Genomic DNA, 72,089 nt, shown 5'->3' with positions numbered 1-72,089 from the left:
ATTGAAAATTACAAAAAATAGGCATCTTTCGCATTTTTAGCATTTAATGTCCAAATATACAATTTTATGCTTAATTATTACTTAATTGTGCGTTAATTGTTATTGGGAGTTAATTTGCACTTTTATAACTTAATTTAGTTCTTAATAATAATTTAAGTATTTTTATAATTTAGTTTTAGAAAAATAAAAGAAGAAAAGAGAGCGAAAATACAAAGAAAAATCGCATTGGGCCACTTCTTCAAATTTCAACCCCAGACCCAAAAAATACCCAACCTTCCCCATGACCCGGTCCATTTTGAACCGGCTCGACCCAGTCCATAACCCAAAAGACCGAAACCCCCTTTTTATTTCATTTTTCATAAAACAAAACAAAACAAAAAAAAAACAAGAAAACCCTAAAAACTAACCATCCCCCCCCCTCTATTCTTCTTCCTCTCTTTCTCCTCCTACCCCAAGCTCCTCCCATGGCTACTGCCCTTCACCCTCACCCCCCACGACGTTCCCTCGCTACCATGACTGCGTCTTCAAGTTCGTCGAGCAACTGCTCCGAATCCAGCCCCCCCCCTCTCTCTGCTGCGTCTTCTCCTTCGCGTCGTTGTTGCCATGGCTGCATCTTCGCCATTGGACTGCTGCTGCTGCGTTTTTGTTCTTCACCACTGCTGCTCAACGCATCTGCTCCTTCCAGCTCAAAACCACCATCCATGGCTTCCCCTCTCGCTGCTGTGTCTTCTTCATCATGCGGGCTGCTGCTGCGTCGCGCCACTGCTGCCATGGCTGCGTCCACCTACTGCTGCCCGCTGCTTCTTCTCCATCAATATGCTGCCATGTCCATGATGCTGCTGCTCGTTGCAGCTCCACCTCAATGCTGCTGCTTCTCTTCCAATGCCATGGCTGCGTCTTCTTCTCCTTCGACGCCTGCTGCTACTGCTCGTGCTGCTGATGCTACTGCTCGTGCTGCTGCTGTTTTTTTTTCTCCGTTGCTGCTGCTGCCCGTCGTCCATGGCTGCTCCGCCACTGCTGCATTTGCTGCTCCTTCTTATTCATTCATCGTCTTCGTCGTCAAATGGTTTTTGGTGCGATAATCACTTCCGGACAGATTTGTTTCCATTCAAGTTCGTCGTTTCGATCCGGTAAGTGGGTTTGAGTCTCATTTATTGTCCGTAATTTGTTTGATATTTTTCGGATCCGAAATCACTAAATGTTTGATTCTTGTTCTTGATTTTATTTAGTTTTTTTTTTAGGTAATAATTGTTAGTAATTATAATGTTTTTAGTTTTAAGTTGAAGTTCAATGAATTTTGTCTTTAGTTTGTTCTGTTAATTTTAAAAGGATTTAGTATAGAAGAGTATTAGTTTAAATCATTTGAATCCGTCATGTTTGTTGTTTAAAATAGATTTAATTCGTGTTCATTTTGTTTGAAGTTCGTTTTTAATTCAGTTATTTAATGTGAAGTTATGTTTTAAATTTTTTGATTCAATGTATCTTCGCTATAATTTTGTTGGAATTAATTTTAAAAAAAAAATCATTTGATTATTTGAAGTTTAGTGATTTGAATATGTTTATTTGTTTTGTTTAAGATTAATTCGAATTTGAATAAAACCTGCTTGTTATTGTTGTTGAATCTTTTCATTTATGTCCATACTTTGTTTGATTGTTCTTGAATCCGAAATTAGTATAAGTTTGATTTTCTTGTTTGTTGTTTATCATTTATGATTATTTCTTCAGTTTGCTTCATGATCTTGTTTAGTTTTAATATAGAAATTGTTGGTTGTAATGTTGTTAGATTTAATTTTAAGTTCAAATGATTATTGAATTTAGAAATCTGAATATACTTGTTTGTTGTTGTTGTTGTTGAATCTGAAAGTAGGTTTGTTTGTTGTTAAAAAATATTGTTCAATCAAAATAATTTTAGTTGTTTCTTTGTTGTTCATCATTTAGTTTGAATTTGTTGTTGAAAATTGTTTAGAAATTGGTCATATTTGATGTATTTTGGTTGAAATTGATTAGGTGAATTGTTTATAGCTGATGGGGGTAGTTTGGTAATTTGCAATACGTTCAGGGGTAAATTGGTAATTTCAGTAAGGTCGGAGGGGTAGTTTGGGAATTGTACGTTTTGTGATTGTTTATGTTAAGCATGGGGGACAAAATGTAATGAGGTGTGGGTGATATAATTGTTTATGTTAGGCATGGGGGACGAGGTAATGGGTTGGGGTTTGATATATTTATTTAATGTATTGGGGGACAAAACATTAGGTAGTGGATTTAAAAGGGGGATGAGTGGGAAGATAATGAGTTTGGTAGGAGAAAGTGGTTGATTTTAATTGATTAAAGGGTTTTGGGATGGGATATAAATAAAAGAACTTGATTAGATTTTAAAGGGGAGGACAAAAAAAAAGAAAAAGATTTGAACAGAATATAAGAGGACAGAAGAGATAAAAATTGGAAAAATTTCAAAACTAAAGGAGAGAACAAAAACAAAAACAAAAATCTTCTACTTTCCTTCATTGTTTGAAATCAGCATTAATTGTTGTTTGTTTCATCGAAGCTTGAAGCTTTTTTTTGGGATTATTACTTCACCGGTTTGCAAACTCTGTTCCTGGGTTGTTACTGTTGCTGGGCTGTTGTTGTTGTGCTGTATTGTTATTACTGTTGTTGATTCTCATCTTCATCTTCTTTTGTTTCCAATACCAGGTACACAACTGTAATACTAGCTATTGCAAGCTAATAATGTGGAAGCATGAATACATATGAAGAATGAAATTTTGAAGTTTTAATCTCGTTTTTTTTGTTCCTTTTGTTGATTGTATTTAAGCTAATTCATGTATTACTGAATAATAATTGGAATAAGAAAAAATAACATAAGTTAGTCTTTAATGAATCGGTTTGGCAAAACGGGTTAATTCACTAGTTATGAAGGTTTCAAGATTATCAACAGTAGGTTAATCATGAATAAGTAGCTAAATTTAACTAAGGCATGAATTTAAATTAAATTTCGTAAATTAGGCATTAAGGCTTGATTTGAGTTCAAGCAAGATTAGAAGCACATTTAAGTCTAATAAACTTTCTAATAAGTTTTAGTAATTATGGTTAAATCTAGTTTCAAATGGTTGTGAATAATTAATCTCAATAATTTTTTTTATAACAATGCTGAGTTTTAATTTAGCTATATTTGATTCTTTTGAATATTAGTTGTCGAATATTTATTTTATTTATAATTTCGAAATTTTGAGTAAAATTCCTTTCTCATCAATATTTGTATTAATCTAGCAATTAGCATGCCATATTTTCTTAAAATAATAAAAAAGCTAGTAATTAATTAGGATTTCTTTCTTTATTTTAGAGACTAATTTTAATAGAAAAATGTAGTCGCTTTAAGATTTGTCCATTTAAAATAAATGAGATGAGCCTCGCTTAATAAAATGTATAGATTGTGGGGCCCTCATAAAATGTATGTGTTAATTACTTAGAACTCGGGATCGGCCGCTTAGCGAACTTCACGGTTGTCGCCAAATAATAAATACGCTAATCACTTTAGGCGCGATTTAATTAATCTTACCTTCTTAAATTCGGGTGCGCATTTCATGCGACCCAAATCCAAGTCCCAAAACATTGAATAAAACTGTGTTCCGGATTGCAGGTGCATTTCATGTGACGCAATCCAAAGACATATTTTTAAACGATGTTCACATTCTTTTTAAAAATATAATAATAAAAGCGGTAAAAAGTTAAAACTTGCACATAAGTTCATATTTGTATAAAAATCAGATATTTAAGCCGAATATGACAGTTGAGCGACCGTGCTAGAACCACGGAACTTGGGAATGCCTAACACCTTCTCCCGGGTTAACAGAATTCCTTATCCGGATTTCTGGTTTGCGGACTGTAATACAGAGTCATTCGTTTCCTCGATTCGGGATTAAATTGGTGACTTGGGACACGCTAAATCTCCCAAGTGGCGACTCTGAAATAAATAAACAAATCCCGTTTCGATTGTCCTTTAATTGGAAAAAACTCTTTCACCCCTCGCGGGGCGGAAAAAGGAGGTGTGACAGCTCTGGCGACTCTGCTGGGGAAGGCTACCCAGAACCACTGGTTCAGGGTTAGAAATTCGAGCTTAGATGAATTGTTATATTGGGCTTTATTTATTATCTGATCTTATTACATGTTTTGGCCTAAATGTGCAAAATGATGCTTTTTACTGCTTTGATATTACTTTAACTGTACATATAAACTGTGCCGAAACCTTCTCTTTTTACCTCCGGGGATGTGCTTACTGGTTAAGACTCCCTATTCTGTTAGTGTCATACCATAAATAAAAGAGGTTCGGAAAGTTTCTAAGCCGGCTGGCCTTTTGGTTCCCGGAAAGGAGCTCCTTCCTCAACTCGAGTTGTCCGCTCGGGTACACTGTCTAGAACACCGACCCAGGTTTTTGAACATAGAATAACGTGACTTCATGTCGGATCCCTAGTAGGAACGCTTATTTGCATCATGTTGCATTTGACTTAGGGGACTCAACACAGGGTTGGGTCCATCTAGGACTAGCAACCTGATATGAAAAGACCATCCTGATGCATCCTATTTGTTTTTCGTGCATTTATTTGTCTCGCGCCCGCATGCTGACCGGTGTTTGAATATTAGGAATATTATGAAATTGAAAAAAGGGAATAGCGGTTAGGAAGTTAATTGTTTATTTTTTTTTTTTGGAAAAAAACCAATGCCCAAATACTGTCGAAACCCTGCCGAAATTTCAAGAAAATGAAAAAAAGGGTTAGTTTGTTTTGCTAAAAGCAAAGGAAAAATAAAAAAAAATCGTTGTTTTATCTTGTTATCAAAGATAGAAAAGGAAAATAGTTTGTCTTGCCATGAAAAATGAAAATGAAAAAAGAGTCTTGTTTTTAAAATGTTTTATTTATTTATTTATTTAATTGTTTATGAAAACGCCGAAAATGAAAAAAAAAAGAGTCTTGCGTTGAACGTGGTTTTATTATTTGTTGCAATATATATATATAAAAATCCAAAAAGTATTTTTCTTTATTTCCCTTCTAAAAAGTTTTTTAGACCCCCAATTTTCAAGAAAAAATCCAAAAATATTTTCCATTCTTGATGTCTTTAGAAAGTCTTTTTAATTATTTCAAATAAAAAAAAATATATATATATTTTCTTTGAATTTCTTCCAAAAAATCCGAAAATATTTTCATTCTTCTCTCAAAATTGAAAAGAAAAGTCAAAATTCAAAAATATTTTTAGAAGCATTTCTTTCATTGAAAATAAAATTCCAAAAAAATATTTTCTTTCTTCTTTAGAAGTTTCTCTTTCAAAATTCAAAAAAAAAACTCTTCTTTATAAGTCTTTCCTTCAAAAATAAATAAAAATAATAATAATAAAAAGGATTAGTTTATTTACTTTATTCATGATTGCCTGACCTACGCGGGTTTGATTCTCACCGGATGTGAGATACGTAGGCAACCCTCATCGGGTCCAACCTCCCCTTTTGCTAAAAAAAAAGGTCAAAATGCGAAAAAAAACTATTTTTAGAAGTCTTTCTTTCAAGAAGCCCGAAAAAAATGATTGAAATTGTTAAACTGCCTAGGTACATTACATTACAACGTGCAATTGCGATATGTGTTAAAACTCTAACGCTGGCAAGTTTGTTGTTTATCAGAAGTTTCGACAGTTAGTTTGTTAGAGCATACTGGCAATATACCATTATCAAACAAGATCAAAAGGGTCTATACCAGAAAGCATGACTGGCTTAGAAAATAGTGTTGAGTCGGAAAAGACGGCACATCAGATGCTGAAAGAGGCGATGGCCAATATGGAAAAAATGAGATTGGAAATGAATGAAATGCAGCTAGCCATGGCTAAGGTGCAAAAGGGGCCCGAACCAGTTGTCACTCTTACTCCCCCACCGGGACACACGCCAGAATACCCTTCCCCCGACCCTTCAACAAGCTTCCCAAGCCACCACTACTATCAGGGGAGGGATGCCTATGTTCCCCAAGCTCCGCCACCAAATCAGAACCCTCCACCACCGAATGTTCCCGTCTTTGTGGCGCTTCCCCCAGCCCCATTGCACAAATCATCCAGCGAGCCGCTGTTTCAGGCTCACGCTACACAATATTACCCCCTGAACTCACATTCAAAGCACCCGAGCCACATACCTATAACCCCCAATTTGAGGTCCCGGCGGAGATTACATTACATTCTAAGAGCCCAGAGCAGGATGAAGTGATGCGGAAATTTAAAAGTCTGGAGCAGTCCTTCAGGAACATACACGGGTTAGGCAACCAGGTCAGCGTGGCCTACAAGGATCTATGCCCTTTCCCTGACGTCCAATTACCAGCAGGGTTCAAGATGCCCAAGTTCGATTTGTACGAAGGGCCTGCTGATAGCTTATTTTGGTCAGAGTTTGAGCGGATCTGCGCTGGAGTGGGATACAAGGCAGGATCCCAGCAGGTGGTACACCTGGGACGACCTGGCGCAAGCATTTGCTGGTCATTTCTAATATAATCTTGAGATCGTTCCTGACCGTCTCACATTGTTAAAGCTCGAGAATAAACCTGGAGAAAGCTTCAGAGAATTTGGTTTTCGTTGGAGGGAACAAGCAGCAAGAGTCGATCCTCCGATGAGGGAAGGTGAAATTGTGGATTACTTCTTGCAGACTTTAGAGCCAACCTACTTTGGTCACTTGGTAACGTCGGTTGGCAAATCTTTCAACGAGGTTGTAAAGATGGGCAGCATGATTGAAGAGGGACTTAAGTCCAACAAAATCCTGAGCTATTCGGCAATTAAAGCAACCACTCAGGCCATCCAGAGCGGTACTGAGGGTGTACTTGGGAAGAAGAAGAAAGAAGATGTCACGACTGTTTAGTCTGGAGCCTGGTTCGGATCTAGAAGCCCGTCACCCTACTATAGCCAACCACGAACCTACCACCAAAATTACCCCCGCACTCCATATAGCCCTCCACGACATTATTACCCACTGCCAGATCCTCATTTTTCTGTTCATCATGCACAAACCTATACCCACGCTCCAGCACACGCACAATGGCGTGCGCCGGCTCCCCAAAATACATACCCACCTCCACCAAACATATATCCACTTCCGAGGGCCTATAGAAATCCTCTAGGGTCAGGTTTCTGTGGGAATCAAGCTTTTAAGAATGAGAGGAAACAGAAATATACTCCGCTGGGAGAATCCTATACTACCCTGTTCCACAAATTGAGGCAGTTAGGCCTATTGAATCCTATTGAGCCCAAATTACCAAATCCTCTTCCTGGAAATCTTGACCCTTCAGCAAGTTGTGAATATTGTTCGGGGGCTCCCGGACATGATACTGAGAGATGTTGGAAGTTGAAGAATGTCGTGCAAGAACTTATTGACACAAATAGGATGGAGGTTCAGGTTCCAGAGCCGCCAAACATTAATTAGAGTCCGCTACTAGCGCACCATGAGACCCACATGATCGAACTAGGGCACAAGGAGTTTAAGAATCCCTCACAAACGGTAATGATGATCCGTGCTGGTGAAAATAGTTCAAAAAAAAAAATCGACCAGGAAAAGCAGGGGTGCAGTGTATAGATGACAAGTCGGTCATGGTGATGGGGAAAGGGTCCAGCAAGGCAGATGTACAGTTTGTGAGGCTGAAAGCAAAAATAAACAATTGGACGGCTACTCCTCTTCCTGTCCGAAGGGAGTCTTGGTAGTGGGCTCTGATTTTTCTTTCTTGTTTTGGATTATTGCAGAGTTGTAATCCAGTTTTGTTTTAGTGTGAAACTCTGTTATCCCGTATTTTTATAAAGTGAAAGTTTTTCTCTTCTTATTTTGTTTTAAGTCTGTTTTCTTCTTTTTCTTTTTCTAAACAATGCTCTTTATACTGATTCCAATGACATGGCATGCACAACGGATCTTCAACTTAGTCTAAAAAATCAATCTGATTCCGAACTAATTGTACAAAAGGTCAATCATGATGACGAATCGGAATACGGTGATGATGAAGCCTTCGAAGAGACAAACAGAGAGTTAAGCTAGTTGGAAGAGAAATCCAAGCCCAACTTAAATGACACAGAAGACATCAATTTAGGGGATGCAGACGATATCAAGAAATTTGAAGAGGGACAGCAAGTGTTGAAACGGATCCACCCACATTAGGCCAAAGCAAAATGGCAAATTTGTCCCGAATTGGCAGTGGCCGTCTATTGTGACCAAGATGTTATCCAGTTGCGCTTTATGTCAGACAGATGTCGAGGGAAGATGCATCGACATGGCTATTAATTGTAATTGTTGTTTGTTTGTTTATACTTGGCATTTATCGGAGAATGAAATGATGGAGGCAATTCTTTCTTCTAGCCGAACACTTTTAACCTTTGCTTTACCCCTTTGAGCCTTACTTATTCCTTCATACCCCTCTCTTGGAATCATTAATGAAAACGAAAAAAAGGAAAATAATAACAAAAACAAAGGAGTCATGGGAACTACGTTTGACCTGATTCCTCAAAGAAGGATACGTAGGCGCCTCACGGCTCGGTCATAGTGTAACAAAAAATAAGAATCCCCAAGCAAGAAAAACTGGGGCAGAAGTTATGTTTGTAATGTTGGGAAAGAAGTTCGATTCCAGGAGTTGTAATAGTTTTTACCCATCAGAATTATTTTGAACCCTTTTGATGCCCCCTTTTTTTTAGCCATAAACAAAAACCCATGTTGATGTCCAAAAAAGACCTCCCGATCAGAATCCGAGGAGTGCCAAGTCGGGCAAATGAAAGCAGAGAAAAGTCGGCAATGAATTGATAACCTAAAGAATCCCTAGCAAAGAGTCATATCTGTAACACTCCAATCTCCAGCTTAGAAAAATAAAGTGAGAAGAGTCTTATCGGTGAAAACCTTCACAGGCACCATAAGGCGACGGGAGTTGAGAGAAATGAGAGAGCCTCATCAGTGAAAACCCCTCGAAGGGCACTATGAGGCGACAAGGATATAAAAGGGGCTAGCAAGATAAGATTGGCAAAAATGATCCGCATCCGGCGAGAGTTAGGCTTCTGCGCATCCCCAGCAAAGTAAGGCCGTCAGAAAAATTGATTGATATAAATAGATTGGGTTGATTAATCCGGAAATGCATGACATGATCATTGGGATTGATTATACCATTCAGATAAGTTCTTTTCTTTTTCTTTCCCCAACATTTGTTCAGAAAGACTTTTTCTTTTATCTTTTTGAAGTCATCACTTTTCATTTCTTGGTTTAAAGTGTTTTTCTCTAGTAGTTTGTTTTTAGAAGGATTGTTTTCAGAGCTTACTACTAATTGCCAAAATGGTGCGAAGCAAAAGGCGAGCAGGACATGCCAAAGATAAGGCAATGAAACGGAAAAGACATTTGTTGCAAGACCAAATGATGAGTTGGTCTAAATGTCAAGGGGGTATAATGATAAAAAAAAAAACTGAAAAGCAACAAGTGAGAAAACTGAGGATGAAGTTCCATGAAAATCCACAGCAGATCATCGAGATGCAAGAGCATCCTTGGCCGATCATCGACCAAGTTCCAAAAGGGTCGGACAACACGGAGCGAGAAAAAAAGAGGGGGAAAACCACCCCCAGCGGGAATGTGATCACCAGCAGGAATGTGATCCCTAACAGTAATATCATCCCCAATAAATAGTATCATCCCCAGCAAGTTCTGATAGTGTAATGGAACACCGAGCAGGGAAGGGAGAAAGGAAAAAACCATCCCCAGCAGGAGTGGCACGACCACTCACCATGTTTTTTAAACTAACAAAATCTTTCTTTGATTTGAAGCAGGGAAAAGAAATGTTACAGATGGCGGAAAGACAGGCCATAAAGAAGATCATCAAACCGGGGCAGAAAATGTTCTCATTGCGAACATTTTCTCAAAAATCAGGTACCCACTTGGGGAAGGAAGGCAACGCAGGTCTGGATAAAGTGATATCCCCAACAATTTTGGGAGGAATGAAACACTAATTTTGAGGAAAGAAGTTCTGAAGGGAGATGATTCAAGTAAGAGGAAAAATGACTAAGGAGACAGGAAAGAATAACGCCAACAGAATGTTATACTTTAAGGAGTGTTGAAGTTGGGAGCCCGCCCATATAACAGAGGAATACATTTCAGTCTTTACATTTCAAGTATTGAAGTTGGGAGCCCGCCCATATAACAGAGGAATACATTTTAGTCTTTATATTTCAAGCGTTGAAGTTGGGAGCCCGTCCATAGAACAGAGGAATACATTTTAGTATTACTTTTCAAATATTGAAGTTGGTAGCCCGCCCAAAAAACAGAGGAATACATTTTAGTATTACTTTTCAAGTATTGAAGTTGGGAGCCCGCCTAAAGAACAGAGGAATACATTTCAGTCTTTACATTTCAAGCGTTGAAGTTGGGAGCCCGCCCATATAACAGAGGAATACATTTCAGTCTTTACATTTCAAGTATTGAAGTTGGGAGCCCGCCCATAGAACAGAGGAATACATTTTAGTCTTTACATTTCAAGTATTGAAGTTGGGAGCCCGCCCATATAACAGAGGAATACATTTCAGTCTTTACATTTCAAGCGTTGAAGTTGGGAGCCCGCCCATAGAACAGAGGAATACATTTTAGTATTACTTTTCAAGTATTGAAGTTGGGAGCCCGCCCAAAGAACATAGGAATACATTTTAGTATTACTTTTCAAGTATTGAAGTTGGGAGCCCGCCCAAAGAACAGAGGAATACATTTCAGTCTTTACATTTCAAGCGTTGAAGTCGGGAGCCCGCCCATAGAACAGAGGAATACATTTCATTATTACATTTCAAGTGTTGAAGTTGGGAGCCCGCCCATAGAACAGAGGAATACATTTCAGTCTTTTCATTTCAAGCGTTGAAGTTGGGAGCCCGCCCATAGAACAGAGGAATACATTTCAGTCTTTTCATTTCAAGTGTTGAAGTTGGGAGCCCGCCCATAGAACAGAGGAATACATTTCAGTCTTTTCATTTCAAGTGTTGAAGTTGGGAGCCCGCCCATAGAACAGAGGAATACATTTCAGTATTACATTTCAAGTGTTGAAGTTGGGAGCCCGCCCATAGAACAGAGGAATACATTTCAGTCTTTTCATTTCAAGTGTTGAAGTTGGGAGCCCGCCCATAGAACAGAGGAATACATTTCAGTATTACATTTCAAGTGTTGAAGTTGGGAGCCCGCCCATAGAACAGAGGAATACATTTCAGTCTTTTCATTTCAAGTGTTGAAGTTGGGAGCCCGCCCATAGAACAGAGGAATACATTTCAGTCTTTTCATTTCAAGTGTTGAAGTTGGGAGCCCGCCCATAGAACAGAGGAATACATTTCAGTATTACATTTCAAGTGTTGAAGTTGGGAGCCCGCCCATAGAACAGAGGAATACATTTCAGTCTTTTCATTTCAAGTGTTGAAGTTGGGAGCCCGCCCATAGAACAGAGGAATACATTTCAGTATTACATTTCTGATGAAGAAAGTCGTATCCCCAGAGGAACCACCGAAAAGCTTAATGAAGGAAGCCATGTCCCCAGCGGACCGAACAAAATGAGGAAAACTGGTATTCAGAAAAGCAAAGGGCCGGTGTCATCCCCAAATTCACGGAAGAAAAGCACCGGAGGAAACACAAGCCGTCAAGAAAGCAAGGCAACAAGAACAAGTTGCAGTCTAGCCTAGCTTCTTGTTTTCTTTTAAACACGGTGTAACAAGAAGATCGGTAAGCAGTGGTAATAACATGCAACAACAGTAACATTGCAGTTCCACGGTAGTCCCAGCTACCAAAACTTCCCGAACTACATTGACCTGATTCCTGTTTAGCCCAGGATATGTAGGAAACCTCTGAAGCAAAGGTTCGGTCAAATCTTTTTCAAAAAATGCTTCACACGGAGTACTCGGATGGGCAAAAATCGCTCACTTTATCTTTGCACGAAAACCCTTCGTGTCTTCGGGCAAAGAGGGGCAGCTATAAGCACGTGATTTTTGCCCTATATGATAATTACTCCCAAAAAATTCAAAAATAAAATGATTTTTCTTTGGTGTGCAATTTTGTGATATTTTGAATAATTATTTGTATTTGTCTGTGCATGTTTATTTGCTAAATTAATAAAAAATACAAAAATATGTCGCATTTTGCATGTAGGATTTAATTCTACAATTGTTAGTAATTAAATTTGTTTTACAAAAATTAAAAATTACAAAAATAGGCATCGTTTGCATTTTTAGCATTTAATGTCCAAATATACAATTTTATGCTTAATTATTACTTAATTGTGCGTTAATTGTTATTGGGAGTTAATTTGCACTTTTATAACTTAATTTAGTTCTTAATAATAATTTAAGTATTTTTATAATTTAGTTTTAGAAAAATAAAAGAAGAAAAGAGAGCGAAAATACAAAGAAAAATCACATTGGGCCACTTCTTCAAATTTCAACCCCAGGCCCAAAAAATACCTAACCTTCCCCATGACCCGGTCCATTTTGAACCGGGTCGACCCAATCCATAACCCAAAAGACCCAAACCCCCTTTTTCTTTCATTTTTCATAAAAAAAAACAAAAAAAAAAACAAGAAAACCCTAAAAACTAACCATCCCCCCCCTCTATTCTTCTTCCTCTCTTTCTCCTCCTACCCCAAGCTCCTCCCATGGCTCCTGCCCTTCACCCTCACCCCCCACGACGTTCCCTCACTGCCATGATTGCGTCTTCAAGTTCGTCGAGCAACTGCTCCGAATCCAGCCCCCCCTCTCTCTGCTGCGTCTTCTCCTTCGCGTCGTTGTTGCCATGGCTGCATCTTCGCCATTGGACTGCTGCTGCTGCGTTTTTGTTCTTCACCACTGCTGCTCAACGCATCTGCTCCTTCCAGCTCAAAACCACCATCCATGGCAGCCCTCACGTCAAGCTTGAGCTCAAGCATCCATGGCTTCCCCTCTCGCTGCTGCGTCTTCTTCATCATGCGGGCTGCTGCTGCGTCGCGCCACTGCTTCCATGGCTGCGTCCACCTACTACTGCCCGATGCTTCTTCTTCATCAATATGCTGCCATGTCCATGATGCTGTTGCTCGTTGCAGCTCCACCCCGACGCTGCTGCTTCTCTTCCAATGCCATGGCTGCGTCTTCTTCTCCTTCGACGCCTGCTGCTACTGCTGATGCTACTGCTCGTGCTGTTGCTGTTTTTTTTCTCCGTTGCTGCGGCTGCCCGTCGTCCATGGCTGCTCCGCCACTGCTGCGTTTGCTGCTCCTTCTTCTTCATTCATCGTCTTCGTCGTCAAATGGTTTTTGGTGCGATAATCGCTTTCGGACAGATTTGTTTCCATTCAAGTTCGTCGTTTCGATCCGGTTAGTGGGTTTGAGTCTCATTTATTGTCTGTAATTTGTTTGATATTTTTCGGATCCGAAATCACTAAATGTTTGATTTTTGTTCTTGATTTTTATTTAGTTGTTTTATTTTTGTTTATTTTTAGGTAATAATTGTTAGTAATTATAATGTTTTTAGTTTTAAGTTGAAGTTCAATGAATTTTGTCTTTAGTTTGTTCTGTTAATTTTAAAAGGATTTAGTATAGAAGAGTGTTAGTTTAAATCATTTGAATCCGTCATGTTTGTTGTTTAAAATAGATTTAATTCGTGTTCATTTTGTTTGAAGTTCGTTTTTAATTCAGTTATTTAATGTGAAGTTATGTTTTAAATTTTTTGATTCAATGTATCTTCGTTATAATTTTGTTGGAATTAATTTTTAAAAAAAATCATTTGATTATTTGAAGTTTAGTGATTTGAATATGTTTATTTGTTTTGTTTAAGATTAATTAGAATTTGAATAAAACCTGCTTGTTATTGTTGTTGAATCTTTTCATTTATGTCCATACTTTGTTTGATTGTTCTTGAATCTGAAATTAGTATAAGTTTGATTTTCTTGTTTGTTGTTTATCATTTATGAGTATTTCTTCAATTTGCTTCATGATCTTGTTTAGTTTTAATATAGGAATTGTTGGTTGTAATGTTGTTAGATTTAATTTTAAGTTCAAATGATTATTGAATTTAGAAATCTGAATATACTTGTTTGTTGTTGTTGTTTTTGAATCTGAAAGTAGATTTGTTTGTTGTTAAAAAATATTGTTCAATCAAAATAATTTTAGTTGTTCTTTGTTATTCATCATTTAGTTTGATTTTGTTGTTGAAAATTGTTTAGAAATTGGTCATATTTGCTGTATTTTGGTTGAAATTGATTAGGTGAATTGTTTATAGCTGATGGGGGTAGTTTGGTAATTTGCAGTACGTTCAGGGGTAAATTGGTAATTTCAGTAAGGTCGGAGGGGTAGTTTGGGAATTGTACGTTTTGTGATTGTTTATGTTAAGCATGGGGGACAAAATGTAATGGGGTGTGGGTGATATAATTGTTTATGTTAGGCATGGGGAACGAGGTAATGGGTTGGGGTTTGATATATTTATTTAATGTAGTGGGGGACAAAACATTAGGTAGTGGATTTAAAAGGGGGATGAATGGGAAGATAATGAGTTTGGTAGGAGAAAGTGGTTGATTTTAATTGATTAAAGGGTTTTGGGATGGGATATAAATAAAAGAACTTGATTAGATTTTAAAGGGGAGGACAAAAAAAAAGAAAAAGATTTGAACAGAATAAAAGAGGACAGAAGAGATAAAAATTGGAAAAATTTCAAAACTAAAGGACAGAACAAAAACAAAAACAAAATATCTTCTACTTTCCTTCATTGTTTGAAATCAGCATTAATTGTTGTTTGTTTCATCGAAGCTTGAAGCTTTTTTTTGGGATTATTACTTCACCGGTTTGCAAACTCTGTTCCTGGGTTGTTACTGTTGCTGGGCTGTTATTGTTGTGCTGTATTGTTATTACTGTTGCTGATTCTCATCTTCATCTTCTTTTGTTTCCAATACGAGGTATACAACTGTAATACTAGCTATTGCAAGCTAATAATGTGGAAGCATGAATACATATGAAGAATGAAATTTTGAAGTTTTAATTTCGTTTTTTTCGTTCCTTTTGTTGATTGTATTTAAGCTATTTCATGTATTACTGAATAATAATTGGAATAAGAAAAAATAACATAAGTTAGTCTTTAATGAATCGATTTGGCAAAACGGGTTAATTCACTAGTTATGAAGGTTTCAAGATTATCAACAGTAGGTTAATCATGAATAAGTAGCTAAATTTAGCTAAGGCATGAATTTAAATTAAATTTCGTAAATTAGGCATTAAGGCTTGATTTGAGTTCAAGCAAGATTAGAAGAACGTTTAAGTCTAATAAACTTTCTAATAAGTTTTAGTAATTATGGTTAAATCTAGTTTCAAATGGTTGTGAATAATTAATCTCAATAATTTTTTTTATAACAATGCTGAGTTTTAATTTAGCTATATTTGATTCTTTTGAATATTAGTTGTCGAATATTTATTTTATTTATAATTTCGAAATTTTGAGTAAAATTCCTTTCTCATCAATATTTGTATTAATCTAGCAATTAGCATGCCATGTTTTCTTAAAATAATAAAAAAACTAGTAATTAATTAGGATTTTCTTTCTTTATTTTAGAGACTAATTTTAATTGAAAAATGTAGTCGCTTTAAGATTTGTCCATTTAAAATAAATGAGATGAGCCCGCTTATTAAAATGTATAGATTGCGGGGCCCTCATATAATGTATGTGTTAATTACTTAGAACTCGGGATCGGCCGCTTAGTGAACTTCACGGCTGTCGCCAAATAATAAATACGTTAATCACTTTAGGCGCGATTTAATTAATCTTACCTTCTTAAACTCGGGTGCGCATTTCATGCGACCCAAATCCAAATCCCAAAACATTGAATAAAACTGTGTTTCGGATAGCGGGTGCATTTCATGTGACGCAATCCAAAGACATGTTTTTAAACGATGTTCACATTCTTTTTAAAAATATAATAATAAAAGCGGTAAAAAGTTAAAACTTGCACATAAGTTCATATTTGTATAAAAATTAGATATTTAAGCCGAATATGACAGTTGAACGACCGTGCTAGAACCACGGAACTTAGGAATGCCTAATACCTTCTCCCGGGTTAACAGAATTCCTTATCCGGATTTCTGGTTCGCGGACTGTAATACAGAGTCATTCGTTTCCTCGATTTGGGATTAAATTGGTGACTTGGGACACCCTAAATCTCCCAAGTGGCAACTCTGAAATAAATAAACAAATCCCGTTTCGATTGTCCTTTAATTGGAAAAAACTCCTTCACCCCTCGCGGGGCGGAAAAAGGAGGTGTGACATCCCCGAGATAGAAAAATCTTCTGTTTTGCAGGCATGTCACGCATCAGCGTATGTCAGGCATTTTGGAGGAGTCAGGATGGCCGCGAAGTGCTAGAAATCGGGTTCTACTGGCCAACAGTGTTTAAAGATGCACATCAATAGGTGAAGGGCTGTAATGAATGTCAGCGAACCAGGAACATTTCCCATCTCCATGAGATGCCCATGAACCTAATTCAAGAGGTTGAAGTGTTCGATGTTTGGGGGATAGACTTCATGGGCCCCTTCTTCAGCTCCTTTGGCAATAAGTACATACTTGTTGCTGTAGATTACGTGTCCAAATGGGTAGAAGCTGCAGCACTTCCCACCAATGATGCAATAGTGGTGGTGGGATTTTTGAAGAAGAATATATTCACCCGTTTTGGGACCCCGAGAGCGATTATCAATGACGGAAGCACTCAATTCTGCAATCGAGCCTTTAGAAAATTGGTAGCGAAGTACGATGTGCGCCACAAAGTGGTAACACCATATTATCCTCAGACCAATAGACGGTCGAAGTGTTTAATAGAGAGATAAAGAGTGTACTGACCAAGACTGTGAATGCCACAAGAACTGATTGGGAGAAAAAGCTAGATGATGCACTCTGGGACTACAAAAATGCATTCAAAATACCAATTGGTATGTCACCATACAAGTTGGTGTTCGGGAAGGCCTGTCACTTGCTAGTGGAACTAGAACATAGAGCTTGGTGGGCAATGAAACAGCTGAATGTGGACATTGAGGCCGCAGGAACAACTAGAGTCACATAATTGAATGAGCTCGACGAGTTTTGATATCTTGCTTTTGAGAGCACGAGGCTGTATAAGGAGAGAATGAAGAGGTTGCATGACAAGAACATTGTTGAGCAAAATTTCGATCCCATAGACATGATATTGCTTTATAACTCAAGACTAAGGCTATTTCCGGATAAACTCAAATCACGATAGTCTGGATCATTTCGAGTGGTCGAAGTATTCCCTTCAGGTGCCGTCGAGATTGCCTAAGAGAAAGACTCTCATACATTTAGAGTCAATGGGTAGAGACTGAAACTATATGTGGGCATGAATGAACCAAAGGAAGTGTTAGAGATCTATCTTACTGAACCTCAGAAGTCGAGCGAGCCTTAAATGTGCTTATCTGTGTCGTGCCGCGACGTTAAATCAGGCGCTGCATGGGAGGCAACCCATTGATTTGTTGTAACTGTTGTGCCACGACATTAACTAAGGCGCTGGTTGGGAAGCAACCCAATGATAGTTAGTAGTTGTTAATTCTGATTTTGGGAACTACTAACCAATGCAGGTGAGCTTGGACAAGTGATAAGTCCATCGGACGCGGATATGGGCAAACATTCTGCCTTAGCTTCTCCATCACTAGCGCTACCGTGCTATGACCGTTCTAGAAGTGCGACTGCGCTAGTGGCCATGCATATGGCCAAGTACACTATTTTGACTAGCGCGGCCGCTCTCGTACGGCGCTACGACCGCGCTAGTTTCTCCTGTTAACTTAATATTTTGTTTTAGTTTTTCTATTTTTTTTTTATTTTGTATAATGGTTAAATGTTATTTACCCTAACTATTCCCCCCTCCATCTAATTACTCCCCTCTTCTTCACTCCCAAACTCCCCCACGCTAAAAAACCCCCAACCCTAACTCCCTTCTTCTTCAAATTCCATCTTCTTCAAACTCCCTCTTCTCCAAATTCCCAACCCAAATAGGCGGTGGATGCCTCTGTTGAGGCTATATGGAGGATATACCAGATGCCCGCTCCCGTGGATTCGTATGAAGATGGCTATGAAATGTATGGCAGATCACACATGCAGTGGGAGATGTTCTTTCCAACAATCTGTGCACCCGGCAAGGAAATTACATGGATGAAATATGGTCAGAAGTTTCACTCCGCGACGCTAACCTTTGAAGGGAAGTGCTGGTTGTATGTTATCAACAACTGCCTCATCCCGTCTTCCAACACCACGGAGGTGAATGGTCCTCGGGCGGCTCTGATTTGGTGCTTTATGACTGGCCACAACTTTGACGTGGCTAAGGTGATTCATGAGGAGATGTTCACCCGTTACCCGGTGAAAAGGTATGGGCTCTTTTTACCTTCCTTAGTTACTCAATTTTGCCGGGCAGCTCAGGTGCCGGAAAATCTGGATGTGGATGGGAGAGTGCCAAAAGACCACAAGTTCCGAGCAGATAAAGTCACTACTAGGAAGGAGCCGGTGGTAGCGGGTGGTGATGATAGTGGTGAATCTGATGACTCTGAGGATGAGGAGGCAGAGTAGGAGGATGTGAGGGCCGATTCACCGGCCCATGAGCATATTGCAGCAGCTGCAGCACCATCTGGGACTGCAGTACCATCTGGGGCTGCTCGGGTTACCCGGTTGACAGCTTTGGAGTAGGAGGTGGCTGGATTGCATACTTTGATCGCTGACTTAGGTGCATGGGTTGATGCGGTGGCTGTCCAGCAGGTGAAATCGGAGAAGAAAATATTGGGTTGGCTGAGAGCTCTGGGGCATGCTTGCAATCTGAACCCAGACACGGTCTCCGAGCAAGAGTGATCATTCAGGAAAGTTCCTTTACCTCACTGTTTTTTATTTTGTATGCCATGAGGACATGTCTTCCTTTTAAGTGCGGGGTGGGGGATACTTCAATGTATGTGTGTATATGTAACAACTTGACTATTTAATGTTTTCTTTGTTTTCTTGATTGTTTTTAGTGGTTTTGAGTAGTAGTCAAATCAGGTAAGTTCAAAGTAGGTAAGTTGACTTGTCCCGACGACGGATCTCTTTCGACGGGGTTCTTGAGGGTCTAAATCGACGTGAAATAAAAATAGAAATATATTGGACTCTTCCTGATGACGGATCTTCTAGACAGTTTTCTTGAGGGAAGTAAGTCTAAAGAAAATACCAAAAAGATTTTTTTTTAGGTAGTGTAGTAACTCTCCCTTGGTTTTTCTTTTGGCCACGATTCTTTTCCAAGGGTGGGTGTAGTTAGTTTTTGTTTATTTTGTTTCTAGTTTTTAGTTAGTATTGATGGGCTATGAGCTGAAATAGAAAGAGAAACCCTTGGCGTTGATACACCTGAACACAATAGACACTAGAGTGTAATACTTAGTCTCAGTGGTTGATTCTTGCTAGAGTGCCTTAAATTGTGTGTTTGTAACTGAGTTGAATACTCAAGCGAGAGTGTCTTGATAATCCAATCTAGAGTGAGTCATGTGCCATGTGTGTGTGAGTTGTACTGTATTCTATATTCTACATTTGATGCCTAGAACTTGTCCCGTGTGTTTGCAAAGCAAAATAGTAGCTTTATTCAGTCTTAACAGTGATATAGGCATTTCTTTGTTAAGCCAGATATATAAAGTAGACCCACCTAAATGCAATACATCGTAGTTAACCCCATTGAGCCTATAAGCATGTTTCTTTGGCAACCACATTACAAACCTTACTCAATTGTTTGAACGACCCATCTGTTTGAACCCTTTTACCTCCCATGAGCACTTGAATGGCTATGAAATATGCAAAAGCTAAAGTGTGGGGTGGTGGTTTGGTTTTTAAGTGGAACCGATGAAATAGAGAAACAGTGCAGTATTTGAAAAAGTAAAAGAATAAGCATCACTTAAAAATAAAAAGGAAAAAAAAAGAGAATGAGCAAATGTAGTATTTGATAAGTGGTGACTTAATACAATTGCACCTAATGGAGTGAGATGTTATAAATAGAAGTGTGGTGGAATGTTTGGTTTAACGTAAATATGATTTTGAATGTTAATGTAATTGTATTAAAAGTGCTTAGGAAGGTTAGTCACTATATCCAGATATATCCTACCCATCCCTTAGCCTATATTACAACCAAATAAAGACATACTTGATCTTAGACTGAATAGGTTCGATAAGTAGAGTAGTACACTACGGGCAAGCCTATGGTGCATCTGTGTGGCATGTGAATGTTCTTTTTGAGAGTGAGCGAATTTTGTCTAGCTAAGTTCCTAATTGTTCTTATTTATTATTTGTGGAACTAATCTCTTGTGTGATGTGAGGGCATGTGATTCACGAAGGAAAGGTAAGCCTTGACCTCTGTATAGAGTAATTTGAGTAAGTATGAATATTGCACGGCATGTGAGAGTCGAATTTTGAGGCAAATATTGTACACTACTAGACATAACTTTGGTGATTTGTTCTTGGTGTGATACGTTAGGGGAAATCTTAGTGAAGGAACCTTTATAGAGTGTGGTGGATTGCTCGAGGAATAGCAATGATTTAAGTGTGGGGTGTTGATAATACGCTAGATTCATGTAATTTGGCAACTGTTTATGCCCCAGCTTGACTATGTTTCACTATTCTAGGATACTTAAATGACGATAAATTGGCTATAATTGTGAGTTTCATATTTTGCAGTAGCGAGTTGCGCTTATGAGAACTTAGGACAGTGGTTGGAGCTGAATTAAAGCAAGGGAAGCCCCTCGGAGCTGAGTACGTTGAAAGAAGAGAGAAAAGAAGAGCTGAAATGATGACCCAGCTTAGCGCGCCCACTAGCGCGACCGTGCTAGCCCAGGAATTCGAGGCAGAATACTATGCAATATGCACAGTCATTAGGGCACCCACTAGCGCGACCGCATTAGTCCAGTTAGGAACATATAATTCAGGGGTAAACTTGAAAGTTCGGGGGTAATTCGACTTAACCTATAAGAGGTCCAGCTCGCCCAAAGGGATATTATCAAGGTTTTTACAGCTTAGTTGAAGGCAAAGAGAGGCAAGAGGTAAGGAGGATAATTCAACGTCGAGTTCTTCCTTTTGTATTTTACCATTTATGATGAAATTTGCTATTGTTACGATGAACAAGATTATGAGTAGCTAATTCCTTAGTCTAGGGTTTTGATGGAACCTGTTGAAGGATGAACTTCGTTTTATGTTAATATAGTTTGCCTGGTTTAATCTCTATTTATTCAACTACGTTCTTGTTGTAGTTAATTGATAGGATCCTCAATTAGTTGTGTCTATTTAGTATGTATTACTCGGGAGAGAGTGCATATTTAGGTAATTATTGAACAACAACACTCCCAAAGTATATGAGGGATTAATAACTGAGAGTTTAAAGGCGGGATTAAGAACCAGTTAATCTTGATATTGAAAAGTCAAATATGGTAGGATAAATATTTCCATTTATGAGCTTTATGGTTGGAAGATCATGACGACTAGAGGTTGGTTGACGTTTAATATCTAATGTTTTCAGCCTTGAGTTCATTATATTTTTAAAATTATGAGTTTATATATATTATTTATTACAATTTTATTAATTTTTATATATTAATATATGCTCTCAATAGGAAGTACTTGATTAAGATAAATCCGGTATCTCAAAGTGGCGCCCACCCTACTAACAGTAAACATAAAGAACAAAGGAAGGAATTAATGGCGGCAACAAGTGGAGCAATAGTACACAGGAAGTGGAAGAAAAAGTTTCGGTAGGTGGAAAAAGATAATAAAAAATCATCATTAAAAAAAAGTGGAAAGTGAATTTAAAAGAACAATGGAGTTGACTAATTAGGTTTTATATTATTATTTGAACACGAGTAAAAGTGATTAAGAAAATATAACTTGATAACAATGCACTGAATGCAGTTACAGTTGTAGTAGAAGGACCATTAAGTTGTTTCATTTTTATTAACTCTTATACAGAAAGCGTTTACTAATTTTCTTTTATTAGATAATAAAGAGTTATACGAATTACAATGTATGCATGACAAGATACAAATTTTAACCAAAACTGGTCATTGCTAATTAGTGTTGAGGAAAAGTAGGAGGCCTAAATGTTTCTTTTAAGAAAAAGTTACTAATCCACTTTTTATATGGTTTTTTGGTAGAACTTTGTATTAAATTTTGTAGAACTTTTCTTATTTTATTTTGGGTAAATAAACTCATATGTTTTGACCAATGCGCTCTTTTCATAACTGAACTCTTGAAAACATTAAAACAAGAAAAATTGAAAACCTTTAGGTACTCAAAATATGCTAATATTTTTTAGCAAACAATTTCATACTGCATATGTTATTTCTTTATTATGTTACATTAAATAATACTATTTTTTTTCAAGAAAATATTTTGACCTCCACCACTATTGTCATTCAACAGTGACCTCCAAATTGTTATCCCACGTGATACAAGGTGAAATACTGGATAATCTTTAATTTTTGTTTCTGGCCGATTGACTCATGAACATAATTTCAAGTTTTACAAATATTGCTCATGAGTAATATTTTTAATTTTTGACCTTGAAGTTCTGTCCATGGAACAAGCCAGTTTAAGAGTTAAAGACCCCCAAAAGTATTATATTTCTGTAATTTTTTGCATAACGTTGTCCTCCCCGGTAGTTTCTTGCCTCCATTATTATAGATTTTTTGCAACAATTGCTTTAATCTAGTTATTCTTAATGTAAACATTATGATTTAGCCAATTTGTGTTTTCTACTATACTCTTTTGTTTAATTTATTTGGTAAATATTTCTCAAAAGTTCCTTCACGAAAAAAATAGTAGTAACACATATATAAAAACATAAATACATAACTAGCTCTTTGTTTTGAAGTAGCTTCTCTTATTCGTGGAAGAAAGACACTTTATTTGGTAATGAAACACAATTGGCTGCAAAAGTAGATGCTAACGGCAAATTAATCAGATTGTAAAAAATTCTATATTGAGATAAATAGATTAACGAATAATTACAAAAAAAATTATATAAGAGAAATAAGCATGTTATGCTAAAGAAAAGGAAAGATCAGTGTTAGAAATGAGATCTCTGAAATTATTCATAATCATTAAATAAAAATTATAATTTTTCTATTATAATTTCAAAATAACTTATAGAATCCCTTGTAATTTTCGTTAAGACTAAAAAATTGTGATAAATGGTAAAAACTCTCTGAGACAAAACAACAAAATATAGCTCAGGAATGACGTCCTGAAACTTTAACCTTCCCTATGAGTCGCAAAAGGCGATTTTGCCTCTTGTTCTTTTTGCCCCTCAAATTTGTTTTTTTTTTTTGTTTGGGTTGGGGGAGGGGGGGGGGGGATTTTCAATATTTTTTCTTCTATGTATAATGGTGTTTTTCTGACCCTTCTCTCTCTCTCTCCTCCTTTGTACACTTCAGAAATACATAGCATCTGCATATATATATATATATATATATATATATATATATATTCTTAATTTTTAAAACCCTTTTTTGCCCCTTTTAATTTTCTTTCCGTTTGGTGGGATCCTTTTTCCTTTATGTTCCATAGGCAATTTTTTCTTTAGGTTGAAGAGAAACTCTTGAAAATAGACATGGCTGTGATGGATGAGATTGGAGTTGATGTCAGGTTAGACAGCTGAATTTCCCACCTCCCAAGAAACTTATTAATTGCTCTTTTTCTTCTCTGTTTGTAGATTATTTTTGGATATTTTCTTCATTTCTTGTTGAATTTGTTTAACTAATGTAAAATTTTAATAGAGGTGAACAATTCTTCTATCATTTGACAAGAACTGTAATTTTTAGGAACTTTTGGCTTTGTCATCTTTTGGGTTTTATTTGGGGGGAGGGGGGGGGGGTTGAGATGTTGGGTATGTGAGTAATAATTTAAAGTTACAATCTTTTTGGTTGTATTCATGAATTATTGGAAATTCTGACGTGGGTCCATTTTGAGACTTCAAGAAATGAACTTGGATATTGGACTATTGGATTTTTGTCAATTCTTGAATTTGTGAACACTTTGAGGATTGTTGTTTGTTTATTGGGTGTATATGTAGTATTTTTTTCCTTTCATTTGATTTGAATGGAGTACTGTATGATTGATGCTGATGGATTGGGCAACAGCTCGGACATTGAAGTCGATGACATAAGGTGCGATAATATAGAGGAAAAAGATGTGAGTGATGAAGAGATTGATCCCGAGGAATTGGAGAGGCGAATGTGGAAGGATCGCGTCAAGCTCAAGAGGCTTAAGGAAAGGCAAAAACTTGCTGCACAGCAAGCTGCAGACAAGCAGAAGAATAAGCAAACCACCGATCAAGCTCGGCGGAAAAAGATGTCAAGAGCTCAGGATGGGATTCTGAAGTACATGTTGAAACTCATGGAGGTTTGCAAGGCTCGAGGATTTGTTTATGGCATCATACCAGAGAAGGGTAAACCAGTGAGCGGTGCGTCTGATAACATAAGAGCTTGGTGGAAGGAGAAGGTGAAGTTTGATAAGAACGGTCCTGCTGCAATAGCAAAGTATGAAGCAGAATGTCGTGCGAAAGGAGAGGGCGTTGGTAATCAAAATGGTAACCCGCAAAGCGTTCTGCAGGATTTGCAAGATGCAACGTTGGGGTCCCTTTTGTCTTCTTTAATGCAACATTGTGATCCACCTCAGCGGAAGTTCCCGCTGGAGAAAGGTGTCTCACCGCCCTGGTGGCCAACAGGAAACGAGGAATGGTGGGCAAAAATGGGACTGCCTAAGGGTCAGAAACCGCCGTACAAGAAGCCACATGATTTGAAGAAAATGTATAAAGTTGGTGTTCTAACTGCTGTTATAAAGCATATGTCACCTGATATCGCAAAGATCAGGAGACTAGTCCGGCAGTCAAAGTGTTTACAGGATAAGATGACTGCGAAGGAGAGCTCAATATGGTTAGCTGTCTTAAGTAGAGAGGAGTCCACTATCCAGCAACCGAGCAGTGACAACGGGTCATCCAGCATAAGCGAGGCACCTAATAGAATTCGCGGTGAAAAGAAGAAACCTTCTGTTGATAGTGAAAGTGATTATGATGTTGATGGTGTCAATGATGGTAATGACTCTGTTTCATCTAGGGATGAGAGGGGAAATGAACCATCGAATGCTCGTCCTCAATCTCACCAAGGTAAGGAGCAAGGAAATGGACAACGTCGAAAAAGAAAACGTGCTAGGTCGAACCCTCAACAGACTCAACTATCTCTCAACAACCAGCAACCTGATGATGAGGCTAGAAATACCTTACCTGATATAAACAATTCAAATGTGCTGTTTGCCGGGCACATCACAAATGAAAGCCAACCAGAGAAGGATCAACCTGAATTACAATTAAGAGACTCTAACCTTTCCGTGGTTCCATCAACTAATGCGGTCTCTACAGAGGATGCATTCATCGGCAATGGGCCATCAATTAATCCAGTGTTGGAAAACTCTGAGGTTGTCCCATATGAATCGAGGTTTCATCTTGGAACTCAAGATTCTGTTGTGCAGCACCAGCTTCATGATACTCAGTTGCAGAGCAGAACCCAATTTTCTGGGATGAATAATGAACCTAGAAGTTCCATATTTCATTATGTACCTCCAAACAATGGGTTACATAATGGACCTGAAAATTCTGTCATACATCATGAATTACAGGATCCTGGTTTTGCTCATGGATCTCAATATCCTAACTTGCATCAACCTCATATATATCAATATTATACACCGTCAGCTGAATTCGTGTCAGCTCATGATGAACAGCAGTCTCATTTGGCGTTCAATGAACCTCAGATTAAAACAAAGGATTCTGGAGTTAGGTCATCAGTGCTTCATGGTAGTAGAAATGATATTGCCAGAGAAGATCACCATTATGGAAAAGACACATTTCAGCATGATCATGATAGGCCTGTTGAGATGCATTTCGCATCTCCAGTTGCTGGTGGCTCACCGGATTATGCTAGACTCAGCAGTCCGTTTAACTTTGATCTTGATGTCCCGAGTACATTAGATACTGGTGATTTTGAACTATTCCTTGATGAAGACGTGATGACATTCTTTGCCTCGTAAACAACTATGCTAAAACTACAACATTTAGAATGTGAGTTACAGTAAACTGAGCTAATTCTCTCCCTCTTTGGTTGTTATTTAATAGTAATCTAATTGTTGTATCCTCACTTTTTTATGCAGGTACCTGAAAACTGCTGCAACATATAGTTAGCTGGAGTGAGTCCTCTCATAAAATGAGAACCGGGACTGTAAGTTATGGTATCGGCTGTCAAAATGTAAATTCAGTAGCAGAAATTCTTTTTTTCTTTTCCTTTTCTTGGCATGTCTTTTACATGTTGCAGACTTGTGCTTCGCGTAATTGGGATAGTTTCTGATTGAAAAAAGGCAGGAGAGCCGAAAGCCAGAGTTCCTTCTCATCTTCTTTATTCATAGCAAACTTACTCGTCGTGCTAAGAAATGTTTTCTCAAGTGCTACAAATCAAAATGGTTACACGTATTTGTTCCATTCTTGAGGAAAAGCATTAGTACATGTTCCAGTGCTCATTTCGAGGTTCTCTTTCTTTATAATATGGATACCACCACATTCATCAACAGCCTAATTAACATGCCAAGTAGGCTTCATTAATTGTGGAGCAGTTTGTGCCATTTGTTCTGGAAAATGGTAAGGTAATAACAGGAGTAAATGAAGAAGGGAAAAAGCAATGGAAATCTTTACGAGTGGTCTGAGTCTCGACACCAACTTTCCAATCCTTGCGGACTTGAATTGGATCTGTGCAAAGTAGGAGGTAAATCTGTACATAAGAGGAAATTTAGCTGAATTCCGAGTGAAAAAATATAAATCAGCACTCCTTCCCCTACCCCTCCCAACTTTCAACCCTTGAACAAACCATTATCTAAGTTTGAGTGTGTGAAGATTCTCTTGTAATGCCAAACAGCCAAAGAGATTGACTTTCTACGGTCTACTTTAAGCTAAAGTCTCTGCTTTCATTCCTGTCACAAAATCACAACTTGACACCATCTTAGTTACAAGAGCTTGACATCACCCTAGCATTGTCTTATTGAGCATCAAATGTTGAACATATGACTTAACTTTTATGTTCCATCTTAAAAATGTATTATTGTTGGTTTTACATTGAGTTGTGCTTTGGTTCAAAGAATGGGAAATCACATAATCCTGAATGACATGATTTAGAAGAATAACAAAATACAAATGATCTTCCTTGAACTTTAATTCTTTATTGTCAAATAGAAATGAGAGTATGGGATTGTTGTTGAGTATGACTAATTATGACATTCAGAAAAGAGCTTGTGCATCTCAAGTTATGTTTATTATGAACCCTAATCTTGACTGTGGATGATGCTTTTGTAATGATATTTTAATGAGTGCATCTTGGAATTTGAAAAGAACTTGAGCAATGCACTAGTTTGCTGTTTTTTTAAATCATTTAATTGTTGACACTTTACTCTCGCGAGTGAGAACAAAAGCACAACTCAATGCAGAAGCAACAATGATGTGTTTCTAAGCGTTTCTAAGCGAAAAGAGTTCGACTAAAGGCAAAAAACAAAAGGAGTGCTGAGGTCCTTTGGGGCTTTTAGCCCCAAAGTGCGAGTTTTAATGAAGAAACGCGCAAATGAAGAAAAAGGATGACTATAAGCCCAAACTAAAACTATATGGGCAAATGATTGAAAATATCTGAAATTAAGAGATATAGCTTTTGTTTAGTCTGCCTTCTTCTAGACATAGCCCATAGGTGATGATTGATGCATGCATTAATGCTTTGATACCTGAATTGAAAGCGAGCAAGGCACTCAATCTAGCTAAAGCGTTCATTCATTGAGAAAGATAACAGGAATTTTCAATCTTTTGAGTTTTGAGCTTCTATCGTTCTTTTTTCTTTTTTGCAATTTATTTATTCTTTGTGCTCTTTCTGCACCTTAAGTTCTGCTTTAAGCCTTGTCGGCCTGGATTTTGAAAGAATGATCAAGGATGTCGAAACAAGAGGAAGCTGTTAGTTTGCGCATGAGATTCAACTATTAATTATTTGGTCAGCACTAAGCTTTATTAACCAAATATTTTGATTTTGTGGCTTAATCTCTTAGACCCTTGTTTCTAGAAGGTAAGCTATCAGCTAGATTATTTGTTTTCTGCTCTTTGTATACGAGATTCCAGGAATTTTAAGTCGGTTCATGTTTGATGGGCCGGAAAAGTTTTGTGCAGGAGTATTGTTCGTTAACAATGAAGGAGGGAAATAAGAAATTGGGAAGGTAATGTGTTGTGTGCATGTTGGAATGATGGACACTTATTTGTTGAAAAAGAAACGTGTTATAACTTTGAGCGAAACTGTACTTGAATGTCTAGTTAGCTTGTTCTATATTTTGGTCTTCACCCCATTTGCAGGATGCATCAAAAAAAGGGGGTAAATAAATAAATAAATGCATAAGAAAGAAGGATATCTTTGGAAAAAAGAGGAAGTTCATCAAAAACCATATAGGTTAGGTGGCTAGGAAATCTTTTCACTCATTGTTCTGTGTGATAGTCTAATTGTTTTTGGGTCATATATGGGTTATATATTATGATATTGGAAGAAAAAGTCTGAGATTGGCTAATCAGGTAAAGTCTGAGATTGGCTAATCAGGTATGATGTAATTATCCTTTTTTTAAAGTACAAAAGATGGTCAAGACTCCTACTAATATGTGCTCTGTGACGATGAGAAAAAAGACATGTACTCTGTGATACAGTGGCTTAGAAGTCGCTGCAGCTTGCAGGAAACTTTTTGAGGGTAACGAAGAGCTAAGTTGTTCGGACTCTTCACTTTCGTTGTTGCACCCGTGTCGGCACGTGGGTGTGTGGGATCCGTATAGGATCTGGTCAACCGATTTTGGGTACTTTGACCAAAATCAACGGAGAAATCAAAACAAATGCTAAAGTGAAATTGAAGAAAATGAAATATCTTGTACGTAGAAATTTCTATGTTAGTCATTTTCCTTTTATCTCCTTGAATCTCCTCTTGATCAATATTTTCTCCTTCTCGAAACACATTGTAAGTTTTTCACATAATGTCTCATAATTTAGACATATTCTTATAACTTTATTTTTAGATATTTGAATTATTTGTAGCCGAATTCCTACCTGGATCCATACCTCCCGAATCTTAAAATTTAGATCATGAAGGATCCGACCTCTAGATCCGCACCTGTATCGGACACAGCACCGGGCACCCGAGTCCAAGCAACTTAGACGAAAAGCAAAAAGATGGAAGGTAGGAGGACATTTTCTGGTTCTTAGTTGGGGCTTTATGAATTATGAGAGAAGTGCTTAAGATTAGGGGTATTTACTCTGTCTCCTGACACAACTCAAGGAAACAGGTAGAAAAGTGGGAGAGCTCAGCAGACTCAAGAGAAATAGAGATCAGTTAGAAGGAAATGGCCTTTAGAGATGGCTGCTTCCATTAACTCTTTTGTTAAGTGTATATCCCGAGTCAAAACATCTGATCTTCCTTCATCGGGGAGGGTGAAATTGAGTCACTTAATTTGAATCCTTTTACTGGAGCGCTGAGACTGTACTTTTCCTCTTATCTAAGAAGCTTTGTCGTTTTAGATGTCTAACATGACAGGTCTGTTGATATGTCAGTTTCTAGCAAGTTAATAGGTTTAACTTAAGTTAGACCTGCTGTGAATCTGGAAAAAAGAAGAGGATAATTTAACTTCAGTGAGACATGAAACCTGTTATGCATCTGAAAGAATTAACAAGCAGATGCCATGGATATGTATGAACCTGTTTCTAGTTTGCTGGCCTTTTGCATGCTCTGATCAAAGATTCCAGATTAATCATTCAGATTACCATATTCTGCACTCATATTTTTCTTTTCTGTTTTTTTGACATGGTCTGGTGTGGATGTAGATAGAGAACAAATGATAGCCAACTCGCAGTTTGGGATATGCTTATTAGCTTCCTTTTCCTGGCATCCTTCGGAAAGGGAATTTCACTTGCTTTGTGATATATCACAAGCAGAATGCATGTTTTAACGGTTTCATCCTAGCACACATAGCATTAAATGATTTTGATGATCTTTTTTTTTTACAGGATTTAAGTACTTTGTATGTATATGATATTTGTTTTTGTGTTTTTGTTTATCTATTCCTTAGTTTCTGAATCATGAGTATTCCCTACTGGAAGCTTAATGATAGGGATATGTAACTCTTGAATGAAGTCATGTTAGGACTCGATCTATGACCCTGTTCCGTTTTGAAGTTGTTATATTTCTTTGTTTCCCAGGTATTGCTATTTATTTGCACAAACAAGGTCTATGTACATGCCTGTTTGTTTGAGTTCACATTTGCTATCAAATAAAATAGTTTCACCCGCATATCTGTAACCCTTGGTAGCCGTCGTCAATGTATACTCAATGTAACAAGTGTATCATCAATATATAGTGAGTGTATTAGCGTATAATATATTACACTAATTGCAATGATTATACTTGCTAAAATTTGGAAGAAATAAAGATTAGGATTATTTTTTGTTGTGGGCTTTGGTGGCCTCCCGTGAAGTGTAAAAATGAGAAAATGACCCTCTATAGCCCCTCAAAATTTTTTGTATAGTGACAGTCAATTTTGTATATATTTTGTATAATGACAATTTATTTTGTATATTTTATGTATAATGACAGTCTATTTTGTATTATGAAAATCTGATCTTAATCCTGGTCACTTCATGACTCAGATTACTCCAAATCAGCTTCATGAACCATCGGAGGTTTATACTCCCGAGTCCAAAATACCTCTACAGTAGCCCACACATTTTCATTATAGAAGTCTAATTTGAATTGACCCACTTTTGGTCTCTTATGTTGCTGCAAGCCCATAAATTCATATGTGATGCTAGTTGAACGATTTGGCTAAATGTTTCGCAAAGTGTGAGCCACATCATCAATCACCTAAAATCAGTAGAAATAAATTTTTTTTTTATTAATAACACACTAGATTAATTAACTGCATTGAATTCAGTACTATTTTTTTTATATGAAAAACCAATATTTCTTACCACGGTCGCCTTGAATAGGGGAGAATTCAAATAGCGAACAAGGGTAGCACCTCTGAGAAGAACCATGGGAACTCCAAAGTATGGAACCGTCTTATATACCTTTGTAAAAAGCTTGCACAACCAATCTTTCATGATAACCGAGTATATTGTGGGTCAGGTGTATAATTCGGTAGCTAACCACTGCAATTCCTTTTGGGCTATGCCCGAGTGGGTATAAATGAATTTTGCTCAAAAATGAGAAAATGACCTTCTAAAGCCCCTCAATATTTTTATAGCCCATGTTTTCTCCCATTGACCCGAAACGGTCCTTCGGCCAAAACATATTACGTCTAATAGCCCGAAATGTCTATTTTTTATATTTTTTAATATAGTGATAGTCTATATTGTATATATTTTGTATAGTGACAGTCTATTTAATATATTTTTTGTATAGTGACAGTCTATTTTGTATATTTTGTATAGTGACAGTTGATTGTATATACATTATATAGTGATAGTCTATTTAGTATATTTTTGTGTATATTTTGTATAGTGACAGTCTATTTAGTATATGTTTTGTATAATGACAAGCTATTTTGTATAATAACAATCTGATCTCAATCTTGGTCACTTTCAGACTCAGATTGCTCCGAATCCGCTTCATGAACAATCGAAGGTTTATAGTCCCGAGTCCAAAATACCTCTACAGTAGCCCACACTATTTTATTATAGAAGCCTAATCTGAATTGACCCACTTTTGGTCTCTTATGCTGCTGCAAGCCCATAAATTCATATGTGAAGCTCGTTGAACGATTCAGCTAAATGTTTAGCAAAGTGTGAGCCACATCATCAACCACCTAAAACCAGTAGAAATAATTTCTTCTTTATTAATAACTCTCTAGATTAATTAACTACATTGAATTCAGTGCTATTTGTTTCATAAGAAAAACCAATATTTCTTACCACGGTCGCCTTGAATAGAGGAGGATTCAAATACGAAATGGGGTAGCACCCCTAATAAGAAAACTCATGAGAACTCCAATATATGGAACCGTCATATATACCTTTGTACAAGGCTTGCACACCGAATCTTTCATGATAATCGAGTATATTGTGGGTCAGATGTATAATTCGGTGGCTAGCCACTAGAACTACTTTTGGGATATAAAATGTATATTGTAATTTTGGGCTACCGGGTGTTATAAGTTTGGACCGAGTGACAATAAATGAATTTTGCTCAAAAATGGAAAGTTGACCCTCTAAAACCCCTCAAAATTTTAATAGTCCATATTTCCCCCATTGACCCGAAATGGCCCTCTGGCCCAAACATATTGCATCTATTAGCCCGAAATATCTATTTTGTATATATTTTTGTATAGTAATAATCTATTTTGTATATATTTTATATAGTGACAGTCTATTTAGTATATCGTTTTGTATAGAGACAGTCAATTTTGTATATTTTTTGAATAGTGATAGTCTATTTAATATATATTTTGTACATTGACAGTTTATTTTGTATATATTTTGTATAATAACAGTCTATTGTATATAAAACATATAGTGCCAGTCTATTTAGTATATTTTTGTATAGTGACAACCTATTTTGTATAATAACAATCTATTTAGTATATTTTTTGTATAATGACAATTTATTTTGCATAATTGCAATCTGATCTCAATCCTGGTCACTTCCCGACTCAGATTGCTCCGAGTCAGCTTCGTGAACCATCGGAGGTTTATACTCCCGAGTTCAAAATACCCCTACAGTAGCCCACACTTTTTCGTTACAGAAGCCTAATCTGAATTGACCCACTTTTGGTCTCTTATGTTGTTGCAAGCCCATAAATTCATATGTGATGCTAGTTGAGCGATTCGGCTAAATGTTTCGCGAAGTGTGAGCCACATCATCGACTACCTAAAATCAGTAAAAATAATTTCTTCTTTCTTATTAACACTCTAGATTAATTAACTGCTTTGAATTCAGTACTATTTTTTTCATATGAAAAACCAATATTTCTTACCACGATCACCTTGAATTTGGGAGGATTCAAATAACGAACTGGGGTAGCATCCCTAACAAGAAAACCCATGAGAAATCCGAAGTATAGAACCATCTTATATACCTTTGTACATGGCTTTCACACCTAATATTTCATGATAACCGAGTATATAGTGGGTCAGATATAATTCGATGGCTAGTCACTAGAATTACTTTTGGCCTATAAAATGTATATTGTAATTTTTGACTACCGGATGTTATAAGTTTAGCCCGAGTGGTTATAAATGAATTTTGCTCAAAAATGAGAAAATGACCCTTTATAGCCCCTCAAAATTTTAATAGCTCATATTTGTTTTCCATTGACCCGAAACGGCCCTCTGGCCCAAATATATTATATTGAATAGCCTGAAATATCTATTTTGTATAGTGATAGTCTATTTTGTATAATGAAGTCTATGTAGTATATTTTTTGCATAGTGACAGTCTATTTTGTATATATTTTATATAGTGACAATGTATTTTGTATAGTCAGACAGTCTATTTAGTATTTTTTTGGTACAATGGCAGTCTATTTTGTATAATGACAATCTGATCTTAATCTTGGTCACTTCCAGACTCAGATTGCCCTGAATCAGCATCATGAACCATCGGAGGTTTATAGTCCCGAGTCCAAAATACCTCTATAGTAGCCCACACGTTTTCATTATAGAAGCCTAATGTGAATTGACCCATTTTTGGTCTCTTATGTTGTTGCGAGCCCATAAATTCATAAGTGATGCTCGTTGAAAGATTCGGCTAAATGTTTCGCAAAGTGTGAGCCACATCATCAACTACCTAAAATCAGTAGAAATAATTTCGTCTTTATTAGTAACACTCTAGATTAAATAACTACATTGAATTTAGTACTATTTGTTTCATAGGAAAAACCAATATTCATTACCACAGTTGCCTTGAATCGGGGAGGATTCAAATAACGAACTAGGGTAGCACCCCTGACAAGAAAACCCATGAGAACTCCAAAGTATGGAACCGTCTTATATACCTTTGTACAAGGCTTGCACACCCCATCTTTCATGATAATTGAGTATATTGTGGTCAGATGTATAATTCGATGGCTAGCCACTAGAATTACTTTTGGGATATAAATGTATATTGTAATTTTGGGCTATCTGTGTTATAAGTTTGGCCCGAGTGGCAATAAATGAATTTTGCTAAAAAATGAGAAAATATCCCTCTATAGCCCCTCAAAATTTTAATAGCCCATATTTTCCCCTATTGCCCCGAAATAGTCTTTTGGCCCAAACATGTTGCATCTAATAGACCGAAATGTCTATTTTGTATATTTTTTTTATATATTGATAGTTATTTTTGTACATATTTGCATAGTGATAGTGTATTTAGTATATTTTTTATATAGTGACGTTCTATTTTGTATATTTTGGTGTACTGACAGTTATTTAGTATATATTTTATACAATGACAGTCTATTTTATATATATTTTGTATAGTGACAGTCTATTGCATATAAATAGTACAATGACACTTTATTTAGTATATTTTTGTATAGTGATAGTCTATTTAGTATATTTTTGTATAGTGACAGTCTATTTTGTATAGTGACAGCCTATTTAGTATATATTTTGTATAATGACTTTCTATTTTGTATAATGATAATCTGATCTCCATCTTGGTCACTTTCCGATCTGATTGCTCCGAATAAGCTTCATAAACCATCGGAGGTTTATACTCCCGAGTCCAAAATACCTCTGCAGTAGCCCACACTTTTTCATTACAGAAGCCTAATATGAATTGACCCACTTTTGGTCTCTTATGTTGCTGCAAGCCCATAAATTCGTACGTAATGCTAGTTGATCGATTCAGCTAAATGTTTCGCAAAGTGTGAGCCACATCTTCAACCACCTAAAATCAGTAGAAATAATTTCTTCTTTCTTTATAACACTCTAGATCAATTTACTGCGTTCAATTCAGTACTATTTTTTCATATGAAAAACCAATATTTCTTATCACAGTCACCTTTAATAGGGGAGAATTCAAATAGCGAACTAAGGTAGCACCCCTTACAAGAAAATCGATGAGAACTCCAAAGTATGTCATATACCTTTTTATAAGGCTTTCACACCCAATCTTTCATGATAATCGAGTATATTTTGGGTCAGATGTATAATTCGGTGGCTAGCCACTAGAATTACTTTTGGGCAGTAAAATGTATATTGTAATTTTGGGCTACCGGTTGTTATAATTTTGGCCCGAGTTGCTATAAATGAATTTTGCTCAAAAATGAGAAAATGACCCTCTATAGCCCCTCAAAAGTTTAATAACCCATGTTTACTCCTATCGACTTGAAATGGTCCTTCGGCCCAAACATATTACATCTAAATGCCCGAAATATTTATTTAGTATAGTGATAGTCTATTTTGTTTATATATTTTATAGTGGTAGTCTATTTAGAATATCTTTTGCATAATGACGGTCTATTTTATATATTTTTTATATAGTTGCAGTCCATTTAGTATATATTTCATATAGTGACAGTCTATTATATATAAATTGTAATGGCAGTCTATTTAGTATATTTTTGTATAGTGACAGTCTATTTAGTATATATTTTGTATAGTGACAGTCTATTATATATAAATTGTATAGTGGTAGTCTATTTAATATATTTTTGTATAGTGACAGTCTATTTTGCATATATTTTGTATAGTGACAGTATATTTGATATATTATTTTGTATAATGACAGTCTATTTTGTATAATGACAATCTGATCTCAATCTTGGTCTCTTCCTGACTCAGATTGCTCCGAATAAGCTTCATGAACCATCGGAAGTTTATACTCCCGAGTCCAAAATACCTCTGCAGTAGCGCACGCTTTTTCATTATAGAAGCTATTCTGAATTGACTCATTTTTGGTCTCTTATGTTGCTGCAAGCCCATAAATTCATATGTGTTGCTAGTTGAATGATTCGGCTCAATGTTTCGCAAAGTGTGAGTCACATCATCAACCACCTAAAATCAGTAGAATTAATTTCTTCTTTATTAATAACACTCTAGATTAATTTGCGTTTAATTCAATACTATTTTTTTCATATGAAAAAATAATATTTCTTACCATGGTCGCCTTGAATTATGGAGGATTCAAATAAAGAATTGGGATAGCACCGCTGACAAGAAAACCCATGAGAATTTCAAAGTATGGAACCGTCTTTATATCTTTGTATAAGGCTTGCACACCCAATCTTTTATGATAAACGAGTATATTGTGGGTCAGATGTATAATTTGGTGGCTAGCCACTAGAATTACTTTTGGGCTATAAAATATATATTATAATTTTGGGCTATCGCGTGTTATAAGTTTGGCCCGAGTGGTTATAAATGAATTTTGCTCAAAAATGAGAAAATGACCCTCTATAGCCCCTCAAATTTTTAATAGCCCATATTTTTCCTTATTGACCCGAACCCTCCGGCCCAAACATATACATCTACTAGCCCGAAATATCTATTTTTTATATTTTTTTATATTGTGATAGACTATTTAATATATATCTTGTATAATGACTGTCTATTTTGTATATTTTTTTTATAGTGATAGTCTATTTTGTATATTTTTTGTACAGTGACAGTCTATTTGGTATATATTTTGTATATTGACAATCTATTTTTTATATAGTGACAATTTATTGTATATAAATTATATAGTGGCAGTCTATTCAGTATATTTTTGTATATTGACAGTCTATTTTGTATAGTGACAGTCTATTTAGTATATTTGTTTAATATAATGACAGTCTATTTTGTATAATGACAATCTGATCTCAATCTTGGTCACTTCCCAACTCAGATTGCTCCTAATTAGCTTTATGAACCGTCAGAGGTTTATACTCCCGAGTCCAAAATACCTCTGCAGTAGTTCACACTTTTCATTATAGAAGACTAATCTGAATTGACCCATTTTTGGTCTCTTATGTTGCTGCAAACCCGTAAATTCATATCTGATGTTATTGAATGAATCGACTCAATGTTTCGCAAAGTGTGAGCCACATCATCAACAACCTAAAATCAGTAGAAATAATTTCTTCTTTATTAATAAAACTCTAGATTAATTAACTGCGTTGAATTCAGTAGTATTTTTTATATGATAAACCAATATTTCTTACCACGGTCGCTTTGAATTGGGGAGGATTCAAATAACGAACTGGGGTAGCACTCATGACAAGAAAACCCATGAGAACTCCAAAGTGAGGAACCGTCTTATTACCTTTGTACAAGGCTTGCACACCCAGTCTTTCATGATAACTGAGTATATCGTGGGTCAGATGTATAATTTGGTGGCTAGCCACTAAAATTACTTTTGGGCTATAAAATATATATTGTAATTTTGGGGTACCGCTTATTATAAGTTTGGCCCGAGTGGCTATAAATGAATGTTGCTCAAAAATGAGAAAATGACCCTCTATAGCCCCTCAAAATTTTAGTAGTCCATGTTTTCCCTTATTGACCCGAAATGGCCCTCCACCCAAACATATTATATCTAATAACCCGAAATACCTATTTTGTATTTTTTTTTATAGTGATAGACTATTTAATATATATTTTGTATAATGACAGTCTATTTAGTATATTTTTTGTATAGTGATAGTCTATTTTGTATATTTTTGTATTGTGACAGTCTATTTGGTATATATTTTGTATATTGACAGATTATTTTTTATATACATTTTGTATAGTGATAATCTATTGTATATAAATTGTATAGTGGTAGTCTATTCAGTATATTTTTGTATATTGACAGTCTATTTTGTATAGTGACAGTTTATTTAGTATATTTGTTTTGCACATTGACATTTTATTTCGTATAATGACAATCAGATTTCAATTTTGGTCACTTCCTAACTCAGATTGCTCCGAATTAGTTCATGAACCATCAGAGGTTTATACCCCGAGTCCAAAATACTGCTCCTGATCCCAGACTTTTTCATTATAGAAGCCTAATCTGAATTGACCCATTTTTGGTCTCTTATGTTTGCTCCAAGCCCTTAAATTCAAATGTAATGCTATTGAACGATCGGCCTAATGTTTCGCAAAGTGTGAGCCACATCATCAACCACCTAAAATGAGTAGAAATAGTTTTTTCTTTATTAATAACACTCTAGATTAATTAACTGCGTTGAATTCATTACTATTTTTTTTCATATGAAAAACCAATATTTCTTACCACGGTCGCCTTAAATAGGGGAGGATTCAAATAATGAACTGGGGTAGCAGCCCTGACAAGAAAACCAATGAAAAATACAAAGTATGGAACCATCTTATATACCTTTGTGCAAGGCTTGCACACCCAATCTTTCATGATAACCGAGTATATTGTGGGTCAGATATATAATTCGGTGGTTAGCCACTAGAATTACTTTTGAGTTATAAAATGTATATTATAATTTTGAGCTACCAGGTATTATAAGTTTAGCCCGAGTGGGTATAAGTAAATTTTGCTAAAAAATGAGAAAATGACCCTCTATAGCCCCTCAAATTTTTAATAGCTCATATTTTCCCCTATTGACCCGAAATGGCCCTCCGACCTAAACATATTACATCTAAGAGCCAAAAATATCTATTTTCTACTTTTTTGTGTATAATGATAATCTATTTTGTATATATATCTTATAATGACAGTCTATTTAGTATATTTTTGTATAGTGATAGTCTACTTTATATATTTTTTTGTATAGTAATAGTCTATTTAGTATATATTTTGTATAGTGAAAGTCTATTTTGTTATATTTTGTATAGTGACAGTCTATTGTATATAAATTATATAGTGGCAGTCTATTTAGTATATTTTTATATAGTGGCAGTCTATTTAGTATATTTTTTGTATAGTGACTATCTATTTTGTATATATTTTGTATAGTGATAGTCTATTGTATATAAATTGTATAGTGGTAGTCTATTTAGTATATTTTATATAGTGACAGTCTATTTAGTATATTGTTTTTGTATAATGACAATCTATTTTGTATAATAAAAATCTGATCTCAATCCTGGTCACTTCCCGACTCAGATTGCTCCGAATCAAATTCACGAAGCATCAGAGGTTTATACTCCCGAGTCCAAAATACCTCTGTAGTAGCCCACACCTTTTCATTATAGAAGCCTAATCTGAATTTACCCATTTTTGATCTCTTATGTTGCTGCAAGCCCATAAATTCAAATGTGTTGCTAGTTGAACGATTCAGTTCAGTGTTTCGCAAAGTGTGAGCCACATCATCAATCACCTAAAATCAGCACTATTTTTTCATAAGAAAAAACAATATTTCTTATCACAATCGCCTTGAATTGGGAATGATTCAAATAGCGAACTGGGGTAGCACCCCTGCCAAGAAAACCCATGAGAACTCCAAAGTATGGAACCGTCTTATAAACCTTTGTACAAGGCTTGCACACCCAATTTTTCATGATGGGTCAGATGTATAATTCGATGGCTAACCACTAAAATTACTTTTGGGCTATCAAATGTATATTATAATTTTGGGCTATCGGGTGTTATAAGTTTGACCCGACTGATTATAAAATTTTGCTCTGTAAAAACCCCAAATGAAAAAGATTAAAATAAATTTTAAAATGTCCAAATATCTTGTCAAGGAGATGAAAACAAGGATCACACCTTTTTACACGAAATAATGAGCAATCAGTCTTCTTCATAGGACAGAAAATATTAATGTTGTCACTCAGCATCAAATGATTGGGAGTATCACATTCCGTACTATTATTTCTTATGAACCAATCATTTATCTCCACATCTTGTACGAATAACGTTGTTGCAACAATTGTGGACGTTTTATGTTTTCCCTCTCGTCGTCTGTATAAACAGACAAAAACATCGTACTATCATTATATGCCTCTGTTGAAACGACAAATTTTATTCCCCTTTGGTTTTCAAAATTATCCAGTCCAAAGGGAACTTCCAGTATTTAAATATTCAAATATAGTTCAAAAACAACAATTTTTTGTTCTCATTCCCTTTAAACTTAAAATCTCTAGATATGAAAGAGTAACCAGCCTGCCACTACGTGAGAAAACAGAGATAAAAATGGCGTATTTAGGAGCTTTTACAATGTCATTGTTCTATGTCCTGATGATTTTCATGGCGGTTTCAGCACCCTTTGTTCTTGGCTTTCCTCCATGTAAACTCTCTCTCTCTCTCTCTCACACACACACACACAGTGACACAGAGAGTGAAAGTCCCTCTTTCTATCTATCACTCTACAATATGCTTATTTATGAGAATGTTATGTATCTATTTTTTCAGTTGGTCAAGAAGTAAAAGGGGGTTTTCCAGATGAAAAGATTCAGGTATTTATCAACTTCAAAGTGGATTTCGTTTAGAAAAAAAAACAGAAAAAGATTTGAGCTTTTGATAATTGAGTGTTTTTTCCCTCTAATTTCTTGGTCTTTTTGTTGTTTTGGGGGATTTAACAGAAAGAAGGGAAGAGGAGTATTAATAATGAAGTGTCAGAAGAATCAGCAAGACAAATTCCAACAGGACCTGACCCTCTTCATCACAACCACCTTCCAAAAGTTCCATAAATATTACTATTAAACAATAATATTGGTGCTCACTCTCATCTTCTGTCAAACCCTTTTACTATGAAATTTTATCTTTTATATTCAATGTTGTCTATATTTGTGGTTCAACTATGGAATAGACAAGTTCTCTTACTTAGAAGCTTTTGCTCGTTTAAATAGGTATTAATTTTCTTTCTATTCAAATTTTAAGTTGTGGAATTTGGAAAATTCAAAAATAGGATGTACTAGTGGAGTTCATTTTGATTGTTTTTCCTCCTTCTAATTGTTATCTATGACCCTTGTTTTGCCTTTTTTGGTTAATTTGAACTTATCTGAAAGTGTTCAAAGAATAGCTGAAAAAGATGTATTTTGACATGGGCTATCATAATGCTCCTTTTTTACAAATTAAATTTTATCGGGTGATTTGGAATGCAAATCTTCTAATTTAGAAAAGATCAATAAAGAAGCATATTAAAGTATCCATTCCCCCCCCTCCTTTTTTTTGGTTGAATAGAGCATTACTTTTAGAAAAACCTGACCCTCTCTATTCAAAAGGATTCCTTTAGAATGATCCAAAATACATGAATAGCTGACAGAACGAATGCTTTAATAGGAAGAGACTTGTGACTTTTTGCAGGATTCTTTTTCCTTCTTATTTTGCAGTTTTCTTATGAAAATCTTATGTTGATTGGTCACTTCTTCCTCTGTGCTTTCACTATTAACAAAGAGGAAAATGTGAATTTTGGAATCAAATCAACATTGCCTGTTTTGTTTGACCAAAAAAAGTTGCTTAAAATAATGCCAAAATATGTGGAAAGTTGACAGGAAATGTGCTTTGGGATACGACATCGTTCTCTCGCCCTGCTATTTCAGATACAGAGATACTTAAGGGGTAGGAAATGATTAGATGCACATGAATATAAAATGTTTACATACCTTCTACTTCAATCAAACCAATTCCGAAAAAAGACAAAAAATGATCTGTTTTTTTCTTCATTTAATATTTGAACCAATCAGAATCCTGAATTCTTGACATCAGAAGCTCTGGGGTACCCATTATACTCCAACTTAACATTCAATGTTGCACATATAGCTCTGAATTTCAACCTCAATGAGTCCATAATATCAGTGACAGACTCGTTCTCCGGTTCAGAAACAGGATACTTTTGAAGCAATTCATCCATCTGTTTGATGCTTTTCTGCACACGCGACGAGACGCAGTTTGGTTGTATATGAATTGCAGCATTCCAGATATCAACGCAACCTCTGTAAAAACCTAACTCCTCACCTACTTCGAACCCTGTTTTCAGCCCCACCTCACGGCCTTCATCTTTACCCGAAGCTAGGCCGCTAGAATAGCCTTCAGAATAACCTTCCTTGTAATGAGTGTCCTCTAAGTTCAGTGATGAGTCGAAAATGTCGTCAACTGAATTAGGCTGGTGCGAACTCATGGATGCGTTACCAAAACTTCAATTGGCAGAATACTTCAGACCGGTGTATAAGAACAAACAAAAACCTGAAACTGTCAAATTTTAGTTGTTACATACCACTCAATATAAGGTAATTGAATGATCAAAACTAGGAAAAAGTGATCATCAGTTTATACACCTCTTACTCCAAAACTTTTTTATTTGTAGGGATTGGGAGTCTCAAGACTACTGACAACTAAGCCTGGTCATTTGGTTATTGTGAAGTCGAGAGCATTGTTTTTTTTCCCCTAAAAAATGAGCAATTCACTGTGGGCTTTTGGCTCGACTCCAGTTGGCTCACTGTTTATGAATTCTGGGGAGGATGGGGCCGTCCCCTACCCTCCGCCCAACTTAAATAGCAAGCTTTTTCCGCTCCTATACCCTCCTCCTAACTAAACACCAAGTCGAGAGCCTAGTGCTACCTGATAATTGAATATATTTTGGTTTTGATGACCAAATATTCTAGGTTCGATTTACATTTTAGGTTAACCAAAGGAAGAAGGGATTGGTAAGAGGCTCTATTTTATCACAAGAATTTGCATTTAACAAAAAGAGAAATGAATCTGCAGAATTGACTTTTAAATCCTCACTTAGCAAATACCATTAAACAATTAGATACTCTAATATAATAAAGCACATTGAAACCAAGGACATCAATGATTGAGGAAAAACATAACAGCACTTCAATCGTTAACCAAAAAAGAAAAAACTTCCACAAAATTCAAGAGGAATTTTAAGCAGCTGTTCAAACAAGCAACCTTTAGTAATTTCTTTTCAACAACGCATATATTAATTCACTTCAATGACTAGTTCAAAGTAGCTTCGCAGCGTCATAAAAGGACAAGAATGGAGCATTGGTTTATTCCAAGATCCCTGAAGCATATTACTCCAAAGTCCTAACCAAATAGAAGCACAAAATGAAATATTTCAGAGTCATAACCACCAAATGTACACTACAAAAGTTAGCAGCTACTTTTGTCCGTGCATATCTTAAATCATGCTTTTCACAAGTTCGGTACGCTAGAGGGTGACGAAGGAACACTAGTTCTATTGTCTCTAAGCCCCCATTCTTCCTAGCAACCGAGTCGATGTCAAAGAACCAAGTGAGGCCCTTCTCTATGCATCCATGTGCAGCTAGGGGAGTTGCGGCCTCAGGCAGTGGAAGATGAATAACAGCTAAGGAATAGCTTGAACTAAGAGGAAGTGAAGTAATACTTGGCCAATAATTGAAGACTTCGCACGTACCCCAACTAATTCTTTTCTAATACTAAGGCCGCCTATTTGTACTCGTTAGTAGGAAAAATCCCTTCACTTCAAAACAATCAATCAGGACTGGTGCCATCCGCACTTCTTCTGACTATCGAAAGTGGAAGTTCAAGCTTTGAAGCTCCCCGAAGGCAATCTATTTTATTAGTAAATAAATTCGATCGTATCACGGATACAGAGGCATAAGCAAATTTTTAATGTACCACATGATTCCTATTTAACTCTACGTTCTTCAGAAATTATACTGCTTCAATCAGAACAAGTTGTTACCTGTCTCCATTTTCAAGTGAATAAAATAACAAATTGAGAAGCCATGAAAATGTCACACTTCAGAAGAACCTAAACTATTTTACCTCTGTTTCTTCAGTTGCCAATGTCTTTTTCTCAGTCAAACAAAATGACAACGTAAATTCATCAAAAACTTTTATGGTGCAACGGAAGTTTTTGCCCACATTTTCTCAATTTTGGACTCCAATACCAAGATATGATTTTGCTCTTCCCCAATATAATTAAAGCATTAAGAGGATTGGGGATGGGGAATCATTGAACAAGTGAAACTAAAAACGGAAACAGCTTACTATTTCAAGCCTTGATCGAAATGTTGATGGAGCTAAGTAAAGGAAATGGTAATTCGTAATTCCAAATTTGAAGCCCTAATTGAACATTTGAGTGAATTTGGGCAATCCGAACGGATGAAACGTCATTTAATCAATTGGATCTTTACGCAAATAGCCACTCATATTCATTGTTTACTCTTTTAATAAACAGAGTAATTTTCATAAAGCACTATCTTTTAGTAGTAATTAGTCATTTATAGATACCATTTGCTATATTACGGATTATAGATACTTTTTCTGTGGTTATAAGATGAATTTAATGTATTTAAGCTATTGTATTCATGAATACAGTAGCAAAAATATGCGTGAATCAGGGAAGTACAACTAATCAGTTGTTGTATTCGACTGTATTCACGGAGTGAAATATGGGATTACAGCTGGACAGATTATTGTATTCGACTGTATTCGCAGCGTGAAACAAGGGATTACACTGTTAACGAAAAGTAAATCAATTAACATAATAGACTCATAATATAACTCAACAAACTCAATTATAACACACAAATTTTGTATTTTCAGTTATAAAAAAAATTCTCCACCGAAAAATACCCCAAAAAATAGCAATCTTCAGAGAAATTATATAATACATCTGAATACATAAATTATATTAATTAAAAAAACATATGAATACATTTATGGCATATAGCTAGACAGTGAATACAATGAAATACATAGAATACAACGGGATACATTGAAATACAATGAAAAAAAAGACAGTGAATACAATGAAATACACAAAATACAACGAGATATATTGAATTACAATGGAAAAAAGACAATGAATACAATAAAATACATGAAAATATATTGAAATATATTAATAGGAAATCAAGTTGCTCAACCCCAAAATCCATCGTCTTTGTTCAAGAACAAACCCTAATTTTCGGCGAATCTGCCGTTCACCGGAAGCCGGTAGTGAAAATGCACCGCCTTCGTGAAAATTTCACTCTGAGTTGTTTGGCAATAAAAATTCCTTTAAATTATTAGAAGCACGCCCTAGTGGAGCAATGTCGTCTTTTTTGCTAAAACCTTTTGGAGAAGGATCCTAAGAATGACTTCACAAGTATAACGACTGATCTCCTTTCGCCTTGTACTGCCACGGTACTAATGAATATGCTATAACTATTGTACTTTTGAAAACTAAGTAGACGCAAACTCCTTCTGATTTCTTAGTTCCTTTGATACAATACCATTAATTGGATCGAAAAACATAATCGAACCCTTGGTCATGGAATAAAACACAACTTGCATTGGCTCACATCTTTTTCAATAGTAATAGCAACTTCAGAAAAAGTATCATACGAACTAAACAATTCGAAATCAGCATCTCTGAAGTGGGCTTTGCACAAATTCGGTGGAAGAAGGAGGAGATCGGAAATTTTAGTGGGATGTGGGAAGAGAATGAGATGTATCAAAGTAGAGAGAGAAAGAAAATAGTGTAACTGATTAGTGTATTTAGTGGCTTAGGGTTAGGAGCTAACCAAAATTAAATATTTTGCTAAAAACCTTAAAAGATATCTATAGAATATAATTTTTTTAAATGGTATTTATTTAAAATAAATAAGGTGTTAACATTTGCTATAGGAGGTAAAAATTTCTATATTTATTATACACATATAATATATAAATTATACCTTTATCGACTATTTTTAATTTAAACGGTTAGGTGGGCGACTTTTTGGTTTAATTCTTCGTCAACTCAATTATTTTCCGCAATAGGCCTAATAATATTTTCTTAACTAATGGATGCTCTACAAATTGTTACTCCTAAAAGCTTCAGACAAAAGCATTCCGAAATTTTGTAACTTGGTCTATCCCAAACTATTTGCATTTCAAAGAAGAATTAACATGAATAGCCGTATACTCAACTATTTAAATCTATATAATTATATAAGCAGGGCAATACAAATCTAATGTGACATCTCTCAAATTTCAGGGTTTTTATTTATCTCTTTTCTTAGAATTTTGCCTTTTTTTAATGAAAAAAAACTCCTGCAGATGTAACCGATGGAATTTACAAGGTAAATAACCCCAACAATCGCTTCTCCTTACATTCTTTCGTAACAGTCCCTCACTCTTAATTATCATACTTGCTTTCTCTTCATTTATAGTAGTATTATATTCTTCGTCTTTCCCAATTACCACGGAGGAGTAATTTCTCTTAATTCTCAAGGTAAATCTCTTCTTTATAATTTTGGAACATATCATGTTTTGTTTTGTTTTCTCTCTGTTCTACACTCTACCTATAAAATGAAGGTGTCTCTATTATTATGTATTCCCAATTCCCAATTTTAATATTAAAGAATTTGTCTTTTTGTTATTCAACTTCAGTAATATTTCATAAAATCTTTAACAGTTGCTTTTGATTCTTTTTGGGTATTAGACTTTTTAGTTTTCATTATCTCCACTATCTTTCTACATAAATTTGTTTCTACTGTCTTTTACAATCTATTCCGCGAAGATTTGATTTTTTTGGGGTTTTTCTTTTTCACTTTGTTCAGTTGAAAATTGAAATTTATCTGAAATTGGAGTTCTAAGATGTCAGAGACAAGCCTAAGGCTTTGAAGACGGTCTCTACAGTTCCAGGTATTGAAATAGTTAAAATTTCCTTTGTTATTCACCAATCAAGATTTCATTCTTAATTGATAAAAAACGTTAATGCTTCAGATGCAATTTTGCTGATTTTCTTTTTTCCATATGAATTTGTGAAAACTTCAGTTATAGCATCATCATTATCACTGATAATTTATTATTCAAATTCTCCCGTTGTCCCCATTTAGCTATCCTAGGAACATTTTTCGTTATTAACCTGCCATATATCGTCTATATTTTGTTAACCTTGAGTATAATCAATCTGGAACATTGATTGATTGAATGTTCTATTTTACTCCTTACATAGGTTGTTGATCAATTTTTATAGAATATTCTGCGAATTTGAGGTCATTTGTTAGTTTTATGTAAAATTCAAGTCACAGTTAGTTTTCAACCTCCGGGAAATAGAGTTTTCCAGCGTCACCCGAGAAGAAGTAGAGAATCAGATATCGATACTTTTTCTCCAGAGTTTGTTTTCATTCTCAAATTTCTTTTTCTTGTGCTATATAGCCACTCAATCTAGAATAGTTGTCGGTCTTTTCAACTTGACATTTTGGCTTTCATCACTTTCAATGATCATATTTAGAGGCTAATACCGGAACAAATAAAGTTGGCAACAATTGTGTGGGAACCCTTTTGCTAAAGGGGTTGAGTTTGAGAATAGGTAAAAATCACCACTAGATATTTAAGGATCAGCTATAGTTAATTGTCTTGTGATTAATTTCATACCTGTTACGTTTATATCAAATTCTTATAACTTGTGTTTTGATATACCAAAATCTTTCAACAATGATAATTTTGGCATAATTTAGTTTGCTAAGTATTGAAAGAAGCCAACATTAGTCTATTCTTTTATGCAAAGAAAATAGAAGCTCATATATCTTTTATACATAAAAGAACTAGGTAAGCTTCACAATGAGGAGCGAGAATTGTCTTTACCCTTTGAGATGGAAATAGAGATGGAGGAGCGTAATTGGTGCTTGCAAGGTCATAAATATTTTTTTGTGGTCGACGATAGGATTTACACAAAATTATTTTTTGGTTCCTTCTCTTATTTAAAGTATATTTATAACCTGATAGAGCTATCTTTTAAGAATTAATGAAGTTCATGATTATCTGTCAAATGATTGTCATCCTTTTACTTTTATGATTTTCACAAACTTGAAGTACAATAGTTTTGATTCTGTTAATTATTGGGTCTATATTTAACTGATTTTTTTAATATTATGTGATACGTGATGGTTTTTATTCCTTAATTAACTTATGTGTAATTATCTTTAATGTTGCAGTTACTCAATTAAATGTGTGCATCATAAAAGAATATGTTAGTTAAATGGTAGCATAATATATTAAATAACATTCCAACTGCTTATTTAGTTTCCTCTGGTAAAACATACTACTAGGAAATCTACGCAGGGGAACAGTAGTCTGGCTTTTCTAAAACCCAAATAAGTAAGTATTGAAAAGCTCTGTTTTTTTCTTTAATTTACAGAAGCAGAAGACAACACTGAGAGAAGTGTATAAGAACAAGTACTTGCCCCTTGACCTCCATCACAAGATTAGGGTACCATTCGCAGATGTTTACCAAACATCAGGCATCTTTGAAGACATAAAGGGAGAAGAAGAAAGATATGTACTTTCCAATTAGAAACTATACCATTAAGGTTTAAAATTAAAATTGATCCAACTTATAATTTATGATGTTAGCACTTGCAGAGGAAAGCTGAGGATCAGATTTTGTCATTCTGCAATGCTATATTTTGTACTACTACGATAAAAAAATTAATAATATTCCAACTGCAAAGAGTGTTATAAACAAAAAGTAAACGATAGGAACTTCAGTTTTTAATCAAATCACCAAGTGCAAAACCAAGTATTGGGTAAATTCTTACCAAGAATTAGGTAATATAATAAAGCTACTCCTTCATATCTATGGTTTTGTTTGACTATAAAATAATGATCTATATATATATATATATATATATATATATATATATATATATATATATATATATATATATATATATATTATTTGCTTACTTCAAATGCCAAAATTTTCAATTTTGTTTTGGTCTTTTCAAATGACTCTTTGTTGCTAATCAGAAAGTTTGAATGTTATATTAACCCGATCTTCTAATATACGATTAATGATACTTTATTTATTTGTTTCATTAGTAGTCTTAAGATTAATTTTTTGTAACTTTAAGGAGTATTAATTTGAGTTTTTTTATTTTATTTTAGTAGTCCTTCAAATATTTCATACATAGAAAATATTAATATGCTTTAGAGGTATAAATTATACAAAAGTATATGTTCTAACTAAACCAAAGTCATGAATTAATGTATGAGTTAAGCAAAATATGTATTATTAATAAAATAAATTCTCTAATATCTTTTATAATCGCGCGAAGCGCGACAAATTCACTAGTTATAAATAATTGGCGGATCCATCATATATCAATAATTTATGCATAGCATGCATATAACTATGCAATTAATATATATCTATGTATATCGGTTTAAAAAGTAAATTGTAAATTCGGCTAGCTATTTGTATAAAGATCTCTTTTTAGAATACATAATTCTGTTACTTTAAAAAAAATAAATCAAAATAACGCTAATTCACACAAGATAAATATCTAATACTCAAAATTTCGAACATGATTTCTAATAATTACCCTATTTTCTTTCCTAATGAAATGTACAATCTAAAATAGAGACAATGTAATCCTTGATATTCTCTCATGACGAAAAGAATCGTTTGCATGATAATTGTAAGACTTAGATCGTTCCGAACATTGCACCGTTTATGTAAAATTTAAAACATGTTTCTTTTATGGACCTCTCTCTCATTTGCTACAGGAGGGGCCTCACCAGTGGTAGCGGTGACAACCCCCGGCTTTGTTTGTCTTCCTGGTGTTGTGTGTGTATTTCAGGTTAGGGATTCTCGGTGAGCGAGACGCGCGGGTGCAAACAAAAGGAACAACCTCGACAAGGGTCAGTAGGAGTTGGATGCGAATGTGCTAAGTGGACGCAACTTCGACATATATTCCAAGACAACTCCCAGGTTCTACTGGTGGGACTTGATACCTCCCGTTTTTCATTGTCCCCTTCATTGTGTTAGTTAAGTTGTTGCAGTCATAGTTCATATTAGTGTATCCATTGTATTAGTGAGCTAATTAGTTGTAGTCTGTCTTTGCCTATCTAGGTCCATTGCTTTGGGTGTGTTATTGATTCCCCTTAGTTTGTCGTAGGTATAGTGGCTGTGGTCTGGGATGGTCGAGTGAGGTCATGTCCTCGGGGGATAGGGTGGGAGGTAGGGCAGGGGTTAGGGGGTGCACCGGGAGGCAAGAGAGGTAAAAGGAATAGGGGTGCCTATAGGTTAAGAATCGGGTCATGGAACGTAGGTACATTGACGGGTAAGTCTATAGAGTTGGCGAAGATTCTCTAGAAGAGGAGGGTCAACATAGCGTGTGTCCAGGAGACAAGGTGGGTAGGGTCGAGTGCGAGGGATGCAGACGGGTATAAACTTTGGTACTCAGGAGTCGAGAGAGGTAAGAAAGGAGTAGGTATCTTGGTGGATAGGGAACTTAGAGAGTCTGTGGTCGAAGTTAGACGAGTGAATGATAGATTGATGGTTATTAAGTTGGTGGTTGGAGAGTACACCCTGAACGTCATTAGCGCCTATGTGCCGCATACGGGCCTATCTGAAGAGGTTAAACAACGCTTCTGGGAGGGGATATATGAGATTGTGCGCCAGGTCCCGCCTGCCGAGAAGCTATTCATAGGAGGGGATTTCAATGGTCATATTGGGGCAAGCGCAGGTAGTTATGGCAAGGTGCATGGAGGATTTGGCTTTGGGGAGAGGAACGGAGGAGGTACCACGCTGTTGGACTTTGCTAAGGCTTTTGGGTTGGTGATTGCGATCTCTAGATTTCCGAAGAGGAGGGAGCATTTGGTTACTTTTCAAAATGGGGTAGCGAAGACTCAGATTGACTATCTTCTCCTCAGTAGGTGTGACAGCGGTTTGTGTAAGGATTGCAAGGTGATTCCGAGCGAGGCACTCGCGACTCAACATAGACTCTTGGTGATAGACGGTGGTATTAGGTTATCGAGGATCACCGAGAATCGGGTGGGGAGCCTTGACTAAGGATAAAGCCCAAGAGTTGGAGTGTCGGTTATTGACTATGGGAGCTTGGAGGAGCAGTGGGGACGCAAACACTATGTGGTCAGCAACATCAGAATGTATAAGGGCGTCTGCGAGAGAGGTGTTAGGGGTCTCGACTGGTGTATCTGGTAGGCATAAAGGTGACAGGTGGTGGAATGAAGTGGTCCAAGGTAAAGTGGAAGCGAAGAAGGCGACATACCTGAAGTTAGTGGGGAGCATAGGTGAGGAGGAGAGGCGAGTGTGCATGGAGAGATATAAGGTAGCTAGGAAAGAAACTAAACTGTCGGTCACAGAGGCGAAGACTGCAGCTTATAGCCGTATGTACGAGGAACTGGGGGAAAAGGGCGGGGAGAAGAAGTTATTTCGGCTGTCCAAGTTGAGAGAGAGGAAGGCTCGAGATTTGGACCAAGTGAGATGCATCAAGGACGAGGATGGTAGGATACTGGTGGAAGATGCCCAGATTAAGAGGAGATGGCAAACTTACTTCCACAGACTTCTGAATGAAAAAGGGGATCAGGATATTGTGCTAGGCGAATTGGAGCATTCCGTGAGTCACCGGGACTTCGGGCACTGCAGGCGTATCAAGGTTGAGGAGGTTGTGAGGGCTATGCGTAGGATGAGTAGGGGAAGAGCAACCGGACCAGACGAGATTCCAGTGGAATTTTGGAAGGGTGTAGGGAGAGCGGTTTAGAGTGGTTGACTGGGCTGTTTAATGTTATTTTCAAGGCAAAGAGGATGCCAGACGAGTGGAGGTGGAGTACGGTGGTCCCATTGTACAAGAACAAAAGTGATATCTAGAGTTGTAATAATTATAGGGGTATCAAATTACTGAGTCATACCATGAAATTATGGGAGAGGGTCGTTGAAGCAAGGGTGAGGATGACAGTGTCTATATCAGACAACCAGTTCGGGTTCATGCCGGGTCGTTTAACTACAGAAGCTATACACCTTGTTATGAGGTTGGTGGAATTGTACAGAGAGAGAAAGAAGGATCTGCACATGGTATTTATTGACTTGGAGAAAGCGTATGACAAGGTTCCTAGAGAAGTTTTATGGAGATGCTTGGAGGCAAAAGGTGTGCCGATTCCCTATATTACGGGGATTAGGGACATGTATGATGGGGCTAAGACTCTGGTTAGGATGGTAGGAGGCGACTCTGAGAACTTTCCGGTTGAAATGGGGTTACACCAAGGCTCTGCTCTCAGTCCATTCTTATTCGCCCAGGTGATGGATGCGTTAACAAACAATATACAGGGGGAGGTGCCATGGTGCATGCTATTTGCCGATGACATAGTTTTGATCGATGAGTCACGAACCGGTGTTAATGAGAGACTGGAAGTTTGGAGACATACTCTTGAGTATAAAGGTTTCAAGCTGAGTAGAACGAAGACAGAATACTTGGAGTGTATTTTCAGCACTGAGCCGGGGGAAGTGGGCGTGGATGTAAGGCTTGAATCACAGGTTATCCCAAGTAGAGGAAGCTTCAAGTACCTTGGGTCAGTTATCCATGGGGTAGGGGAGATTGATAAAGATGTCGCACACCGTATTCAGGTAGGATGGACGAAGTGGAGGTTAGCATCCGGAGTTTTGTGTGACAAAAGAGTGCCAACAATACTCAAAGGTAAGTTCTATAAAACGGTGGTTAGACCGGCCATGATGTATGGGGCAGAGTGTTGGCCTGTTAATATCTCACATATCCAAAAGATGAGTAGCTGAAATGAGAATGTTGAGGTGGATGTGCGGGCACACCAGGATGGACAAGATTAGAAATGATGATATTCGGGAGAAGGTGCACGTGGCTCCCATTGATGACAAGATGCGAGAAGCGCGGCTCAGATGGTTCGGGCATGTAATGAGGAGAAGCCCAGATGCTCCAGTGAGGAGGTGTGAGCGGATGGTTGTGGAGGGCATGGAAGAGGTAGAGGGCGGCCTAAGAAGTATTGGGGAGAAGTGATCAGGCAGGATATGGCGAGACTTCAGATTTTCGAGGACATGACACTTGATAGAAATTTGTGGAGGTCGAGTATTACAGTTGTAGGCTAGGAGCTAGTTGAGTCTTGCGTTACTTTGTTCCATTGTGAGCCTAGTCTGGTAAGGTTTTAATCGAAAATTACTAGGGGCATTGTCATGTCTTAATATTTTCTCTTTTCGGTGCTAGATCTATTTACTAGCCATCATTTCTGTCTTGTATTTTTCTTATGAATTTTAGGTTCCTATTTTTCCTATGATATCTATGGTGAAACTAATATTCTCCCCTTTTGTTTTTCTGGTTTTTCTTATTATCTTGAGCCGAGGGTCTTTCGGAAACAGCCTCTCTACCCCTTTGGGGTAGAGGTAAGGTCTGCGTACATACTACCCTCCCCAGACCCCACTTGTGGGATTTTCCTGGGTTGTTGTTGTTGTTGTTTCTTTTATGATATGTTTAGGTAGAGTTTGAATAATCTTTTGAGTTGAAGTAAAAGAAAAATATCCTTGAAACTAAAATTGAAAAAGAGCAAATTATGCATTTATGAGACCAGGGTTATTGGGATAAATTCAAAAATAGCCAGATTTATAAGTGATCGTTCAAAAATAGTCCAGGTTTAAAAGTAATCGAAATTTAGCCACTTTTCATGTAAAGATAAATCTGAACGAAAACACTATTTAAAATCTAAAAAATTACTCCAGCATAATATACTGGAGTTCCAGTATATTATGTTGGGGTTTTAAGTATATTAAATGCTTAAAAGAGGGTGAATGGGAAATGGAGAGAAATAAAATTTTTAAGTGAAATTTTAAGTTTCCTCCCTTGATGAAGGAACATTGTCCCATATTGGAAGAGGAAGAGGTTTTTTTATGGGTATATAAGCAATTGCTCTTCTTCTAGCTCTTAAAGAGTTGAGAAGAAGGCAAGCCTCGCGCCGTCGTCGTCGTCGCTCGGCTCGGCTTCGGCTTCGGATTTGGTCAAATAATTGATTGATTAATTTTTTGGACCAAATTTATTTGTTAATAGTAAAATATTAACGTAAATGTTATTAAATATCCATTTTAATAATAGAATATTAATATTAAAATAAATATTAATATTAAATCCAATCAGTTTTCCATTTTTCAATTGTGTAACTTAAAATTAAACTTCCCTTTTCAATTCCCGGTTTATTATTGCATAAATTAGTCATTTATGTTATGACATTTATGCAATGGGCGTTTTGCATAAACAACCATTCTGAAGAGTTGCACCTCTTCAGTTTCCAGCCCAACTTTGGCTATAACTACAAGTCAATTCTCTCAGAATTTCCATACGATTTTCTGAGTTTCCCCTCCTTCTGCATACTTTTAACATCAAACAAAGCAACAGTAAGTGTGATTTGCTACTGAACTTTATGTTCGCTGAAACATTGGGGTTTGACGTACTACTACACCAGTGTGTAATTCGTTCTATCCTGGGAGGAAATAATCCATAACCTTGAGTACTAGGAGAGGATTAAATTCCTTAAGGAAACACTGTGAATTCAGTGAACTCGGATTAACTTTTGTTTCTTTACATTTTCTATTTATACGTTGCTCTGTTTTTCCAAAGTTAGTTTACAAATACAGATTACTAACAAGCTTAAAGAATTTAATTTGTATTCTGTATTTGTGTTATATTCACTGTTTTGGAGTTTAAAACCTTTGTGATTTTTTACTCTATTGGAGATCAAAATCTACGTGATTTTAACATTTGTTTGTGTCATTCTTATACAGAAATGACTAATGATAACGGGAACCAGGCTATTCCAATGGTGACTGCCGATGCATCAACAAGTCGAACACCGTCGTTGGCACCGGCGTAGAAACCCGAAAAATTTTCCGAGTTAGATTCAAGGGGTGGCAGTAGAAGATGTTCTTCTACTTGACTACTTTAAGTCTGCAGAAGTTCATCAAGGAAGATGTTCCTGTTCTGCCTGATGAAACTCCAGAGAATGAACACTTTCTCGTGATTGAGGCGTGGAAGCATTCTGATTTTATGTGCAAGAATTATGTTCTTAGCGGACTGGAGGATGATTTGTATAATGTCTACAGTGGCGTGGAGATGTCAAAAGAATTGTGGACTGTGCTTGAAAAGAAATACAAAACTGAAGATGCCGGGTTGAAGTATCATACGGGTAAGTCTATAGAGTTGGCGAAGATTCTCCAGAAGAGGAGGGTCAACATAGCGTGTGTCCAGGAGACAAGGTGGGTAGGGTCGAGTGCGAGGGATGCAGACGGGTATAAACTTTGGTACTCAGGAGTCGAGAGAGGTAAGAAAGGAGTAGGTATCTTGGTGGATAGGGAACTTAGAGAGTCTGTGGTCGAAGTTAGACGAGTGAATGATAGATTGATGGTTATTAAGTTGGTGGTTGGAGAGTACACCCTGAACGTCATTAGCGCCTATGTGCCGCATGCGGGCCTATCTGAAGAGGTTAAACAACGCTTCTGGGAGGGGATATATGAGATTGTGCGCCAGGTCCCGCCTGCCGAGAAGCTATTCATAGGAGGGGATTTCAATGGTCATATTGGGGCAAGCGCAGGTGGTTATGGCGAGGTGCATGGAGGATTTGGCTTTGGGGAGAGGAACGGAGGAGGTACCACGCTGTTGGACTTTGCTAAGGCTTTTGGGTTGGTGATTGCGATCTCTAGATTTCCGAAGAGGAGGGAGCATTTGGTTACTTTTCAAAATGGGGTAGCGAAGACTCAGATTGACTATCTTCTCCTCAGTAGGTGTGACAGCGGTTTGTGTAAGGATTGCAAGGTGATTCCGAGCGAGGCACTCGCGACTCAACATAGACTCTTGGTGATAGACGGTGGTATTAGGTTATCGAGGATCACCGAGAATCAGGTGGGGAGCCTTGACTAAGGATAAAGCCCAAGAGTTGGAGTGTCGGTTGTTGACTATGGGAGCTTGGAGGAGCAGTGGGGACGCAAATACTATGTGGTCAGCAACATCAGAATGTATAAGGGCGTCTGCGAGAGAGGTGTTAGGGGTCTCGACTGGTGTATCTGGTAGGCATAAAGGTGACTGGTGGTGGAATGAAGTGGTCCAAGGTAAAGTGGAAGCGAAGAAGGCGACATACCTGAAGTTAGTGGGGAGCATAGGTGAGGATGAGAGGCGAGTGTGCATGGAGAGATATAAGGTAGCTAGGAAAGAAGCTAAACTGTCGGTCACAGAGGCGAAGACTGCAGCTTATAGCCGTATGTACGAGGAACTGGGGGAAAAGGGCGGGGAGAAGAAGTTATTTCGGCTGTCCAAGTTGAGAGAGAGGAAGGCTCGAGATTTGGACCAAGTGAGATGCATCAAGGACGAGGATGGTAGGATACTGGTGGAAGATGCCCAGATTAAGAGGAGATGGCAAACTTACTTCCACAGACTTCTGAATGAAAAAGGGGATCAGGATATTGTGCTAGGCGAATTGGAGCATTCCGTGAGTCACCGGGACTTCGGGCACTGCAGGCGTATCAAGGTTGAGGAGGTTGTGGGGGCTATGCATAGGATGAGTAGGGGAAGAGCAACCGGACCAGACGAGATTCCAGTGGAATTTTGGAAGGGTGTAGGGAGAGCGGTTTAGAGTGGTTGACTGGGTTGTTTAATGTTATTTTCAAGGCAAAGAGGATGTCAGATGAGTGGAGGTGGAGTACGGTGGTCCCATTATACAAGAACAAAGGTGATATCTAGAGTTGTAATAATTATAGGGGTATCAAATTACTGAGTCATACCATGAAATTATGGGAGAGGGTCGTTGAAGCAAGGGTGAGGATGACAGTGTCTATATCAGACAACCAGTTCGGGTTCATGCCGGGTCGTTTAACTACAGAAGCTATACACCTTGTTATGAGGTTGGTGGAATTGTACAGAGAGAGAAAGAAGGATCTGCACATGGTGTTTATTGACTTGGAGAAAGCGTATGACAAGGTTCCTAAAGAAGTTTTATGGAGATGCTTGGAGGCAAAAGGTGTGCCGATTCCCTATATTACGGGGATTAGGGACATGTATGATGGGGCTAAGACTCGGGTTAGGATGGTAGGAGGCGACTCTGAGCACTTTCCGGTTGAAATGGGGTTACACCAAGGCTCTGCTCTCAGTCCATTCACCCAGGTGATGGATGCGTTAACAAACAATATACAGGGGGAGGTGCCATGGTGCATGCTATTTGCCGATGACATAGTTTTGATCGATGAGTCACGAACCGGTGTTAATGAGAGACTGGAAGTTTGGAGACATACTCTTGAGTATAAAGGTTTCAAGCTGAGTAGAACGAAGATAGAATACTTGGAGTGTATTTTCAGCACTGAGCCGGGGGAAGTGGGCGTGGATGTAAGGCTTGAATCACAGGTTATCCCAAGTAGAGGAAGCTTCAAGTACCTTGGGTCAGTTATCCATAGGGTAGGGGAGATTGATAAAGATGTCGCACACCGTATTCAGGTAGGATGGACGAAGTGGAGGTTAGCATCCGGAGTTTTGTGTGACAAAAGAGTGCCAACAATACTCAAAGGTAAGTTCTATAAAGCGGTGGTTAGACCGGCCATGATGTATGGGACAGAGTGTTGGCCTGTTAATATCTCACATATCCAAAAGATGAGTAGCTGAAATGAGAATGTTGAGGTGGATGTGCGGGCACACCAGGATGGACAAGATTAGAAATGATGATATTCGGGAGAAGGTGCACGTGGCTCCCATTGATGACAAGATGCGAGAAGCGCGGCTCAGATGGTTCGGGCATGTAATGAGGAGAAGCCCAGATGCTCCAGTGAGGAGGTGTGAGCGGATGGTTGTGGAGGGCACGGAAGAGGTAGAGGGCGGCCTAAGAAGTATTGGGGAGAAGTGATCAGGCAGGATATGGCGAGACTTCAGATTTTCGAGGACATGACACTTGATAGAAATTTGTGGAGGTCGAGTATTACAGTTGTAGGCTAGGAGCTAGTTGAGTCTTGCGTTACTTTGTTCCATTGTGAGCCTAGTCTGGTAAGGTTTTAATCGAAAATTACTAGGGGCATTGTCATGTCTTAATATTTTCTCTTTTCGGTGCTAGATCTATTTACTAGCCATCATTTCTGTCTTGTATTTTTCTTATGAATTTTAGGTTCCTATTTTTCCTATGATATCTATGGTGAAACTAATATTCTCCCCTTTTGTTTTTCTGGTTTTTCTTATTATCTTGAGCCGATGGTCTTTCGAAAACAGCCTCTCTACCCCTTTGGGGTAGAGGTAAGGTCTGCGTACATACTACCCTCCCCAGACCCCACTTGTGGGATTTTCCTGGGTTGTTGTTGTTGTTGTTGTTGTTGTTGTTGTTTCTTTTATGATATGTTTAGGTAGAGTTTGAATAATCTTTTGAGTTGAAGTAAAAGAAAAATATCCTTGAAACTAAAATTGAAAAAGAGCAAATTATGCATTTATGAGACCAGGGTTATTGGGATAAATTCAAAAATAGCCAGATTTATAAGTGATCGTTCAAAAATAGTCCAGGTTTAAAAGTAATCGAAATTTAGCCACTTTTCATGTAAAGATAAATCTGAACGAAAACACTATTTAAAATCTAAAAAATTACTCCAGCATAATATACTGGAGTTCCATTATATTATGTTGGGGTTTTAAGTATATTAAATGCTTAAAAGAGGGTGAATGGGAAATGGAGAGAAATAAAATTTTTAAGTGAAATTTTAAGTTTCCTCCCTTGATGAAGGAACATTGTCCCATATTGGAAGAGGAAGAGGTTTTTTTATGGGTATATAAGCAATTGCTCTTCTTCTAGCTCTTAAAGAGTTGAGAAGAAGGCAAGCCTCGCGCCGTCGTCGTCGTCGCTCGGCTCGGCTTCGGCTTCGGATTTGGTCAAATAATTGATTGATTAATTTTTTGGACCAAATTTATTTGTTAATAGTAAAATATTAACGTAAATGTTATTAAATATCCATTTTAATAATAGAATATTAATATTAAAATAAATATTAATATTAAATCCAATCAGTTTTCCATTTTTTAATTGTGTAACTTAAAATTAAACTTCCCTTTTCAATTCCCGATTTGTTATTGCATAAATTAGTAATTTATGTTATGGCATTTATGCAATGGGCGTTTTGCATAAACAACCATTCTGAAGAGTTGCACCTCTTCAGTTTCCAGCCCAACTTTGGCTATAACTACAAGTCCATTCTCTCAGAATTTCCATACGATTTTCTGAGTTTCCCCTCCTTCTGCATACTTTTAACATCAAACAAAGCAACAGTAAGTGTGATTTGCTACTGAACTTTATGTTCGCTGAAACATTGGGGTTTGACGTACTACTACACCAGTGTGTAATTCGTTCTATCCTGGGAGGAAATAATCCATAACCTTGAGTACTAGGAGGGGATTAAATTCCTTAAGGAAACACTGTGAATTCAGTGAACTCGGATTAACTTTTGTTTCTTTACATTTTCTATTTATACGTTGCTCTGTTTTTCCAAAATTAGTTTACAAATACAGATTACTAACAAGCTTAAAGAATTTAATTTGTATTCTGTATTTGTGTTATATTCACTATTTTGGAGTTTAAAACCTTTGTGATTTTTTACTCTATTGGAGATCAAAATCTACATGATTTTAACGTTTGTTTGTGTCATTCTTATACAGAAATGACTAATGATAACGGGAACCAGGCTATTCCAATGGTGACTGCCGATGCATCAACAAGTCGAACACCATCGTTGGCACCGACGGAGAAACCCGAAAAATTTTCCGAGTTAGATTCAAGGGGTGGCAGCAGAAGATGTTCTTCTACTTGACTACTTTAAGTCTGCAGAAGTTCATCAAGGAAGATGTTCCTGTTCTGCCTGATGAAACTCCAGAGAATGAACACTTTCTCGTGATTGAGGCGTGGAAGCATTCTGATTTTATGTGCAAGAATTATGTTCTTAGCGGACTGGAGGATGATTTGTATAATGTCTACAGTGGCGTGGAGATGTCAAAAGAATTGTGGACTGTGCTTGAAAATAAATACAAAACTGAAGATGCCGGGTTGAAGAAATTCGTTGCCGCCAAGTTTTTGGACTACAAAATGGTAGATAGCGAGTCTGTTATTACCTAAGTCCAGGAATTGCAAGTGATTATTCACGATCTCCTTGCTGAAGGTATAAATCAAATTAATACTGATGTTGAAAGTAGTAATCTTAGTATTTACTAACAGAATTTTCATTGAAGATCTTGTCATCAATAAATCATTCCAAGTAGCAGCGATGATTGAGAAGCTGCCTCCTTTGTTGAAGGACTTCAAAAACTACTTGAAAACACAAATGCAAGGAGATGTCCCTTGAAGATCTCATTGTTCGATTGAGAATCGAAGAGGAAAACAAAGCTGCTAAAAAGAGAGGCCGTAGAAACTCAACAATAATGGGAGCAAACATTGTTGAGGATACTTCTCAAAATAAGAGAAAGAGGAAGCAGGCTTCTGGACCAAAAAGCAACCCCAGCAAGAAGCGGTTCAACGAAAATTGCTACAACTGTGGGAAAGCTAGGCATAAATCTACGGAATGTCGTGCTCCGAAGAAAGACAAGAAGAAGGGTCACGCAAACATGGTTGAAAAACATGAAGATGTTGATGAATTGTGTGCCATGCTTTCTGAATGCAACCTGGTGGGAAATCCTAAGGAGTGGTGGATTGATTCTGAAGCCACTCGCCATGTTTGTGCTGTTAGGGAAGCCTTTGAAACATATGCTCCTGTTGGACCCGAAGAGACTCTTTCTATGGGAAATGCTGCAACCGTCAATATTAAAGGATGTGGGAAGATCTTTCTGAAGATGACTTCTGGCAAGGTGGTGACTTTGAACAACGTCCTTCATGTTCCCGAGATTAAGAAGAATTTAGTCTCTGCTGGACTTCTTGTTAAGAATGGTTTTAAATGTGTTTTTGTTTCCAATAAAGTTGTAATAAGTAAGAACAAAATGTTTGTCTGAAAAGGTTATCTCACTGAGGGCCTTTTCAAACTGAATGTAATGGTTGTTGAGAATAATAATAAAATTTCAGCTTTGTCTTACTTACTTGAGTCAAATAAATTATGGCATATACGTTTGGGTCATGTCAATTATAAAACCTTGCGAAAAATAATTAACTTGGAAGTATTTCCAAAGTTTGAATGCGACAAATCAAAATATCAAATATGTGTGGAATCTAAGTATGTTAAAAATTCTTATAAGTCAATTGAAAGGAATTCAGATCCTTTAGACTTAATTCATACAAATATTTGCGATATGAAGTCAATACCATCTCGCATTGGAAAGAAGTATTTCATAACTTTTATTGACGATAGTACTCGATATTGCTATGTTTACTTACTCAATAGTAAATATGAAACAATAGACGTATTCAAGCAATACAAAAATAAAGTTAAAATGCACTTAACAAGAAAATGAAAATGATAAGAAGTGATAGGGGTGGTGAATATGAATCTCCTTTTGAACAAATATGTTTAGAATATGGAATTATTCATCAAACAACGACCCATTACACTCCCCAATCCAATGGGATTGCGGAAAGAAAGAATCATTCATTAAAGGAGATGATGAACGCATTATTGATAAGTTCTGGTTTGCCACAGAACTTGTGGGGGGAAACCATTCTTACGGCTAACCGAATACTAAATCGAGTACCCCATAGCAAAACACAATCCATTCCATATGAAAAATGGAAAGGAAGAAAGCCCAACTTGAATTATTTTAAAGTGTAGGGGTGTTTGGCAAAAGTGCAAGTTCCTAAACGCAAAAGGGTAAAAATAGTACCGAAAAACGTTGATTGTATTTTCATAGGATATGCGACCAATAGTAAAGCATATCGATTTCTGGTTCATAAATCAGAAAATCCCGACATTAATAATAATACAGTTATAGAATCAGATAATGCTGAGTTCTTTGAAAATATATATCCGTATAAAAAGGAATGTGAGTCGATTGGTGAAGGATATAAATGACCTCGGGAAGAAACAAAAGAAAGTACATTTAATCAGGAGGATCCAAGACGTAGTAAACGTCAAAGAACGTCTACTTCATTTGGACCAGATTTTTGACTTTCTTGTTAGAAAATGAGCCTCGAACATTTAAAGAAGCTATGTCTTCTTTGGAATCATTGTTTTGGAAAGAGACAGTCAATAGTGAAATAGAATCTATATTGAACAACCATACATGGGAATTGGTTGATCTTCCTCCTGGAAATAAACCGTTGGGTTCTAATTGGATCTTTAAGAGTAAAATGAAAGATGATGACACTATTGACAAATATAAAGCAAGACTTGTGGTCAAAGGGTATAGACAACGAGAAGGTCTTGACTATTTTGATACATACTCTCCAGTTACAATAATTACGTCCATACGGATGTTAGTAGCATTAGTTGCAGTTTATGATCTTGAAATTCATCAAATGGATGTTAAGACAACCTTCTTAAATGGAGAGTTGGAGGAATAAATCTACATGGAACAACCTGAAGGGTTTGTGGTTCCAGGTAAAGAAAAGAAGGTATGTAGACTTGTTAAATCCCTTTACGGACTAAAACAAATACCCAAACAATGGCATGTGAAATTTGATCAAACAATGTTATCAAATGGTTTTAAGATATATGAATGTGTAAATGTGTGTACATTAAAAATATTTCAAATCACATAGTCGTTGTTTGCTTATAGGTGGACGATATGCTAATAATGAGTAATGACATTGCCAACATAAATGCTACTAAGTGTATGCTAACTAGCAAGTTTTATATGAAGGACTTGGAAGTTGCTGATTTAATTCTGGGGATTAAGATCCATAGACTCCTCAAGGTCTGGCATTGTCACAATTTGATTGTATTAAGGCAATACTTGAAAAATTCAAGCACTTAGGCTTTAAAGTTACAAAGACTCCAATTGACATGAATCTTGCATTAGCAAAGAACAAAGGCCAAATCATATCACAATTGGATTATGCTTAAGTGTTGGGATGCCTAATGTACATCATGAATTGTACACGACTAGATATAGCTTGTGCTATAAGTAAGTTGAGTCAATACACGAGCAATCCAGGTCAATCTCATTGGATGGCAATGAAACGAGTTTTGGGATATTTAGAACATAACCAGGGCTTTGCTTTGCACTACAATAAATATCCTGCGGTGATTGAGGGATACTGTGATGCAAATTGGATCACCGGTTCTGTTGATTCGAAGTCCACAAGTGGATATGTATTCACTATTGGTGGAGGAGCGGTATCTTGAAAGTCGTCCAAACAAACTTGTATTGCCCGCACTATAATAGAGGCTGAGTTCATAGCCTTAGATAAAGCCGGTGAAGAAGATGAATGACTCCGGAATTTCTTAGAAAACATTCACCGTTGGCATTGTGAGCACGTGATTTTTGCCCTACGAGAACTACTCCCAGAAAATTCAAAATAAAATAATTTTGTATTGTTTGCAATTGTTGTGAATTTTGTGTTATTTTTTGTATTGTTTGCATTCGTTCGTGCCTGTTTATTTGTTAAATTAAGAATAAAATACCAAAAAATATGGCATTTGCATTTAGAATTTGATTTTACATTTGTTTAGTTAATCAAGAAAATTGTTGTTTTGTCAAAAATGAAAAATCACAAAAAATAATGTACTTTGCATTTTTTAGCATTTAAGGTCTAGTTGTGTGATTTTATTTTTAATTGGTACTTAATCATGTTTGATAATTATTATTAAGAGCTAATTAGTATTTTAATAAGTTAATTTGGTTTATAATTTAACTTAGAATTTTAGTTTTAACAATTAGAAAATAAAAGGAAAAGAAAAAAAAGAGAAGAAGTAGAAACAAATGGAAAATAAGAGAAAGTTGGACTGGTCCAGTTTTGAATTAAATCAACCAGGCCCAAACCAAAATAACCCCTTACAGCCCAGTCCAAATACCCTTTTACCTGGTCCAATCCAACCAGCATTGGAGACGGGTGGAACGACGCCATTCGGGCATGAAGAATCTGGGCCGTTGATCTCACTTGATCGAACGGACCAGATCACCCTTTTCATAACCCGTTTTTGACCCATTCTCTATACCCGTTTTAACCCGACCCCAACACTAAACCAAACGACACCGTATTTTTTTAGCTCCTTGATCCTAGCCGTTGATCTTAATTGATCTAACGGTCGGGATTAAATCCCTCACATCGTATATATTCCTAAATCCTACCCAGCCCCCCCAAACCAAACCCCATCCTCCCTCGTCTCTAACAGCTCAGAGACGAGCTCGTCTCTAACAACCTTCCCCCACCGTGCTCCTCCTACCGGAAATCACCTCACGGCGGTTCCTGTGGTCCAATGACCCCCATCTTCATACCCCTGAACCACCACGCCCTTCTCTTTCCAAATCCACCATCCATTGTCCTCGAATCATCACCGTCTGCTTCGAATATCAGATTGAAGAATCAGTCGAAAACTCTAGTTCGTCCAATGACCCCCAAATTAACACCCCTAGAACATCTAACCACCCCCAATCCAAATCCAGTACCTGTTTGCTTCGAATCATCCTCAAACTTCTCGAATCTTCATTTGAAGATTCGAGCAAAACCTGGACCTATCCCAATCCGCCCTGAACTCACACCCTGGCACCCCCTGACCTCCCTCATGCCCGAAACACACTTGGTTCCGTTCGAATCTTGATAGAACCATTCGAACCCCAAAATCGAACCAAGAACCTTATAAAGACCAAACCTGGGTTTTATCCGAAATTAAAGGAATTTGGACATCTAATCGACCTTAGTCGAAGTGTTCTCCATTGAGAACACTCGATTAAGGTCCGTTCGACCTTAAAAAGCTCGAGTTAAGAGTTCGACATGGGTTTGTCTAGTTTCTGTTTTGTTAAGGTATTTTTTCTCTTTTCTTTCTTGTTCTATTTTTGTTACGGATAATTGTGTTTTAGTTTAATTATAATCCAGTTTTTGTTCACTGCTTCTTCTTCTTCTTCGATCAGACCTTTTTATTTGGTCGAGTCTGCTTCTGTTCATGGTCGAATATATGTTATAAGCCATGTAATTTGTTAGTTTATAAGTTCCATGTATTTGTCAATACCACTCGAATCACTGGTTGGTCTATTTATTCTGATTGTTTGTTGTTAACTGCTAAATGTTATAGCCTGTTTAATACATTTAATACGTATCGTTGATTAGTCCGGCAGGTTTGAGTGTTATTTTAACATGATAGTAGTTTAATTTTGGTTTTGATTTCATGGTTCATTCTAGTCTGTTTCCCCTCCTGCTTTGTTTCTGTCCTAAATGTAGTGTTGAAATGAGCCTGTTGGTATAGTTGAACTTAGAACTGAACCTGTGGGTATATTCAGTTCGTCACATTGTTTTGAATTGCTTGGTCATTTGAAATGTTTTGAATTACTTGGTCAGTCGAACTGCTTCGTCACGACTGTTATTTTGGTTGTCACCTGAACCTGCAGTGTCATGCCCTGTAAGGGTGTTCTGAGTCATTAAAAGCCTTGGCCTTTATTTTGTTGCTAATTGATTCAAGCTTAATCAATTGATGAATCGAATCCTACTGTTTAGGGTCTGAAATGAATCTGACATTGGTTTGAATTTAGTGTTGGTATGATAATGTCAACTAGATAGTAGTGAGTCATAAGGTTGTATTCAGAACTTAGGAGAATTGTTTATAGCTGCAATTTCAGGGACTCTAGGAGGGTATTTTGGGATTTAAAAGGTTTAAGTTGAATGGTCTGACAACAGGGTACTAAAGTGCCAATAAACTAATGAATTGTTTAGTAATAGTGGGGAACAAGGCTTAATGGCATGGGAAGTTGATTAAATAAGTTAAGTCACCCATAACCTTTGATTAAAACAAAAGAACAAGACTTAGTAGTGGCTGTCAGGGAATATCATGGGCAAAAATACTCTCTTAATTAGTTTGAGTGCTCCTAAGAGCTGGCAGGGTCAGTGTTTGGTTATAAATAGAGTCATTTAAGACAGTTTTAGGGGGATTATCCTAAAAAGTCTGAAGAGAGACCCGGAGAGAGGAAAAGTCAATCTGAGAGAACATTTGTCAGTCTTGAATCAGTTCTAAGAGAGAGTTTAAGAGAAAGGATACTGTTCCATTGAGTTCTAGGCAGAATTTAGATTCCAAGCACTGGTTCTTGCCCCTTTTGATTGTTGAATCTATTTGGCAGTCTATTGATTCTGTTTCTGAACTTATCCGAGTTCAGTTTGTTCTGTTTTGGGTGTCTGTATTGCTGTTGGTTGACAAACTCATTCTGGGTTGTGGTTGAGTATTATTCTGCTTTTAAAACTGGTTTTTGGAGCTGTTCTGAATCCCATTGTTGCTGTATTGTTTGCTGCTTACCTGTTGCTGACTTCTCCTTCTTCTTGTCCTATTTTCCAATCCAGGTACATGTTGAATCTCCACATCATGTAGAGTTTGGTTGAAATAAAATGAAATGGAAACCTAACTTCATTGGAAAACTTCAGTAGCTACTATATCTTCTTAATAATTGAATGTAATGGTTTGAATTGTAATTAGGACTGTTTGTTTAAGTAATTTGGAATGGCTGAATCTACAGCTTGTAATAAACCGCCTTTGAACTGCTTCGAACCAATTCAAATTCATGACTATCTAACTGCAATTCAGTACAATGGGTGTATGTGTAGTTTAGTGTTCATTTATGTTTAAAAAGAAAAGTCGGAAACAGTTGGATTTGAAATCGAGTTTGATGTCTAGTTGAGCATGTATTGTATTGCAGTAACTCATATCATGCAGATTTGTTCTTAATATATAGGTGTTAACTAGCGTTGGTAGAAGTGTATGACCAATAGTTTAATCCTTGAAGGCTTGATATGCAATCTTGTTGTCGAACTCAAAGCTACCTCTTAATTTGCTCTTTCACCTTTAGTAAAAACGGACTAGTAGTTAAAATAATCTATTCTTCAAACCATGTTCTGTTCATTTGAATAAAAGGACGCAGTAATTTCGATGGGTACTTGATTTGATTCAACTGAAGCTGCGTCGGTCTAGTGGTCAGCCTAATTCCAGGCCATCTGAGCTTTAGCGCTTTAACGATTGGCACGGGTTTTACCTTATTTGTATACTCGCATTGGGACGGCTTTTAGTTGTGCCAATTCACATTTTTCGGGCTTATCCTTGAACCCTGAGACATATGTGGTTTACAATTATTGTTTTAGGCCCTTGACAAAATCGATTAGGATTTTTCCTTATTTTTAGAGACAAATTAATTAGAAAATCTTAGTTCACTTTAGGATGAACCTAATAATGAGTGAGACGAGCCTCGACAAACAAAAAAAATGCACAAGCTGCGGGGACCTCTATACGTGTTGGTAAAATTACTTAGACTTCGGGATGGTCCGTATAACAAAATTTCACGGCCTTACCCAAAATAATGATACGCTAGTCGCTTTAGGGGCGCCTTTAATAATTTACTTTCTTAAACTCGGGTGCACACTTATGTGACCCAAATCCAAATCTCAACGGAGTCGAGATGTGTCAAAAACCACGGGTATATTGATGTGACGTGGTTCGAGATGCGTTCTCACGACGTTGCAATTCTCGTTGAAAAAAATAACAATAATAAAAGCGGTAAAAAGTTTAAATTTGCACATAGGTTCAATATGAATTAAAATCAGATAAATAAGCCGAATATGACAGTTGAGCGACCGTGCTAGAACCACGGAACTCGGGAATGCCTAACACCTTCTCCCGGGTTAACAGAATTCCTTACCCGGATTTCTGGTTCGCGGACTGTAATACAGAGTTAATCTTTTCCTCGATTCGGGATTCAACCGGTGTCTTGGTACACCATAAATCTTCCCAAGTGGCGACTCTGAATTAAATAATAAATCCCATTTCGATTATCCTTTAATTGGAAAAACTCCATTTCCGTCCCTTCACGGGGGTGTAGGTAAAAAGGAGGTATGACAGCTCTGGCGACTCTGCTGGGGAGATTAACCCAGAATCTCTGGTTCAGGGTTCAAGAATTCGAGCTTAGATAAATTGTTATATTTGATTTTATGTGATTTTTACATGATTGGACCTAATGTGCTAAATGATGCTTTTACCGCTTTGATATTATCTGAACTGTATATAAACTATGCTGAAACCCTTCTCTTCTTACCTCCGGGGATGTTGCTTACTGGTTGAGACTCCCTATTCTGTTAGTGTCATACCCTGAAATAAGAAAGAGGCCGGACAAGTTACAAAGCCGGACGTTCCCGCGGGTCCCCGGTATGTAGCCCCCTCCTCGACTCGAGTTGTCCGCTCGGGTACACAGTCTAGAACAAATACCTAGGTTATAAACCTAGAATAACTCAGCTTCATGCCGGATCCCTAGTATGAATGTTTGTTTGCATCACGTGCATTTGACTTTGGAGGCTCAACACAGGGGTTGGGTCTGTCTAGGGCAGGTGTACCAAAATGACAAAGGACCATCCTGATGCATCTTACTTGCTACTTGTGGATTTGTTTGCCTCAGACTTGCATGTTGACCGGCTTTTGAATACTTTGAGGAAAGAGAAATAAAGGTAGTTAATCGCCTGTTTTGAAAAAAATCAATGGCCAAATAGCGTTGAAACTCTGTCGAATTTTTGAGAAAAAAAAGGGTCTTGTTTATGAAAAGTGGTTTTATTTGTCATTGAAAGAGTCTTGTTTTCAAAAGAAGTTTGTTTTATTTACCCGAACTACGCCGGTTTGATTCTCACAAGGTGCGGGATACGTAGGCAACCCTCATCGGGTCCAACCTCCCCTTTTACAAAAATAGCCAAAAAATGTCAAATTTTAATTGTCAACATAAATAAGTCGGGTGATGCCATTTTTGTCAAGAATAACCGAATGTTCCCGAAAGGGATGCCGGAAGGCTGACTTTGCATAAACGGTCACTTTTAGTTATTTTTGAATTTTTGACCGGTTGACTCACCCAACTTTAAAATCTTCGTTCCCGAAGTGCTGAAAAACCGTGTGCGGAGCCGGATCTTTCTTTTAATTTGTGAAAAATTAAAAAAATAGCCAATTGGTTGAGTCAAATAAATTTTATTTTTTGCTCAAATCACCTTAATAAATGTGCAGGATGAGCACGATGCAAAATGAACCTTTTTCAATAATGACTAAAATCCCTTTCAAGTTGCGACTATGGTGGGATGATTTAGGTAGTGAAGGGCAAGATGAGGTCAAGAAATATCTAAAAGGTCTTACGGGTTTGTTGGAAATCCAGTCTCGGGAGGATATCATAAGAGCTTTGGTCACCTGCTGGGACCCGGCACACAATGTCTTCCACTTCTCCAATTTCGAACTCACTCCGACTTTGGAGGAAATAGCCGGGTACATCGGAAATGCTGAAGTTCCGTTGAGGCAAAAATACCTGGTTGCTCCAAGAGCTGTCACTGTATATCGGTTTTTAGATTCGTTAAAGATACCTAGGACGGTCCATAACCCAGATTTGGCCGCAGGTTTTTGTAATCCGTGCTTCATATACGACAGATACGGTCATATCGGAGGATTCAACAACCCGGGTAACAATTTATGCAGCGCGTCAGAAATGGGACAAGCATAGACGAGTGGCTTTTATGATAACCTTTTTGGGCCTTTTGGTATTTCCAAGGAAAGACGGAAACATTGATCTGAAAATAGTCGGGGTCGTCAGTACCTTGCTCATTCAAGATAAAAGCACTCTTGTGCCTATGATAGTATCTGATATCTTCCGAGCTCTCACAGCCTGCAAAGCCAGAGGGAACTTTTTCGAGGGGTGTAACTTGTTGATACAAATATGGTTGACCGAGCATCTATGCCACCGTTACCAACTCTTGAGTTATGGTTCCTCGAAGAAAACTTGCATAAGAGTTCTGCACAAGAATCACGGGGGTCAGTCTACCCGAGGGAGTTACGGCGTGGACATCATTCTTTCAGACCCTCACTGCCAGCCAAATATAGTAAACACTAGGATAGTTACCCATTGACGAGGTCATCCATATGCCGGCAGCTAGGACCCACTTTTTATTGATGGGGCTCAAGAGCATTCAGCCTTACGCGCCATATCGGGTTTTGAGACAACTCAGGAGATGCCAAACAGTGCCACAGGAGGAAGATCTTAGTGCTCAAGTAATTGAGATTAGCCCTGACGGACAGTTCCCTGAAGCAAGAGTCCGTTAGATCTAGAGTGAATGCCAATGTTTAAAAGCAGATACTTGCGTGCAGGATCAGGCCAAAGGCGAAGTGGCGCCAGGATACCTTGCTTGGTATATGAGAGAACTTGAGCACGAGAGGCCGGCTAAAAGACCCTATCTCTAGGAGTTCGTCCAGGCGTCGCAAGAACAGTGGGATTGGTTGGCTAAAGAAGAGTGTTACAGGGCAAAAATAGGCAAGCTGAGGCAACAGATTAGAGACCTGGAATTTGAAAATAGTCTGCAAGTTGATGCCGACCGGGGAGAAAAGAGCAAATTGGCCCAAGAAAACGAGGCGTTGAAAGCCCAAATCCGACAGATGAGGAGAGATGCTGACAAACAACAAAGGAGTCGGTCGGATGAATGGTTAATAAAAGGGTTAAAAAAGGAAATTGGTGAGTGCCGGGATGATTTGAAGAAATCTGAGGATACCATAGCACAACTCCAGGCACAATGGGCAAAGAGAACAAAAGAGCGCACACAGTACTTACAACAGGTAAGGAAAGATCATGAAAGGACCATTGTCAGTCTAAAAAGGAAGGCGACCACCCTAGAGAGCGAGGCGGCTAAACAAGCCAAGGCTTTTGAAATCGAGAGTAAACACTGCTATAATCTAATGGCCTCGATGGAAGATGAAATACCAGTTACGGAAACAACATCTGCATGATTCTCGGGTTTTGAAGGCTAGAGGGGATCACATAGAACGCCTACTCATAGAGAAAGACCAAACCAGGAACAAGATTTTGACTATTGCTCATGCTATTACCACGAAATGTCGGGAGTGTGAAAACATGACCCGCACTACCTTCTTCTCGGCGGTGATGATATTTGTGAAGCAGATCATGTATGAATTGGGACAGCTGGAAAGTAACTTTACACCTAAACCCGCGGTGAGGCCGAATGACGCCCCGCGTGTGCCAAAATTCAAAACTCTGAAACATTCATAGTTCGAGTCTGTATTTTCCTTGTCTTCAGAGTCTGTTATCCGTCGAAATTTGTATTTCCCTTTTTGGCATAAGGTCTGTAGTCTGTATCAAGTCCATCAATTTCCTTTCAAAAATGTTTTGCCTTGTAATAAAACGTTTTGCTAGTAAAGGTTGAAAAATCCAAAAATGGTGTCTTTATTTTCTGCACTTGTGGCAGAACTACGCCCGGTCTGATTCATGCGGGGACATAATATGTAGGCAATCCACATAAGATTCGACCACCACTAAAAAAGAAAAAAAAGGGCAAAGTAAATAAAAGAAAGGAAAATAAAGAAATAAAAAGAGGGATAAAGAAAGTTTCGGAAACACTTAAACAAGGCAAGCCGGAATGACGCATGCGGTCGAAGCAAAGACATGTTAGAAATGGTTAAACTGCCTAGGAACATTGCAATCCCCCAACGTGAAATTGCAATATGTGTTAAACTCTAACGCTAACAAGTTTGTTGTTTATCCAGAGATTTCGAACCAGTTAGTTTGTTAGAACGTTCTGGCAGATTACCATTACCAAACAAGATCCAAAGGGCCCGTACTAAAAAGCATGACTAGTTCAGACCAAAGTGTCGAGGATGAAAGGACGGAGAATCAAATGCTGAAGGAGGAAATGGATAAGATGAGACATGAGATGAAAGAAATGCAGCTGGCTTTAGCTAGGGTACAAAAAGTGCCTAACCCTCCCGTTATTCCCACTCTCCCACCAGGACACACGCCGGAATACCTTCCCCCTGACCCTTCGACAAGCTTCCCCAGTCACCAATACTATCAGGGAATAAATGCCTATGATCCCCAAGCTTCACAACCTAATCAGAACCCTCTTCTACCAAATGCTGCTGTTTTCGTGGCACCCCCACCAACCACGCTGCAAAAATCATCCAGCGAGCCGTTGTTTCAGGCTCACGATAACCAATATTACCCCCCTGAACCAACCTTCAAAGCACCCGAGCCTCATACTTATAATACTCACTTTGAGATACCGGTAGAGACTGAAAAACCGGCTAAGAGCCCAGAGCAAGACGAAGTGCTTCGAAAGTTTAAAAGCCTGGAGTAGTCCTTCAGGAATATCCATGGGTTAGGCAACCAAGTCAGTGTGTCCTACAAAGATCTATGCCCATTCCCCTACATTCAATTGCTGGCAGGGTTCAAGATGCCAAAGTTTGATCTATACGAGGGGCACGGTGATCCAATGGCACATCTGCGTGGTTTTTGCAGCAAGATGAGAAGAGCAAGTGGTAAAGATGAGCTGCTAATA

General features: G+C 37.3%; 5 protein-coding genes and 1 long non-coding RNA gene across 7 annotated transcripts; 5 read left to right on the top strand and 1 right to left on the bottom strand.

Moving 5' to 3' along the window:
* Positions 1-23,413: 23,413 nt before the first annotated feature.
* On the top strand, positions 23,414-27,139 carry LOC104236364 (ETHYLENE INSENSITIVE 3-like 3 protein). 2 transcript variants are annotated; one of them, XM_009790276.2, is made up of 3 exons: positions 23,414-23,630; positions 24,125-26,100; positions 26,190-27,139. In XM_009790276.2, exons 1-2 carry the CDS (start codon positions 23,596-23,598, stop codon positions 26,067-26,069), a joined length of 1,980 nt encoding a protein of 659 aa, XP_009788578.1. In that variant the 5' UTR covers positions 23,414-23,595; the 3' UTR covers positions 26,070-26,100; positions 26,190-27,139. The 2 variants fall into 2 exon arrangements, with proteins under 2 accessions (XP_009788578.1, XP_009788577.1); XM_009790275.2 differs by lacking the exon at positions 23,414-23,630 and having other exon boundaries at positions 23,637-26,100.
* Positions 27,140-39,996: 12,857 nt separating this feature from the next.
* Positions 39,997-40,739, top strand: LOC104236363 (CLAVATA3/ESR (CLE)-related protein 40). The gene is made up of 3 exons (XM_009790274.2): positions 39,997-40,236; positions 40,362-40,405; positions 40,532-40,739. Exons 1-3 carry the CDS (start codon positions 40,143-40,145, stop codon positions 40,637-40,639), a joined length of 246 nt encoding a protein of 81 aa, XP_009788576.1. The 5' UTR covers positions 39,997-40,142; the 3' UTR covers positions 40,640-40,739.
* Positions 40,740-41,503: 764 nt separating this feature from the next.
* Positions 41,504-44,082, bottom strand: LOC104236362 (uncharacterized). Its single transcript, XR_011402248.1, has 2 exons — positions 43,932-44,082; positions 41,504-42,140 (listed from the first exon to the last, which is right to left on the bottom strand). It is a non-coding gene; the product is annotated as an uncharacterized lncRNA (long non-coding RNA).
* Positions 44,083-50,196: 6,114 nt separating this feature from the next.
* On the top strand, positions 50,197-51,421 carry LOC138877284 (uncharacterized). Its single transcript, XM_070156880.1, has 2 exons — positions 50,197-50,587; positions 50,670-51,421. Exons 1-2 carry the CDS (start codon positions 50,197-50,199, stop codon positions 51,419-51,421), a joined length of 1,143 nt encoding a protein of 380 aa, XP_070012981.1.
* Positions 51,422-54,589: 3,168 nt separating this feature from the next.
* On the top strand, positions 54,590-55,585 carry LOC138877283 (uncharacterized). Its single transcript, XM_070156879.1, has one exon. The coding sequence runs from the start codon at positions 54,590-54,592 to the stop codon at positions 55,583-55,585; it is 996 nt and encodes a 331-aa protein (XP_070012980.1).
* Positions 55,586-55,622: 37 nt separating this feature from the next.
* Positions 55,623-56,294, top strand: LOC138877282 (uncharacterized). Its single transcript, XM_070156878.1, has one exon. It carries the CDS (start codon positions 55,623-55,625, stop codon positions 56,292-56,294), a length of 672 nt encoding a protein of 223 aa, XP_070012979.1.
* The last annotated feature ends 15,795 nt before the right edge of the window (positions 56,295-72,089 follow it).

The sequence above is a fragment of the Nicotiana sylvestris genome, chromosome 9, assembly GCF_000393655.2.
Source record: "Nicotiana sylvestris chromosome 9, ASM39365v2, whole genome shotgun sequence".
NCBI classification, from domain to species: domain Eukaryota; kingdom Viridiplantae; phylum Streptophyta; class Magnoliopsida; order Solanales; family Solanaceae; genus Nicotiana; species Nicotiana sylvestris.
The sequence above is the reverse complement of the archived record's forward strand: the minus strand, read 5'-3'. Positions and strand labels throughout refer to the sequence as shown.

What these genes read in the sequence shown, in the direction of transcription:
- LOC138877282 (XM_070156878.1), top strand. Translation starts at nt 55,623, where the DNA reads ATGGGAGCTTGGAGGAGCAGTGGGGACGCAAATACTATGTGGTCAGCA.
- LOC138877284 (XM_070156880.1), top strand. Translation starts at nt 50,197, where the DNA reads ATGGTTATTAAGTTGGTGGTTGGAGAGTACACCCTGAACGTCATTAGC. An exon ending in CCTCAGTAGGTGTGACAGCG is followed by an intron (nt 50,588 to 50,669) that starts GTTTGTGTAAGG and finishes CGGTGGTATTAG; the next exon opens with GTTATCGAGGATCACCGAGA.
- LOC138877283 (XM_070156879.1), top strand. Translation starts at nt 54,590, where the DNA reads ATGTTCTTCTACTTGACTACTTTAAGTCTGCAGAAGTTCATCAAGGAA.
- LOC104236363 (XM_009790274.2), top strand. Translation starts at nt 40,143, where the DNA reads ATGGCGTATTTAGGAGCTTTTACAATGTCATTGTTCTATGTCCTGATG. An exon ending in TGTTCTTGGCTTTCCTCCAT is followed by an intron (nt 40,237 to 40,361) that starts GTAAACTCTCTC and finishes CTATTTTTTCAG; the next exon opens with TTGGTCAAGAAGTAAAAGGG. An exon ending in TTCCAGATGAAAAGATTCAG is followed by an intron (nt 40,406 to 40,531) that starts GTATTTATCAAC and finishes GGGATTTAACAG; the next exon opens with AAAGAAGGGAAGAGGAGTAT.
- LOC104236364 (XM_009790275.2), top strand. Translation starts at nt 24,084, where the DNA reads ATGGAGTACTGTATGATTGATGCTGATGGATTGGGCAACAGCTCGGAC.